The sequence below is a fragment of the Camellia sinensis genome, chromosome 10 (genome assembly GCF_055761805.1).
Source record: "Camellia sinensis isolate YWXY chromosome 10, ASM5576180v1, whole genome shotgun sequence".
Lineage (NCBI taxonomy): Eukaryota > Viridiplantae > Streptophyta > Magnoliopsida > Ericales > Theaceae > Camellia > Camellia sinensis.
The window spans coordinates 66,761,464-66,822,411 of record NC_138970.1 but is presented as its reverse complement, the minus strand read 5'-3'; the positions used below and the strand labels follow the sequence as shown (position 1 = coordinate 66,822,411).

The 60,948-nt window shown below is 35.9% G+C and overlaps 3 protein-coding genes across 4 annotated transcripts; 2 read left to right on the top strand and 1 right to left on the bottom strand.

Moving 5' to 3' along the window:
- The first annotated feature begins 2,096 nt into the window (after window positions 1–2,096).
- LOC114322001 (disease resistance protein At4g27190-like) lies at window positions 2,097–27,763 on the top strand. Of its 2 annotated transcripts, XM_082891571.1 has the most exons (5): window positions 2,098–5,981; window positions 15,358–16,110; window positions 16,895–17,534; window positions 19,513–19,605; window positions 27,382–27,763. In XM_082891571.1, exons 1-4 carry the CDS (start codon window positions 2,997–2,999, stop codon window positions 19,590–19,592), a joined length of 4,458 nt encoding a protein of 1,485 aa, XP_082747697.1. In that variant the 5' UTR covers window positions 2,098–2,996; the 3' UTR covers window positions 19,593–19,605; window positions 27,382–27,763. The 2 variants fall into 2 exon arrangements, with proteins under 2 accessions (XP_082747698.1, XP_082747697.1); XM_082891572.1 differs by lacking the exon at window positions 15,358–16,110 and having other exon boundaries at window positions 2,097–5,981.
- LOC145801156 (COP9 signalosome complex subunit 3-like) lies at window positions 21,766–25,924 on the top strand. Its single transcript, XM_082891573.1, has 7 exons — window positions 21,766–21,900; window positions 22,443–22,814; window positions 24,187–24,244; window positions 24,367–24,456; window positions 25,190–25,261; window positions 25,351–25,432; window positions 25,522–25,924. Exons 3-7 carry the CDS (start codon window positions 24,191–24,193, stop codon window positions 25,641–25,643), a joined length of 420 nt encoding a protein of 139 aa, XP_082747699.1. The 5' UTR covers window positions 21,766–21,900; window positions 22,443–22,814; window positions 24,187–24,190; the 3' UTR covers window positions 25,644–25,924.
- Window positions 27,764–40,888: 13,125 nt separating the features above from the next.
- Window positions 40,889–43,974, bottom strand: LOC114310384 (syntaxin-71). Its single transcript, XM_082891570.1, has 7 exons — window positions 43,746–43,974; window positions 43,512–43,635; window positions 41,812–41,973; window positions 41,617–41,702; window positions 41,387–41,455; window positions 41,260–41,304; window positions 40,889–41,174 (listed from the first exon to the last, which is right to left on the bottom strand). Exons 1-7 carry the CDS (start codon window positions 43,902–43,904, stop codon window positions 41,082–41,084), a joined length of 738 nt encoding a protein of 245 aa, XP_082747696.1. The 5' UTR covers window positions 43,905–43,974; the 3' UTR covers window positions 40,889–41,081.
- Between the last annotated feature and the right edge of the window lie 16,974 nt (window positions 43,975–60,948).

Sequence of the window (60,948 nt, the reverse complement as noted above, 5' to 3'; positions counted from 1 at the left end):
GACAAGCAAAAGCAAAAGTAAAAACAAAAGCAAAAACAAAAGCAAATGAAAGCATAAAAGCATCTGCCTTTATCGAATGGATAGAGATTAATAATGTTTCCCATGTGTGGTCCATTTAAGCATAAAAGCCTATTTATAATTTATTTTTTATTTTATTTTATAATATGTTTATATAATAAAAATTATATCATATGGAGGGATCATAAATATATTAACACTATGATCTTTATTGCTAGCATGTCATTAGTAAATTTTTTTTATTTTTCTTTAGAGATAGGGTAGCTGGAGGGAAGATAGGGTAGGCCAAGTGGTAAGAGCCCCCTTTACGGCCCCAAGTCTAGGTTTCTGAGTGACACCTCTAGTAGCGACATAGAAATCTCGTAAAGAGGAGGGCAAATTCTATACAATTAAAAATTAACTATACATTAATTTTAGTATATTTTTACCAAGGTTTCATACGAATGTGATATTAAATATTTCACTTTATAAACATAAAAATTGAACATTATCATTAAATTCACAAATAAAATTTCTAATCAATATCTAATAGTCATTAATAAAACAAAAAAGTATCAAAATTGGATTATAAAGTATTTTTTACACTTGTACAAAATAAAAAAATTTAAAAATGATAACATCTATATAATAAAGCAGGAGAGTTTTTAAAAATATGTTAAAATGTCTTAGAGATACATTTTGTTTCAAAGGTTGAGATTAATTTCCAAATTCATTAAGGGTCAGGATTTCTTTAATTCTCACTCACGCACCTTCTTGTCCCCCCCTTTTTTCACTCATGCATTCTCTCTCTCTCTCTCTCTCTCTCTCTCCTTCCTGCCCACCTTTCTTCCCCTTTTCTTTTTATATTTTTATTTTTTTCCCCATTTTATTTTCCTTCCTATTTCTTTCTTTATTTATTTTTTCTCCTTTTTGCTCACTTATTTTATTTACACCGTGCTTTCAGGTACGGACATGCACTAGTACAAATGTGGATCATAACTAACATTAATTTGAGTCATAATTAAAGCTTACTTTTGTAGTAACTAAAAATCACAATGAATCATAGCCAATACCACTTTCAGATATAATTAAATATCATAATAAGACGTAATCAATTTGATTTGATAATTTGTTGGTCTCATAGACATAATGATTTGTAACTAACATCCATTTAGACAAATCACAATGAATCATAGCTAATACCACTTCTAGATATAATCAAACATCATAATTTGATAATTTGTTGGTCTCATAGAGACAATAATTTGTAACTAACATCCATTTAAACCATAATTTACATACTATACATAGTATTGTAAGACTATATATAGTATTGTAAAATAATAACTCTAATTGAAGAATGGAAACAATTTGAGGCTTTGAAGAAGGTAGGTTTTTTTTTTTTTTTTTGGCAGGGGCCAACCCTTCACAAATTGTAAACTAAAGGGGTAAATGCATAATATTACCTAAAATTTTGAAATAGTTTGCAGGGGCAGTGGCCCCCTTGCCACCCCTATGTCCGCCATTGCTCACCTCCCTGGCTAAATTAGATTATAATGTGGTAAATAAGGGAGATGTTTCTCTCCAGTCCATATACTGGACTGAAATGTGTGCTTAGGCCAGTAGGGTTTAGTACGGGTCCTGTTTCGATAATTTGAACCATTCAATGTATAGAGTTCATCGAGTAGTTTATGTATGTAAAAAATCACGTTGATCGGATATTGGTAGCTAACATATTTGTCAATGGTAAATATGATTTTAAAAATAAATTGTTAACAAAACGTGTTCTGATCAAGGAGCTACCAACATCCGATTAACGTGATTTTTTTCAAGTATGAAGTACTCGACGAGCTCTACGCATTGAATGGTTCGGATTATCGAAACGGGACCCGTGATAAGCCCTACAGACTCAATAGCACGGTCCAATCTCCTGCGCGGACTGAAGAGAATTCTCTTTCGGTAAATTATATATCATTCTTTTAAAAAAACAAAAAAAACTTTTAAAGAAAGTATGACAAAGCAAATTTTGAAAGGACCCTGTCAAAAGACCAAGACACAAGCAAGGAAGCAACGAATAAAGTTCCCCCTCCACCAAAAAAAAAAAACGGTCAAAAAAAAAAATTAATTTTAGATGTAAGAGCATAGTACTGATCTCAAAATATTCTATCCTCCTCAAACTCTCCTTCAAAACCTCTCTGAATCTGATTGTTTGTCTTTGATGGATGTTAATGGTCTTGTTTGTCTTTGGTGAAAAGCTTTTCTCTTCACTGTCGACTGAGTTGTTAATGCTGTGCATGTTTCATCTCTAAGACACTCTGGAAAGTTTCCAAGGTTTTTCTTTCTTCACTTCCACTTCAATTCTATTATTTCTTTCTCTGTTTAAATCTCAAGTATAATTTTACTTTCTGTCTTCAGTTTTATTATAAATCTCTGTGTTCCACTGTTGCTTACCAGAAAAAACAAAAAAATTCCCTGTATTCTCTTTTGATTTTAGGAAACTCTGTAATCTTCTCCTCTTCAACTCTATTTTATTAACTCTGTTGAACAATTACCAAATAAGTATTCTCTGCATTCTGTTTTCATTTTACTAAGCTCACTTTCTTCTTTGCAATTTCTGTTTTACAACACAAGTTCTCTTTGTCCAATTATATTGTAATTCTCTATATTCAACCTTGCTTGTCAAAAAAAACCAAAAAAAAAAAAAAAAAATCTTTAGATCCCCTCTTGCAAAGTGTTGCTTTGATATCTTCATATCCTCTACAAAATTGTATTTCTCTTTGTTCAACTGCAACATACCAGGATAAAGAAATCTCTGTATATCTTCTTTTGGTTCTAGAAATCTTTGTAATCTCTTCCTCTGCCACTCTATTTTAACTCTTTGTTTTCAATAGTTGTTTGTTTTCTTCTAGTTTTACATATTGCATTCCAGAAAAAGGAGGAAAAAAAAAAAAAAAAAAGGAAACAGAGAGAGAGGTACATAACTGAAATAGAAGTGAGAAATGGCTACTAGTTGGGTTGGTTTTGTTGGTCCGATTGTAGGCAAGATTGGAGACATTCTAATGGCTCCAGTTTGCCATCATTTCGGTTATCTATTTTCCTATAAAAGCAAGGTCAAGAATCTGAAAGATGAAGTCGAGAAGTTGGATGAGAAAAGAGGTGCAATGCAGCTATCAGTTGATGAAGCAGAAAGAAATGTAAAAGTTATTGGACCTGATGTTAAGGGGTGGCTGGGAAGGGTTGATAAATGCAACGAAGAGGCCAGAGAAATTCTAAAAGATGAAGTTGTAGCAAACAAAGGGTGTCTATATGGGTGGTGTCCAAACCTGCCGTTACGTTACTCGCTCGGTAAGAAAGCAACCAACAAGGCAAAAGAGGTGGCTAAGTTGCACGAAGAGAGGAAACTGACGGAAGTGGCCTACAATGAGCCTCCACCAGGGATAGAATCCACATCCACTGAAGGTATTAAGGTTTTTGAATCTAGAAGATTGATTACGAACGATGTCATGGAGGCACTGAAGGATGATAGATTCCACATGATTGCGATATGTGGGATGGGAGGTGTTGGTAAGACAACAATGGCGAAAGAAGTTGCCAAAAGAGCAAAAGAAGAGAAATTGTTCGATGAGGTTGTGATGGCTGTAGTGTCCCAAATTCCTGATAAAAGGAAGATTCAAGGTGAAATTGGAGATAAATTGGGTTTGAAATTTGAGGAGGAGACTGAACGTGGAAGAGCAGATCGACTGTGTGATAGACTAAAGGGCACCAAGAGAATCCTTGTCATATTGGACGATGTTTGGAAGCGTCTTGAACTGAATGACATAGGAATTCCATTTAGAGATGGTCATAGAGTTTGCAAAATTTTGCTGACTTCTAGATTTGATAATGTATGCAATTCTATGAATGCTCAAAAGAAATTTACAGTTGAAGTCTTAACTAAAGAAGAAGCTTGGAATCTCTTTGAGGAGATGGCTGGAATTTCCAAGGACACAAGTCACGCAAGAACTGATTTGTATAGCACACAGAAGAAAGTTGCGGATGAATGTGGATGTTTGCCGATTGCTATTGTTACAGTTGCGAGAGCACTCAAAGATAAAGATGAGCATTCATGGAATTCAGCCCTTAAACAGTTAAGCAAGTCCATGGTAAGAAACATCGGGGAAGTAGAAGAAAAGGTGTTTAAATCTCTGGAGTTGAGTTACGACTTCTTAGGAGGTAGAGAAATTAAGGAATGCTTTTTGCTGTGCTCCTTATATGCTGAAGATTTTAATATTCCAATTGAAGATATCGTTAGATATGGTGTTGGGATAGAGTTGTTTGAGAACATTGATAGCGTCAAAGAAGCAAGAGACAGAGTACATGCCTTTGTCGATGACTTAAAAAAAGGCTATCTCTTGATGGATGCTGAACGAGAAGGTTGTGTTAAAATCCATGATGTAGTTCGTGATGTTGCTATATCAATAGCATCTGAGGAGCATTCATTTATGGTAAGATGTGACGAAGCATTGAAAGAATGGCCGGAGAAAGAACGACACAAAAATTACACTGTAATTTCATTGCGATGCACTGGTATGAGCAAGCTGCCTGATAATCTAGAATTTCCAAAACTCCATCTTTTACGGCTAGAGGACAATTTTGGATCAAAACTACCAAATCTCCCAGATAGTTTCTACGGAGGGATGAAGGAACTCAAAGCTTTAAGCATGTTGAATGTGTACATAGAAGGATCACTGCCGACATCCCTGCGATGGTTGACCAACCTCCGAAGCTTGTCACTTTGCAAATGCGGACTGATCAATGATATATCTGTAATAGGAGCATTAGAGAATCTAGAAATTTTGAGTTTTCAAGTCACCGAAATCAAGGAGTTGCCAAAAGAAATAGGTCGGCTTAGTCACTTGAAGCTACTGGATTTGTCGCAATGTGGTGTGAAGAGGATTTGCCCAGGTGTTTTGTCGAGCTTATCAAAGCTAGAAGAGTTGTATCTTGGGTCTAGCTTTAATGATGAACACAGGATAGAAGAAACTAAAGCAACTTTGACTGAGCTGTGTGGGTTGTCTAATTTTACAACTTTGGCCATTCACCTACGACATTTTGCAGACTGGCCAAGAGACTTGGTCCTTACGAATCTAAAAGCATTCGAAATAGCCTTTGGCTGTTTATACCAATTTAGATATTATCAATTACAATATCAATTACAAAACCAGTTGTTTCTCTGGGATCTTCACGAGAGCGATCTTATGGAGAGTGAGTTCAAGAATCTTCTCAAGATCACTAAAATTTTAAACCTAAGACGAGTAGTAGGTGTGAAGAATGTTGGTGGCTATGATTTAGACAAAGATGGTTTCAAAAAATTAACACAATTGCTCTTGGAAGATTGTCAGGATCTGGAATATGTCATTGAAACAGCAGATGGGGTTCCAGTTCCGCAAATAGCCTTCCCTGTGTTACAGTTGCTACATCTTGAAAATTTAGAAAAATTGAAAAAGATTTGTCATGGCCAACTACCAGAGGAGGCCTTCAGTGCGTTGACAGAGCTGGAACTGGGAGACTTGCCCGCATTGACACATTTGTGGAAGGGTCCTACTCAACTTGTACGGCTCCGCAACCTCACTTCTGTAGAACTGACGAGATGTCATAAACTGGAAAGCATGTTCTCATTATCCATAGCCAGAGATCTGATGCAACTACAGAAACTTGATGTATCTGAATGTCGTAAGATGGAAGTACTTATTTCGAGTGAAGAAGAAGGAGATCAAAATGAGGTAGCATCAACAACAACAGAAACAACAGATAAAATTGTGTTTCCTAAACTAAAGGAATTGTGTCTTCGAGAACTGCCAAGTTTTACTGCTATCTACAAGGCTATGAATGGAATTGAGCTACTGCAACTGAAGGAGCTGACACTCAGCCAGATGCCAAAGCTCAATAGTTTTTGCAATACTTCGGATAGCAATTACGATACTATTCAACCTCTCTTCAATAAGGTATGCTTCTTTGACTTAAGCTTATTTATTTATTTATTTAAGCTTCATTGCTGTGGGGCGTCTATAAATTTTATTTATTATTTTGCTATTTTCATTTGACCTTTTGGTCTATAATGAGAACACAACATATTTTGGATTGAACATGTATTTAGGAACAAAAATAAGAACGTCAAACCACACTGGAAATTAATTAGTATTTAGGAACAAATTTCCGTTTTTATGTGTCGTATTTCTTTAGACAAATTACATTTAATTCTTGTAGTTTGTTTTATATCAATTTGGTTTTATAATTTTAATTGCATTAATTTTACCTTTCAATTTTGCACATTGTATCAATTTAGTCCAATTGATAATATTTCATTTAGAAATTGGACTACAATTAAGGTGCAAATTGTTTTTTAATTCCCTTCAAAGTAATTGAAGGATTCACATCCAATTTGAAATGATTCCTTCCCTTTTTAATAGATCATTTTGCCTTTGATTTTTATTCAATTTTTTAACGGCTATTATCACTTGGACTAGATTGACACAATTTGAAAAGTTAAAGGGCAAAATTAATATTGCAGAAACCAAATTGGCATGAGAGGCAAGTAGAGAGACTACATGTATAATTTGTCCTATTTCTTTGGACTAAAAATTTAGCTAAACTAATATGAATAGGGCTGTAATTTTGCAAACTTTGACCTTATTTAAAATACTAAGATTGCATTTTGGATGGAAGAATTTAGGGGAAATTACAAAAATAAAAAAAATTGACCCTTGTAACATAATAAATCTTGAGTTTTAATTTTGTCAATTTAAAACTTGAACTTTTGCTTTGTTTTCAATTTGAATCATTTGCTTATTTTTGTTAAGTAAAATCAATAGAAAAATGGGTATGTTAGTCATTAAACTGAATGAAAATGAGTATTTTAGACATTTTATGTATACCTACATTGAGTTAAATGACTAAAATACTATTTTTTTCATTAATTTTAGTTAACAAAATAGACAAATGATTTAGATTGAAAACAAATTAAAAGATTAAGGTTTAAATTGATAAAATTGAAAACTCAGAGTTTATATTGTTGCAAGGGTCAAACATTGGATTTTTTTTTTTTTTTTTTTTTTGTAATTATCCCAAGAATTTAAAATAAAGGGTTTTGAGGTTAAGGAACAACCATTAGTCCCTATAGTTTGAATAAAATGTTAGTTTAGTCACCGTAGTTTCAATTTAAACCCTATATTTTCAATTTTGTTGCAATATGATCTCGTTATCATTCACCGTTAGAATTTTGCATTGATAAATGCCACATGCAAAACAAAACTAACACCGTTTTGTTGCACACCCCAAAAAAAAAAATTTGAAATGAAATGAAAGTGCAGAACATAGAAGTGCCAGAGAGAAGACACATAGGCGAGAAAGAGAGAGAGAAGAAGGGGCTTGACCAATACTACCCCTCCGCTATTCGACCACCCTACTACCCCCGCTAACACCAGCGCTGGTGAGATCGCCATAGAGAGAGCTTGCAGTAGCAATGGCGGCTGGAAAGGGGCAAGTGAGGGTCGGGATGGACTAGAAAGGCTCGTCGGAGTTGAGATATGGGAAAGATTGGTAGGGGTGGGGCTACAGTGGAAAAATGAGGCGGATCTCGCAGGCAGGGGTCGTTAGAGATGTGGATGGCAGATTTTGGGGAGGGAGGGGATGAGAAAGGTGGGAAGGTCGCCAAAGGTGGTCATGGTGGTCGATTGTGAGAAGGGAAGGTAAAGAAATGCTCTATTTGCACCGTGGGTCTTCTTCTATCTGGCTTTTTCTTCTCTTCTATGTTTTGTTTCATTTCATTTTTTTTGTGTGTGCACACCACAATGACGTCATTTTAGTGCACTACACAAACACTACAAGAAAAAACACTACAGAAGATCTGGACTCGTTTGAGTAGCAATTCCAAATAAATTTTTACAACTTATAAGGTTTTCGTTTTACTTAGAATTCTTGGGAAGAACTTTTGAAATGATTAGTTTTATAGTGTTAGTTTGTAAGGTTAATTACCTAAAAATCCTATGGATATGGTTAATATTCCATTAAGTCTTCCTTCCTTTTCTTTAGGGTGATTCAATTTACACACCACAAATCCTTTCAATACATACCACTTGCTCAATTCACACTACACACAAATTAAAGCTTTTAATTTTGTCTTAATACACACCACTAATTTTTAAATAATACCCAATTACTCTCATCTTCTCCAACCCTAACCCTAACTCAAACCCTTGCCCATTGCTGGCCGTTAACCACCAACCTCCATCCCTTTTCCCTCCTCCTCACAACCCTCATCTTCGCCCCTACCACCACTGCCCCACCACCACCGTAACCCTCACTGCCGCAATGCACAGTCGTCGTAACCCCCCACAAATCTCTCTCTCTCTCTACAAACTACTCATGGTTAGTCGTTGAACGCAGACGAGTTGCGATAGTGGTGGTCTTCGCACAACGAGAGGCGCGATGGTTGTAGGTCATTATAATGGTGGTAGTTACGAGATGGCGGTGACAACAATGGACTAGGAAGGTGAAGCGGCAATGGTAGCGACGGCGGAGCGATGAGGAAGGTGAGTTACAGAGGAGGGTGGTGATGGCAGTAGTGATGAAATTAATGACAAAAGAAGAAGAAGAAGGAGATAGGCGACGGCAACGGTGAAGATGACCTCGTGATGGTGATGGTTGGCTGGTGGTGGTGGCGGCTATCAATAGGTTAGGTTAGGGTTTGTGGATGAAGGTGATGGAATAAAGATGAGGGCAATTTATATATTTGATTGAAGGATAAAATTGTAATTAAAAAATTATGAATAATTGCGTGAATTGAGAGTAATTGAGGTATGTAAATAGAATTACCCTTTTTTTCTTAACACAAAGTCCTATTTTCAAAATATTTATGTGTATACGATTGTTTTACCCTTATTAAAAGGCGAAAGGAATTGAAAAGTGTCTATTCATTGAGTGCTAATAAAAAATTATTAGATATTACAAGTGCACGTGACAATATTATCAACCAATCACCCAACATTATACTTCATGCCTCGATACAAATTGTGGGCCCCACCCTCTCCACACACCCAAATCTTTTGGTAATTACTTAACCATGTCTCAAAAGTACTAGATATTTTTTTCTTATTCAAGTGGTATTGCTGATGTACCATTTTACTTTTATTTTGTTGTTTCAAAACTTAAAAACTTCATAATTAATAAATTTATATTTTTGGAGTCTACACAATGAGATCTATCAAACAAGACCAATATTGATAAAAATAAGATATTATTTTTTTAGGTATACAAAACTAATAATTTCTCAGTTTGAGAAACTATCCAGTACAATTGAAAATTTTCTCTTTTTTTATTATTTAGCATTAACTGAGAATATTCTTAGTGTTTGAGAAATTTCTCAATTTTTTTTAGTTTTAAATTGAGAATATTCTCAGTTTTAAACCTAAAAAAAATTGAAAAAATTGGACCAGGAAAATATTGTTAGTTAAGTAAGTTAAAACTTACTATTAAAAATGGTTTAAATTGTAAATTTGTAATAAAAAAACATATTTTTATTTTTATATAATTTTGTATTTAATATTAATCTTGTTTGATAGATTTCGTTATGTTGATTCTAAAAATATAAATTTTATCAAAAAGAAATACACATTGTAAAAATTATGATGATTTGAAAATTTGAAAATCAAAATATAAATGTTATATCACCATACTTTTTTTTTAATTTTTTTTATAGACAATTACAAATAATGAGCAACCATTGCTTGAAGGATAATTTTGTTTATTAAAAATTAATGGGATTTGAAGGAGAAAAAAAATCTTATCTCAGACTTAAAGTATAAGTTTACAAAATAGAACTTGTGTGCAATGCCCTTTTTATATTCATTCTTATTAACCTTCGAAATCATCCCTAAAATGAATAATATAGTGTGTTTTTAGATATGAATTTGAAATAAATAATATATGCTTAATTCAATGACTTTCTTTTTTTATTTTTTATTTTTTTTAGTAATGGATTTTATGGTTTTAGATTATTGGATATAAAATAATATCCCGTCTCCTTCTTCCCTTTCCCCAATAGACACCTCCTCCCTAGCCTGGGGTGAGGCAAGCAAGGTTTGGACCTCCAGAATTTGGCCCCAAATAGGGCTCCAAATTTGAGGGAGTTACAAACCCAATAGCCATTAGGTCCCAACTCAAAATTATAACCATGTTTTTCTAATTTTACCCCTAGTGCAAAACTCACTGTCCAGCAGCTCGCCCACTACCCAGCAACACTATTATATCTTTCTCCCCCTCCGCAAGCAACCACCTCCGGTCACTAGTGACCACCTTCCCTCATTGGCGATCACCTCCGGCTATAATTTCTAGTGACATTTTATTGAATTGTTTCAACAAAAATAACATCTATCACCACTACATCACTACTGCCACCACCTCCACCACTCAATTACTCAATCATATTTACACACTTTCATCAGTCATAAATTTATTACGGATAGATATTTTAAAAAATTACAAACAAACTTGAATCATTTACTCTTATATTCACTCACTTATTTACAATAATCCACCCTCCTCTCTCACACACACAATAAACAACAGCGATTGATAAATTTGTCCCTGGAAAATAAATGAATCTATCATAAATCAATACAAAATTAGCAAAAAATTAATGATATATTCAGTGATAAATTTAGTACTGAACACAATTAGATATTGATAAATTTATTACTGTTTTTTTTACATCAAATCTATTTTTAAAAATAGAGAGAGAGAGAACACAATTAGATATTGATAACTTTATTATTGATTTTTTTACAGCAAATCTATTTTTAGAGAGAGAGAGAGAGAGAGAGAGAGAGAGAGAGAGGGAGGGAGGGAGGGAGGGAGAACAAGTATGATCTGGAGAAAAAAAAAATTGTGGTTTGGAGTCATTTGGAGTCAATTTCACATTGAAACAACTAGATCAATGTAGATTGTATGAGCGCGAAATAATCTTCTCGTATAATCCTGTTGATCAAGTTTGCACTCCTCCAAACGTTGTCGCTTAATCTCTTGAAAACAAAAACGTGAGCTAGCCGGCGGGTGTGTGCCGGATACCTCTCTAATGCCTAAGTCAGCAAAATAGACAATAGACAAAAGCTTTGTATATTTGAGAGTCAAAGTTGTGATACCTGTACATAGGTTCTGCTATGAGCTTTTATAGATTCTGCCTGGCACAATCCTAGTAGGATTCCAACTCTCCTTATAAGAATCCTCCTAAGAGTCACACACCCTACTCACTACTCACAAAGTGAGATGGTTCGCACAATCCTAGTAGGACTGTACTCTCCTTAGCAGAGCCCTCCTAGGAGTCTCAAGCTCAATGAAGAATGTCTATTATAATAACACTCTGCTTTCCATCAATCAAGTAAGATGGTTACCTCCTTTGTTTAGGCGGCTGTGACCTAACCGAGCTATATTATCTCGGTCATACACTTAAGTAATGACGTAGATAGCATTCGGTCAAGCTATACCAAGCCCGGCCTCCTTTCTCACCAATACCTCGGCTAACCACCAGGCCCACTTATTTAGGTAGCTCGGTCCAAAGTATCTCTTCCCAGCTTTCATACAACATGGGACCGAGCTACTCGAAGCCTATACCTCGGCCTTTAGTCCGGCCCATAATAGAGACTAGAGGATTGTAGCTCGGCCAATATTTCTTTATAAATTACCCTCTTATAGATCAACAACTAAATCAATGGATCAACGACAATAGAGTGAAGATTGAAGATGTAGAGTGTAAATCGGTGATAGTTGATGTGGTTGGTGAATGAGGTGGGGTGGATTCGTGATGGTGAAGTGTAGATCGATGGTGGTAGTGAAAGGACGACAACAGTGGCGAGTGAAAGATGATGGTGGTGATGGTTCGATGACGACTGTAGTGGTGGTTGTGGTGACGTTGACGGCAATAGAGGAGAACGGTGGAGATGGTTGGTGAACAATGGTAGTGGTGGCGGTGCTTAGAGAAGAACAGTGGTTAATGATGGTGGCCACAGTGGGTGAACAACCATGGCGACGGTGGTGGTGCAACGATGAAACTTTTTACAGAAATGGTAAGAGAATGAGTCTTCTCTGTGAGAGATAGAGAGAGAGTGCACAAATGGTGGAGGAAAAGAAAGAACAAAAGATTGCTTAGGCCAACACAAAACACTCAAGGGTAAAAAAAGAAAAATAATAGATGGGCGAAGATTTATTTGTGTATAAGATTCTAAGTCAGAACCTAATGGGTAATAAAATCCAAAAACAGGACCGGCTAGTAGATAACCCAATTCATTAGTACCTTATACTATATTATTCAAATAGACCCAATTAACATTGGGGCCCAATTTTATTTATTTTATTAAGCAAAATTTTTATTTAACAAAATTAATCAAAAAAGTAAAATTCTTAACTGCTCTCTCATATAATAATAAAATTATATGAATTAACTAATAAAATAGAATTGAGAATACTTAATTTTCTAAACCATAAGGGAATTCGTATTTTAAGAAAATTTTAAAAGATGCATTTATAACTATCCTAATTTTTTTTTATTCATTGAGTCCCAGGGCTCCAACAAAAATTCTTGTAGCAGCGACGAACAATCTACAATTGAATTTTTTTTCTATATATGTGTTGTTGGGCCAAATTGAAAAAATATATATATTGAATAAATCTTTGATCAACAATGTTACAAGAAATATTGAATAGATTAGTTATATTATCTGATTTTGCTGCTAAAATGTGATAGCTGGGTCAATTGTAAATTGAATATTGCTAAATTATAAAATAACAGCATCAAATTTGAGAACAAAAAGCAGATTTCGCGACTAAAACTGCATTTTTCGTCGCCAAAACTGCTTTATTTTTAGGCGGAATTTAATTTTTTAGCGACTAAAAAATAATTAGTAGCTGAAAATTATAGAATTGGCGACTGAAAATTTAATTTAGTCGCCAAAAGTGGCCTAAATTTTTTTTAGTAAATAATTTATTTTTTACATAAATTATATTGAATAAAAATAAATATATTTATATACTCCCTCCGTCTCAAAATATTAGTCCCTTATTCCATTTTTCATTGTCCCAAAATATTAGTCACTCTTCAAAAATCAAGTACAAAAATAATATAAATTTCCTATTTTACCTTTCTTTTAAATTAATAAACAACATAAAAAGTACAATTATGCATTGATATTCCCAAAAAATGTACTATCAAAAGGATAATTTTGGAAAATCAACTTTTTTCAAATGCAATAATTGTACTACCAAAAAAAGTTGGATTCCCCAAAAGGGACCATTATTTTGGGACGGAGGGAGTATATTGTTTTGTATTAATACCGGTCAATATACTATATAAATAATATATATTGCATATATATTCATGTGATGTTGTAGTGGCATAGTGGAGGGAGTGTGTTGCTAAAGGTTTGGAATGTGGGACGGTTGGTGGTTCAAAACTCAGAAAAAGCAAAAAAGTGGGTATTTTTTTTTTCCCGACGGAAACACCTTTGGCGACTAAAATTATTTGTCGCCAAAAGTCTTTATTTTGGCGACTAAACGGTTTAGTCGGCGATTAAGTGAGTTTTAGCGACTAAATTATTAGTCGGTAAATGTATGATTTTCAAAAGTGTAAAACACTATTGGCGACTAAAACTTTGGTCGCTAAAGACCTGTATTTTGGCGACTAAAAAAGTTTTTGTCGCCAATACCTTCGCCGACCACGTATAAGCGACAAATGTGGCGACTAAAAAATTTTGTCAGGAAAAGTAAAATTTCGACTTTCGGCGACTAAAAACGGACTTTTGGCGACTAAAAATTTAGTCTCCAAAAGTGCTTTTTTTTGTAGTGAATTTTTTATCTTTTTTTTTTTACTCTTTGCAATAATTTCTTCTTATCTTAATATATGGAAGTAAATTTTAATTTATAATTTTAACGATTATTTGTACAAGTAAACTTTTTTTGTGACTACTAAGAGATAAAAAAATTATTAGTACTTTTGTCATTTTATCCATAAAATTTTTACAAAAAAAGTAGGGTAATTTACAAATACCTCTTGAGATTTGCTTAAAATGTGGATTGTGCCTATGGTTTAGAAATATACAAATATCCCATTGTCAAAATATTTTATTTAACAAAATTAATTGAAAAAATAAAATTTCTAACTGCTCTCCTGTACAATAATTAAATTACTTGAATTATTAATTGAAATAAATTTCTAACATCATTAAAAATTGTTAATTGGCTTAATGATTTATTAATAAAGGGGCTATTTATTATGAAATTCGAAACTTCAAAAGATATGATGTAATTTCTAAAATCACACGAGGCAATTCATATTTTAAGTAAATTTCATGGGATGTATTTGAAATTTACCTAAAAAAATATATGCAAGAGGGTCTCATTTCATAGTTTGCCTAAGGACTCATAAATCTCAAGCCCCTACCTCTACTTCCATAAGACACCCTGATCTCTCTCTCTCTCTCTCTCTCTCTCTCTCTCTCTCTCTCTCTCTATGTATATACGATAAATCTATTTTGTTTTTAGGTGAGTTTGCCCTAGATAAAGTAGAGGAAATTTATAAGTTCGCCTCTAATCTGTCATTCCCTGATTTTCAAAGAATTGGAGAGAAACCAATCAAAGAAAAAACAAAACACAAAAAAAAAAAAAAAACAACAAACAAGGATCCCACTCAAAATCATTTTACTCATTCATATTCACTTAAATTGTCAAAAATCTGATTTACATTGTAAAACGTGTTTGGAGGCCAATATTTTATTAAACTCAAAAATATATTATATTTTTTCTTGTTAACCTTATCTTGCTATAAAATGACAAAATCAATGATGTTCAAGTATAGTGAGCTTCCATTAGAAAACGTGTATAATTTTATGAAAAATAATGTGCAAGTCTACTTTTTAGACCTATCTTTTAAATTCAATGATATGTAAGTGATATAATTGGTTAATTATTAGAGAATATAAGAAAAAAAGTATTACTTTAGATATCTTAATTGATTGTCATATCATTAAACTTAAAAAATGAGTCTAATTTTTAGACTTGTATAACATTAATGTTCTAATTTTACAGTTTTTGAAGAAAATAATTTTAATTTAAAAAATGATGAAATTCACTCAAGATCATGACTAAATGGTTAGCAACTTCATTATCTAATTTAAATTCACCCAATTTAAAAAAACTTCATTATCTAAACCACATTTGACACAAACAGAATCGAAAATTCTGCTATGTTATTTTCTCATTAAATGAATGATATTTAATGGAAATAAAATGTGTTGTGTTTAACTATATTTGTAACCCTGTGAGTGGACTTTGTAGGTTAAATTAATTACAATTGAGAAATTGATGATCTTTGCAATGGATAACGTGATAGAGATATGGCCCAGGGAACTTCAACCTAAAGTGAGAGACATGATTATTTGGCAGTGTCGTAAGCTATCAAATATTCTTTTTCCATCCAATGTGATTAAGGGCATGCAGAGTCTTGAACTACTTATGGTGACGTGTTGTCAATCTGTGGAAGTAGCATTTGATCTTGAAGGAATAATTGTTAGGGAAGGCTATCCAGATATCGTACTCCCTTCATTAACAAATTTGTCCCTACTTTATCTACCAAAGTTGACACATGTTTGTAAGAGCAACTTACTAAGAATTCCAAGCTTTCAGAACCTGACATCTGTAGCAGTAGCGGGTTGTAGCAGTTTGAGATATATATTCTCATCTTCTCAAGCCAAACTTCTTGTGAAACTACGAGAAATAGCTGTAGCTGAATGTGGTGTGCTGGAAGCGATTGTTAATGAGGAACCAAAAGTAGATGATGAAGTCGCAACAAATATAATCATGTTCCCTCAACTACATAGTCTCGAACTCTATCATCTGCCAAGCCTCAAGAGTTTATGTCCCCAAGCTTACACATTTGAAGGATCATTCATCGAGGAGATAAAAGTAGTCAACTGTCCCAACATGAGGGCACTCCCTTCAGCATTGCAGCGCATGCTAGAGCTACAAGAGAGCAATGTTCGAGAAGTGGAATTTTTTAACTCAGCTCAACACCATCTCTTGGATAGAAAGGCAAGTGAGTTGTCTTAAAATTATAGTATTCAACATTAACAACCCATTCTTTCAAAGAAAATATTTCCAATATCCATTAAACTAAGGATAAACCTCTAAGTGTTTGAAGAGGAAAGAATTGTTGGGTACACAAAATCAAGGAGAATAAACTCTTTAGCATTGATGCGGTCAAAGATTTTGTCAAGAAAATTAATCCATTCTTTTAAAAAAAAAAAAAAAGTTAGACATAATTTTTTGGGGTTACTACATCCCAGTGGATGTCAGAAGGGAAAAAAGAAAAAAAAAAAAAAGTCCGTGAAAAAGTAATTTACAATTTTGATTATTAATATTTATAAAGTTTCTCACTAATTTGTAATTATTTTTTCAAAACTCTATTAATATGATATTTTCCCAATTTTTTTTTTTTAGAATGATGTAGTGGTGGTATTTTTTGTAATTAAATGTCATTTTAATGGGCACGTGATTTTAAAAGGATAAATCTTACTGCAACAACATCAGTCTGTATACAAATGTTATATGTTTTTTCTATTTGTATATCATTATTCTTTTGTCAATTGTTCCCAACTCTCAAATAAATGGTGTTAGCACTAAGGGAGTGTTTGTTTGGATAGACTAGATAGTAGGGGCGGATTACAATACAATGAACTGTTAGTCTAAATAATTAGTCCCTTAACTATTTTGTTAGAAATGATACGTATTTGACTATTAATCTGATCTTATTTTTTAACCAAACAATGGATTAGTAAATATGTCACTAACACAATTAAGGTGATAACAATTGCAGTTTAGTTTAAGCACCAAGGGAATACTTGATGTCACAGGAATAGATGAGCCAACAGAGATATGGCACAACCAACTTGAAGTCGGATGCCTTGACAAAGTAAGATTCATACGGGTCCAGTGTTGTGGAAAATTATCAAGTGTTGTCTCGTCCAAGTTAATGCAAAGGCTGCACAATATACAAGGGCTAACAGTATGGTGGTGTGATTCACTGGAAATGATATTTGATCTCCAAGAAAGGGTATGTGCTGATGTTGCTGAGAAAGAAACATTAATCACTCAGTTAAGCAAATTGAAATTGAGGTATTTGCCAAAGTTGATGCACATATGGAAGAATATTTCCCAACAAACTCATTGTTTCAAAAATCTAAGTTCTCTAAAAGTGCAGCACTGTGACAACCTGAGATATATATTCACAATTTCCATGGCCAACGTCCTTGTGAATCTAGAAGATCTAACAGTTAAACATTGCGAGAAGGTAGAAAAGATTGTCACCAGGGAAAACGAAGAAGAAATCTTTTTGCTTGAAATTGACACTGTCAACCTTAGAAATCTTCCAAGTCTCGTGTGTTTTGGCCCGGATGTAAATGATAATGAAATTCCAGCCATAGATACAGATGTAATCCTCTGCCCCAAATTTCCAGGTAAAACTCTAATTGTATATTTGCAAGTTTTCAACGAACTCAAGAAGGCAACTTCACTACTCAGTTTTTTAGCTATACATCTTACAGCTAAGAAAAAAGTAGTTACGATAAGGTACTATTTGATTCACTGGAATAAAGGTGGATTGAAATGGAATAATCATTTCTTAACCTGGAATAATCATTTCTTAACATCTTTAAGAAATGATCATTATTTTACAATAGTAAACAATAATTTTATTTATATTATATTTTTAGTACACCAAATATGAAAATATATGTTCTAATGGAATGACCATTCTATTTCATTTAATTCCAATGAACCAAACATAAGATAAAGGAACACAAACCTATGGCATGTCCAATGATAATTGGGCAATGTTAGGAAACCCAAATATTTTACATAATATTCTACTCAATCTCCCACATTACTAATGAATATGGCTAAATTTTAGGGAAAATTACAATTAGGTGCTTATAAGTTTGCAAAATGATAATATTTATTTATTTTTTAATTATTATTTTTATTTTATTTTATTTTATTTTTGACAAAGTTAGGAATTAGCAAGTTAGTAATTAGATTAGGGTTAATTGCACTTTTAACTCTTACAGTTTAACCCAAGTTCACTTTAGTCCCTATGATTTCAAATTGAACAGTTTGGTCTCTATACTTTAAATCTAATTTTAGTTTGGTCCTTCTACTCAAGTTGGAAGTTAAAATTAACGATTTTGGAATGCACACATAGAAACAATTAACAAAAATTTGGATGAGAGAATCAAATTGAAATTGGAATTAAAATGTGGGGACCAAAAGAAAATTTGAGTCAAATTATAAAACTGAAAAATAAAATTAACTTCTAAAAATATTTTCACAAGGTAAATACTAGTCAGTCAAAAGGCTGAAATAAGGTACTAAACCTAACCACATAGCTACCTCACAAACAACCATGGTGTGTCCAACAGTAATACTACAAATTTAGATCTAACTACTTAGATTTATTATTTTATGGTTCAAATTTATTTCACACATGGACCACACACTACACAAATTCAATCTCAACTACAAATTCTCATTCTAGGTAAATTTGGCATAGTTAAGTGGGGTTTATATAATTATTGGTGTCCAACAATAAGGGTAATCCCTTCCGGAGGTGGTGCAATTATTTTTTAAAATATATTTTTATAGTAAATATTATTTAATTTTTTAATAAAATTATAATAATTTGTGATTCAAAAATAAAATTAGGCATTTGTAATGTTTAACTTTAATTGTTAATAATAAACTCTCTTCACATTAGGGACGGAGAGGGAGCATGGCCCAGGAGGGGCACATGCCCCCCCCCCCCTCTCAACTTTCTAAAATCTATGTTTTAGTATAGGTTTATAAATAGTTCTTTCAATTTGCCCCCTCTAAATTTGATTATATACTCTCTTCTTCTTCTTTTTTCTTTATTTCAAATTAGTTCTTATAATTTACACTATTCAAATGTTTATTTTATGACAGAAATCACCTTTATGATGTTATAAAGTCTATTTTTAATTGTTTGTTTTCTATTATTTTTTATAATATTTGCTAGTTAGTTCCTATTGGCATTTCCCCCCCTCCCCTTCTGTGACAAATATATATACAAATATGTAGAATGATTATTTATTTTTTTTGATGAAATCTCTCAATAAAATAGTTTATTTTGTTTGGAGACGATCATTACAGTCCAAGTCAATGTCATAATTAGAAATGGGGGTTAAGTCTGATAGGGTCAAAGCGCAGTGGGATGGGTAATACTAATATAGACATAACATTTCACTTTACTATTACCTGAGCCAAAATTCTAGCTCCACCACTGCTTCAGATATGCTTCATGCCACCGCCAGTTGTTTACAGTACAGAAGATTTGGCTAGGTTCATTATTCTACAAACAAATTGATTTTTACTTCAACATTGCCAAATATTAACATTAGTTTCTCTTTAATGACTACATAGGCAATAAGGATGGAGTTGACTATGAAGATTTTGACTTTGACTTTGGCATTGACTTTGACTTTGATGACGATGACAGTTAACAACGTTTTTCAGGTATTAACAATTGCAGATTATCAACTCTTTAGAGGAAAGGTTTATGCATACATATCCTATTGATACACACACACACACAAAAATGTCATTGCACAAAATGTTAGTTCTTCTTGTTTTTACTAATTAACTTTATTTTTAAGGAATGCTAGGCACATAAATTTTATGGTAGTGTGTACTGTATGTACTTTTAGTCACGATTTATGTGTCATTGGTTATAACTTATAGTGTTGTTAGTTATGACACATTAGGATGTTGGTTATGTCATTATTTTACTTATGATCCAAGAGTTGTTTGGTTATACTTCATGTGATATTTGGTTATAACTCATATTTTTTTTTTTAAGTTATGACTCCCATGGTATTGAGTTATGCCATTTTTAATAATCAAACTCACAAATGACATAACTTGCATATAGCATTTCCCTTCATCGGTTAATGTTCTTCTTCTATTCCAATAAGTTCAACTTTAAACATATCAATATGTTCAACTTTAAACATATCACAAAGGATTATCCTGTTCAAACATATGTTAAATGCAATTGTTCTTTCCACAAAGAGGATGTAACTAGATTTTGCTTTGTTTTTTCTTTCTTTCTTTCTTTGTTTCCTTACTCGATGACTAGCAAGTTGTAAGTTGGGAGGTGTAATTAAGGTCGAAATGTATACCACTGAGGCCTATAATTGACATTTCTTAACCCTCTTTTTGATGCAACTTCGTACATTTTACTAGTGTTTGATGTGAATTAGGTTGGATGTGTTTGAAGTACAAAATGAACCAAAAAGTGATATTTTAGTTGAAAAGCACACACTCCACCTGTGGAGGGTCATTCCTACACGTACAGCCCCCTTCCCAAAGATCAAAACGGACTACCTTATTTGCTCGTGCAAAGGGTTTTTCCCGCACGTGCTAAGCCTTTCCCGCACGTGCGGCCATGTCGATTTTCTTGCTCGTTTTTTCTTAAGTCACCTGTTTTGCTAGAAAAGTATAAGATGAGGAAAAAAAAGGTTGTTAAAAAATTCTCTTAAAAAAAGAGGCAAAGAAGGCTAGGGTTTTGGAGTTTTGGAGTTGAAGGATTGGAGGTCTTCCATGGCGGCTTCTTCATCATCTTTCTACTCCTTCATGAGCGGCTAGGCTTCTCTTTCTAAGGTTTTGATGAAACCCTAGCCATGTAAATAGAGTTTTAACTAGGCTTTGATTGTTTAAATGGTTTGAGCAAGTTGTATGAATGTTTTAGAAGTTTAATTTCAATTTCTTTCAATCCCTTTCAGTATTCTACTTTCTGTCATTGTTGAATACTTTTAATACAATGGTTTTCTATGTGCTATACTCAAAGTATGAGACGAGTCATGCTATGAGAGACGAGTCGTATTGCTACCGTAGTCTATAGCGAACGAGTTGTACTACTTGAAATAATTCGTGCCTATATGTTGAACGCAACAATCCTTTTGATCAATATTTCAAACATGTAGTTGTGAAACATTGAGTAGTTCAAACCGTATTGCAATTAGATGTTGATGTTAAACCCTATTTACGCAACTAGTGGTGGATTCTTTGCCCTAGGATTTGTCCCAAATTGAATTCTCAATCTTAATATTTACTGTTAATTAAAAATTTTGGGTAAATTACAAATACACCCCGTGAGATTTGATTAAAATACGAATCGCCCCCTATGATTCTAGAAATTACATTCCACCCTCTGAGATTTCTAATTTCATAACAAATCACCTCTTTTATTAATAAATCATCAAGTCAATTAACAATTTTTAATGATGTTAAAAATATGTTTGAATTAATAATTTTAAAAATTTTATTATTGTATAGGAGAGCAATTATAAATTTCATTTTTTTTAGTTAATTCAGTTAAATAAAAAATTCTAAAAATGGGGTATTTATAATTTTTCAAATCACAGGGGGCCATCTGTACTTTAAGCAAACATCAATGGTGTATTTGTAATTTACCCTTTAATTTTCTAGTTGTTATTTTATTCTCACTTTAATTTAATTATCATGATAATTAAATTAATCTAGGAACAACTGCATAGAAAATTCGCTTGTAGGTGGAACAACTGCATAGAAAATTTACCCTTTAATTAATCTCGCTTTAAATGAGCTGGATTCGAGTGGTCATTGAGATGCTCTTCTTGTATCATTTGTAGGTGGAACAACTGCATAGAAAATTCAAACTTTGTGGCTCCCCATCTGATGAATATTGGGAAAAAACAAAATTGTCTCATGCAGCCATCTTTCTTGATCATGTGCCTCACTGCGTCTATCTCGAGGAAAATAATTGAAACTGTAACGAGTTTAAACCATGTTGAACTGAGAAACCATGAAACCGTGTAATACATACTTAAATAATTAATGAGTCAAATTAACTAGCAGGTTGTTCAAGCTTGGTTTAAAAACTTAATGAGTTTCAAAACGTGTTCAAGATTGTCTTGTTTAAATAACAAGCTAATCTCAAACAAATTTTTAATGAGCTGAACATGAATTAAGCTCGAGAAGCTTGGTTTTTTTTTATAGTGCATAAATGCTTATTGAGCCTAATAATAGGTTGGTCAAGCTTAGTTTGATAATTTAACGAGTTTTAAAATGTGTTCAAGATTGGCTGGCTTACATAACGAGCCGATCTCGAATGAGTTTTAACAAGTTGAACACAAGTCGTGCTCGAGTAGCTTCATTCATTTTGCAGCCCTACTTATTATGCAACAACCTATTTTGGTAGGTCAAATAGTCCAAAGAGTTTATGATGATGCTAGTGTATAAAACTGTACCTTCAAATTGTCTCTACAAAAACCTTTTTAGTTGATGTTCTTATTACTTTGGTTTGACGTTAGGTTTATGCTCCAAAGAATAATCGGATCCACTACTCGGGTCTATTGCTTCCTTCTGGTGGAAACATTGAGGAAATGCTTAAGGAGCATGAGAGGAAGATCCAACTTGCTGTTCGCAAAGCTCATCTTGACAGTGTCAAGACAAAGAAAATGTATGGTGATAATGGACAAACTCAATCACTACTGCATTATAGGTGAAACAGCCCTGTGACCTTTTAGAGCAATTTTGTGACACCTATATGTGGATCTCAAAACTCCAGTAGAAGTGGTTCTCAATGTTGGCCTTTGAGCAAGTCTCATTGCTATGATAGGACTGGAACTTTAAGGACCTTTGGCTTTCGCGGCATCAGAATATCCCTTCCATATATATCCAAGGTATGCTACAAAGTTTCCAACCTTCAAACGAGTTTGGTTGAAGGAAATTTTTTGAGTAGTTGAGAAACAAATCAAAGTCTTGGCCAATCATGGTTACTGAGATTGACAGACTGCTTAGTGGTCAGTCATTTAGTTGTTTGACTGATGATTTTTTCTATTTTTTTTAAAAAAATGATTTTTATTTTTATTTTGCTAGAGATAGTATTGTACAGATCATTTTAATGTGAGCCATTGGTGCAAAATTCTTGGCCAATCATGGTTACTGATATTGACAAACTGCTCAATGGTCAGTCATTTAGTTGTTTGATAGATGATTTTTTCTATTTTTTTAAAAAAATTATTTTTATTTTCATTTTGCTAGAGATAGTATTATACAGTTCATTTTAATGTAATGGTTGAGCCATTGGTGCAAAATTCAAGGATTTTGACACCTCAGGCCACCACCTGTTTTGAGCAATTTGCAGCAATATAATTTCTTACTAATACAACAATAGGACACCACATTTTTTTCTTTGATCAGTCCAAAATACTCTTTGTTGTAGCATTAGCTCATGGTCTAGGAGAAAAAGAAGTGCCCTAACAACAATGTGTTTGCGACGCCAATCAAAATTAAAATATGAAAAAAAAAAAAGATGAAGAAAAAACCAGGGCCGACTTCGATCCAAAATGGATCTTGCTTCTATCCCGTTAGAGAGAAGTTCAGTTTGGTGCTGTTAGGTTTTTGGGGCTCAATTCGGATCCTATTATAGTGATTCAAGTTGTTTATTTTTTAGATCGTTGTGTATATAATTTTTTAGTCAGAATTTAATAGGATTTACAGACTATAGGTCTTCATACTTTTTATGTTTTGGGAAATTTAAGAAATTTTAGAAGTAGGTTGTTTGACAGTTTAGAAAGGTGTTGTTGGATTCTTTGGTTGTCATTATTTTGTGTGAACAATGTCTGGTGGAACACCAGTTGGGGGTGTCATATATTTTCATTCATGTATTTGAGTTGAGATTTTTTATTTTAAAGGAGAGAACAATTGGGTTATCAACGAATTAAAAACTTGGAGTCCTATTGGTTTAAGTCATATTTGGTGAATCTGCATTTATAGGTATAAGACCTGATGTTTTGTTGATAAGTAGGTAGATCATCTATATAGCAAATAGCAATTAGTCTATATAGTAATAAATGCATTCCAATGTAGAAGCAACAAGCTGTTGATTCGTGTGGAATGACTTATCACCGTGATAAAATCTAAATTTATTTGCTTGGTAATTATATTTGATTTCATTAATTGTTTGGCCACGATGCGTTACGCTTGGGCGGTACAGGTGCTTCAGTGTCTAGAAGGAAATTTTACTGACATTTATGTTTGGCATTTTGGCAGGGGAATGATATGCATAGGACAAAAGCGTTTCCGCAAAGCATTGGAGCTTCTGCACAATGTGGGTCAATGTTTTTTAGTTCAGCCATATTATATATATGTTTATATATATATATATATATATATTTGTAAAGTTTGTGACAATTGACTTTTTACATCATCCTTATGGCTTGCTGCTATCAGGTTGTAACTGCACCAATGTCTACTATAAATGCTATTGTTGTTGAAGCGTATAAGAAATACATACTTGTCTCTGTTATTCACCTTGGGCAGGTTGGCTTTATTTTTCTTCTTAATCATTCTATTTGATATTTATGTCTTGTAGAATAAGGAGAAGGTTTACAAAAAAGTGGCTGAATGAGTTGGGAAGATGTTGTTGTTATAAATGAATCTCGTCCAGTGCAGTGCTTTTGTTTCCAAGAAGAAAAAATTATCCAATTGTTAATTAAGTTGCTAATTCTCTTGGACTTATTAACATGTTACTTCATTGAGTGGTTATCCCACATAATTTTGTTCCACTTTGTCATTGTTTCAGAATATTTTATATTTTTTGTGAAGATTATGCCAACATAAATTAATAGGTGAAGATTATGCCAACATAAATTAATATGTGAACATCAATTAAATCTGGTGAAGGAAGATGATAAACCAGGGAAGATATTCAGTTTAGACTTCAATAATGCCAGATCCATGTTTGTTAAAAATATACAACAACTATATTCAATGCCAAACATAATCTTTAACTAGTTTGCTTTGAAGATCAAGAACATCATCAATCTCTTCATTGCTCAATCCTTCTTCACTCACCTTTCCTTGAACCAATATTGAGTCTTGAAGAGATTGAAAGCAGAATAGGTTCTGTAAATCTGCTAAAACCAACTGCTTCTGCTATGACGGTATTTACTGCTGCAAAATTTGAAATTTTCAGAAAAATAATTTAAGGGCAAATAACTCATCATTTTTTTTATCACTTTATTTAATTGCTTGGTTTTGCATTTATATATAGGATAAATCAACAGATGTTCGTAAAGCTGAAGTATCCATTGGTGAAATTTTCAGAGTCTGTGGTCCTGATGCAGTATGTAGACAAAAATTTTTGGTGCCTCCTTTGATTTTTGTCAAAAATCTAGCAGAACTCCTGAGTTTATTGTCTTGTTACATGACTAGGTGACCAAGAATTTGAAAGATATTCAAGGACCTGCCTTAGCTATTGTTCTTAAACGATTGAAGCACTCTGGGGCTTTTCAAGGTATGTTTAAATATATCAGTTTGTTGAGGTTTTATTATCTTTGTGCGGTAATGCTGTTTCATAGTGACATAATTTTTCTTTGTTCCCAGAAACATTTGAAGTGGCTAAAACAATATCGATGGGGCCATCATTGAAAAGTGGATCAAAAGTTGGGAAAAGTGGATCAAAAGTTCACGAACCAGACGAGCACCCTCCCCAACATATTTCTTAACAAGTTCACGAAGCTAAATTGTACAAGACTACTTGGTAGTATGAGCATTTTTGGGAGGATTAAATATTTTTGGATGGATGTGTATGGATAACAAATATTAGTAGTTTTATTTGTTGATAGCTGCGCATGGATAACAAATAGTTATGTTTTAAATTGTTATGCTAGATGGATGTGACTTGTGAATGAATACTTAGAATAGTTGTATTGTGTCGAATGTTAATGAATTATGTATTGTGTCGAATGTTAATGATTCAGTTAATTTGAATGATGCTTTAAAATTATAGGTTTATTATGGATTGAATGAATTATTAGGAATTACAGGTGTATTGTTTTCCTGCTTTGGCGACTAATTTATTAGTCGCGACATCCAAAATAATTTTTTTTCGCAAAAAATGACAATTGCCGACCAAGAGTTTTGGTCGCAAAAAATACATCTATTGCCGACCAAAACAGCTCTTGGTCGTGGAAACTCACTTTTGCCGACCAAAAGTTTTGGTCGCGAAAAGTAACAAATGGCGACCAAATTTTTTGGTCGTGGAATATCACAATTGGCGACCAAACTTTTTGGTCGTTGAATATGATAATTGGCGACCAAACTTTTTGGTCACGAAATGTGTCAATTGGCGACTAAGATATTTGGTCGGGAAAATATCACTTTTCGCGACCAAAGTGTTTTAGCGACAAAATGAATTAGTCGCTGTAATTAAATATTTAGCGACCAAAAATTTAGTCGGCAAATCCAACTTTTGCCGACCAACCAAAATTTTGGTCGCGAATTACTTTTGCCGACCCTCAATTGGCAACCAAAGTAGCGCCCAAAAAAATTGGTCGCTGATAACTTTTGCCGACCAAAAATAGACTTTTAGCGACCAATTTTTTTGTTGCCGAAAGTGTGAATTCTTGTAGTGTCATCAATTATTCTCGTCTAAATTAATCTAGGAATCTTGCCATTAAAATTAGTTGAATTTTACATTAGTCATTGTGGATTGATACCTAAACTTGCCATTATGCTATGGAATTTAGGTACAGTTTGGACTTCATTTTTGGTGTGCTTAACAACCCACCAGTTACCATTATCACCTTTCTACCACCAACCACACTATAATCACCATTGTCACCACCATTACCATAGCCACAGCCACCACCCCAACCACCACTATCACAACCCACACCAATGCTACCATGACTATTAGTATAATCATTTTTAGAGTCCTAACCAAATATAGGACACTGTTTTCTACTGAACACATTTTTCAAAAAAACCTCTCATAGATTTTTGTTCCCCTTCAAACCAGACAGAGCATAATACATAGTAGTTTGTATATAGGCTTCTTTTTAATGAAAGAAATAAATTTATGCTAAAATAAAAGTACAAACAAATAGATGGAATATATATGTTTGTACTTTGTTCCTGCTTTAGCATTTTTATCCCTTCTGATTTTCCTAATAATTTTCTTCTTCTTTTGAGGTTGACCTAATAACTATTTAGCTTTGTTTTTATTTTGGCATCTCTGGATTTGTTAACTAAACTAACTAAGATACGGCATGTGTTGTTGAGACATCCATGTTCTTAGTTCGAAAGAAAAGAAAGTAAAGAAAAAAAGAAACACACGCTCGCGCACACACACATATATATATATATGTGTGTGTGTGAGAACATGTGTTTGTTCTTTTTTTAGTATTTTTCTTCTCTCTGGTTTCTTTGTAAACTATTTAGATTTGGCATTTTTCCTCACAGGTGATTTTCGAGGCACGATTTTCTCAAATTCTATGAAGATCAAGAAGTTGGAGAAACCAACCAATGTTACAAGGTGGTCTCATATATCTATGCAAACTAGTTGTTACGATTACATTTTATCAGACTATTGTCTAAATTTGAATAAGCTATTAGCTCTTACTATTTGCTCTTTGTAGTGTGTGTTCTTGTTTGTTGGGTTGATGATGCTACTAGCAAAACCTTGTGTTTTGTGGGTACAACTGGACTTACTATATCATTAGCCATGTAATAATTTATGGGTGAATTTGAAATTTGTGTTTTGTGTGCAATTGCACCAATGTCACGAGTGATTGTTAATATTATTGAATAAATTATAGAGGAGACTCAAAGAAGTTGCTTTTAATCTTAATGAGGGTTGACTGATTGAAAAATGGGCAGTGGCATGTATAAACTTTCAGGTTGATATTACTTTACTGGATAAACTTTCAGGTTGATATTACTTTACTGGATAAACTACATTTATAATCCTTACAATTTAATATCTTTTTCATTTAAGTTCTTAAAGTTTCCATTTTGTCAATTAAGTCATTTAAATGTAAGCTATTAGCTCTTACTATTTGCACTTTGTAGCGTGCGTTCTTGTTTGTTGGGTTGATGATGCTATTAGCAAAACCTTGTGTTTTGTGGGTACAACTGGACTTACTTCATTATTAGCCATGTAATAATTTATGGGTGAATTTGAAATTTGTGTGCAATTGCACCAATGTCATGAGTGATTGTCAATATTATTAAATAAATTATAGAGGAGACTCAAAAAACTTACTTTTAATCTTAATGTGGGTTGATTGATTGAAAAATGGGCAGTGGCATGTATAAGCTTCCAGGTTGATATTATTCTGCGAGCATATTTGATTGAAAGGATTAGAACATGAGATTGAGATTATTAATCCGTGTGCCTCATAATCTTGTATTGGTTATAAAATTTTATTTCAGAATTATTAATCCAATAGATAATTAATCCCACAAACTTATAATGGAGAAGTAGTAAGATTATATATCCTGAGTTGGCAAATAAAATAAAAAGACTCTTTTACATTTATATGTTTTCTTATCCAATGCAAATCAAACAATGGATAAGAAGATAATTTATCCTACTAATCCAATTAGATAGTGAATACCACACTAATTTGATGGGATTGTTAATACCATCACTATTAGTCTTGTGAATCAAACATGGCCTACAGTTATAGTCCTTACAATTTAACATCTTTTTCGTTTAAATTCTTAAAGTTTTGATTTCACAAATTAAGTCATTAAAATATTAAATTCGAATCAATTTAATTCTGAAGACAATACAAAATAAAATATAAATTTTATTTGTAAATTTATTTTGATTCACAATAAGTTTTACTGTGAGATAGTATAAAATTTGACTATTGACATTAATTTCAACGGTAAAAAATTTATTAATTTTTTTAAAGAATTTCATAGATCTTACTTAACAAATCTTGACGAGAGAATTTTAAAAATATTAATTTTATTAAAAAGTGTTGTCTAAATTAAAAGTTATATCAGTTTAAAATTTAATTTTCTTTTTTAGATAGGAATTTAAAATTTAAAATATTAAATTACTCACCAAAGATATTTTGATAATAGTGATGTGTAATGGACTTTTCAAGAAAAATTTTTGTTTGTCCTTAATGTATGAAAATTTTATTACGATGAAATTTTGACCAAATTTCCCTTTAAACAGTTGTTTATAAAATTGTGACATATTGTTTTATGTTTTGAGCGTATTGTGATCATATTGTAAATAATGACAAAATATATAAAAATCGTTGTTCCAAACCGAAGCAAATTACATTTTCTAAGTTCGAGTAAGGATTGTTTGAAATTATCTAAATAAGTATATTTTTTGACTTTTTACAAAAAAATGTACAGAAAGTAAAGAGGTGATGTGACCCAAATAAGTGCACTTATTTAACTTATGCAAAATATTATTTTGGTTTCAAAATTTTTGTAATTCAATTTGATTCTAAATTTCATAAAACTGTAAATAATGATTTAGTCTGAACCAAGCTCAGCCCTATACCTATCCATTTTCAGTAATACTACGAATTTGGAATTTTTATCCCAAATTTTATCCAAAAACATCAATCTATGGTTCAAATTCATTTATATGTAGACTCCACACTATATTAATTCAATTTCAACCACACAAATACAACATTAAAAAAAAGATAAGCTGATAAGTCTGGGACCATAACGTTAATGATCCATTTTTCACCTATAGTTCTTAGTAATAGCCCAGTCGAGAAGATTTCCTTGCAAGTGAGAAACCCATTTGACATCTCTTGTTCAAGAGGTTACACAATTACATATCAAAACTGGGGCAAGATTCAATAGAAACCAGATTTAAACTATAAATTAATGCATTACCATAAAAAACAAAAACTAAAAAAGGGACAATTATATCAGAATAAACCCTAAACTTTTAATTTTGTCAATTTAAATTCTAAATTTTTAATTTATTTTCAATCTAAACCATTTGTCTATTTTTATTAAGTAAAAACAATTAAAAAATAATATTTTAATCATTAAACTCCAATAAAAATAATATTTTTGACATTTTATGTATACTTATATTGAGCTTAATAATTAAAATATTTTTTTCCGTTGATTTTACTTAATAAAAATAGATTAACGGTTTAAATTGAAAACAAATCAAAATATTAGAATTTAAATTGATAAAATTAAAAACTCATGATTTATTTTGTTAAAGGACTCAAATCTTGGGATTTCTTTTGTATTTGTCCAAAAAACCAAAAAACAATATACATTGAAGGCATTTTTTTTTCTTTATTTCGTAAAACAATATATAGCTAAATTACTATAATCTGTTGGTTTACAAATCTAAACGCAAAAGCTAAAAACAATCCCTACTCGGCTTCAGGTTTTTTTTTTAGCTTTTTAAAATATTTTTTTATCTCACAATTTATTAGCAAAATTGCACCAAACACTAACAAATTCTGAAAAACATATCCTAACTTGCACCAAACAGCACCTAACACACTGACCTTGTCAAACCAACCTCAAAAACAATTTCATCATTAGTAGTAAAATGGTTGTGTTCTGCCAATACAAAGACTACTAAACGCCATGATTTTGAATCTCAAAGACCCAAACAAAACCCCCCTAAGGGTTCAACGTTCATATCTACAGAACATGACATGGAAGCATCGGTATGAACAATCTCACAATACGTTTCTTGTCTAAGTGGACCGAGTCGAGCCAAATTGAATTGAGATATATTTTGAAGTATTCGAGTTCAGCTCGCTAAAAACTTGTCAAACTCAAGCTCAAGATGAGCTCAACAAACTTAAAAACCTGAGCTCGAGCTTGAGCTCAATTCAAGTCAACTCGATTATATAAAAGAGTCAAACTCAAGTTCAAAGAGAATATTTTAAAAAATAAATAAAAAGAACACTAAACTATAATGCACATTAAGAGAAAAAAGAAAACATTATGAGCATCCAAAAAAAACTTGTTATTAATCAATTTTATCAATCAAATATTTAAATTTGTACAAACACTAAACACAAGTAGACAAATAAAATATATTTGATGCATCATTAAAAATAAATATTAATTTATGTAACTATATTCACAAACTTAATCGAGTTAAGTTTGAGTCTACTCAATCTCAACTCAATACAAAATGAGTATAAAAATTTGTGTTTATTTAATAAATGAGTTAAATTCAAATGAACTTTAAACGAGCTAAGTTGTATTGTTTATTAACGGTTCAGTTCGTTTGCAGCCCTACACATTATAACATCACACGACTCATTTCATTTGCATACAAAATCAAACTTGCGTATCAAAAGATTTTGTAGTTTTTGAAAAAGTTGTTTTTCTCCAGTTTAACTTCACAGCAGGTTTTTTACACGGTTCTTCCTTTTGGAATTTTGTACGGACAAAGCTAAGTCATGACATGGCATGGATGGAGCCGAAGGGTAGCATCTGTACGGGAACCTTGTACAAACAAAAAACATAATAAATTTATTTATTGAATTTTTTATATATATAAAATAAATTCATCCATTGAAAAACATAAAATCTATCATTTTGCAGTTCATGATTGCTTCAAGTATTTTTTATTTTATTTTTTTATTTTTTTTGTATAAAGAAAATATTATGTTTAATATTTTTCTCATTTTCGTAATCAAACTGGGGGTTAATCCGGTTATCAACTCTTCTCTTGTAATTAGTTTTAATTTTCTATTGATTATATTTTATTCTATACGAGTAGGGAATATATATATATATATATACAACAAATAACAATAATAATAATCATAAGGTGATTTATTCATATCTTGCTATGTTGGCATCAAAAGGATCAAACCCTCTCCAGATGCTCTGAAAATCTTATTTTGATGAATCCAATAATTGAATTTAAAACAAATTATTTTGAAATATTTTACAAATCAAAAATATTGCCCAGGCTAATTCAAGCCAGCTGCTTTTATATAACCTATCATTTCGCATCAAATCAATACGAACAGAAACTCTTTTCTTCTTTATTTTGGTCAATAGGTAGGAGGAGATAAATAACAAGAAAATTACATCAAACTGGAAAAATAAAGTCTTAACATGTAGCCACAATCATACAACAAGCTCATCAAACCAAACAAATACCAGAAAACTCCAAACAAATATGACGAAAAACGACTCACACAAAAGGTAGAAGAGTCAAACCTCATACATCCTACCGAGGTATAGAGACTATTGACCAACAGGCCAGCCATGTTGGTTCGGAAACTTCCTCCTCAAAAGGTGCTTTTTCATGGATGTTTGACCAAAGAAAGCAGAAAATAACTCATAGTTCTCTCAGGAAGATGTTTGATCAATCAGTTCATATATGTAACATATCAAATTTCTGATCGACTCTGAAAAACAAACATGGTACTTTGATCCAACTGAAAATCATTTCCCACAAAACAAAATCATGGCTAAATAAACGTCACAAAGAGCCTGGTTCGTTATACTGGTCATACTTCAAGCCATTCAATTTTTATTTTATGGAAGCATAATGCAACCTGACCACATTATCACATTTCACACACATTGCTTCCATGCTGCGCCAACTCAAAATCAGTCATAGATTGGTTATACTTAGATGATCCAAGCCATTCAATTAGCAGACTTCATACTGAATCTCCACAATCATTATACTGGTCATAATTCTAGCAAGAGGCTACAATACTATCTCACACTTCTAAATATGGTATACACAAAGACCCATCATTGTCCACACAAATAAGTCAATAGTTAAGACAAAGGGTTGCTTTCCTTTCTATTTCATAAAACCACCCACATGTAATTGATTTAATCCTATTTAATTAGCCAACATCAATGACCTAATCTGCATGAGAGTACACCATATAACCAGTACAGTGCTCTCTAATTCACATCGACCTCACTCGATAACATCGGTAGTTAATTCATCCTAGGTTCCTCCAACAAAAAAGAACAAAGCCCTCTTCCATGGAGAAAATATAGTGACCCCGGTCTTTTCCCATTTGATTATTGTATCCGGACTTAGGTTCCGTAGATTCTGTCATTGTATAATTGTTGTTGTCGTCCTTTATTTTCTCATTTGGAGTTATAGGATGTGTTGGGCAGGTTTGTTTCAGGTTGGTTGGGTTCGGAAACCAAGTGTTGCTGTCTAGTTTTTGGGTTGGTCGCTCGAGCGAGGACTTGGCCGCTCGAGCGAGGGTTATATTTTGTGTCTGGTGGCTCGAGCCAGCTTTTCTTCGCTCGAGCGAGCGATTGCGTTTAGTATAGACCTGAAGCATTGCATTCTTGGATCGAGCGAGCTTTTCTTCGCTCGAGCGAGGCTTTCTTGTGTCTGGTCGCTCGAGTGACCAAATCTTCGCTCGAGCGAGCCTGTCCAGTTTAAATAAGCAGCAGCGGGTTTTTTAATCAGTTTTTCATCCTCTTTTTTATTCCAAAACCCTAGGTCCGACTTTTCTCTCCCTCTACTCACCTTCTCTCTTAGGTTTGATCTATTTAGAGTGTGTTTCTACCCCAGATCCTTTATTAAAAAGATAGAGTGAGTCGAGGGCATCCATTTAATCTGAACGTTTGGTGTTTTGGAGCACTTTGGAATTTGGGTCTTCATCTCCGTCTTCTCCATTCGGGTTATTTTCTTCGAGGTAGGGATTTCCTACTCCATCTTATAAGTTTTGTTCTAAGTTTTGGTATTTTAATATGTTGGGAGCACTTTGGTAATTTTGGGAAAAACCCTAGTTGTATTAATAAATTAATTTGTATAATTAATTTAAGGAAATTGGAGAATTTGGTTAAATTCATGAAATTGAGGAATTCATTGATTAAATGGTGTAGTTGGATAATTTAAATCACTCGCCTATTGAATTGTTGATATATTTATTTCCAGTCTAGAAATAACTGTTTTGGGCTATCGGTGGAGGATAGTCGTGATTGTTGTAGACATTACATGTGGATTAGGAATAACTGAAACTAATCACATTGGTTAAGTCATAAATTTTGACTATTGAATTAATACAGAAAATACGTGTATTGATTGAGCATTGCATTTGCATATTGTGTGGGAGGAAATAGGGGATGTACTCCACGGTTTAGGGGAAGATAGGGGATGAACCTCTAAACCGGATTTTTGTTTGGGAGGAGATAGGGGATGGACTCCATTAGCATCACTATTATGTGTGCTTATTATATTGAAGTGTTTTTACATGTTATTGATACAGCACTAAAATGTGTATCAAACGGGAAGTATGAAGTGTTTTGATATGAGCCTGAGTCTCATCTGTGTTGTTGATATTGGAAGTAATGTGAATATGTTATATAGTTCACTGTTGTAAGTTTGGCCAGGTTCTGAGCCTTATTGATAATAATGGGAATTGAAACATGTCATAGACGTTAGTGTCATGAGACTGTATTAAGTCATAATTGATTATCTTGGTTAACCATCTATTGAATGGTATAGCTTTATTCAATGCTTATATTTGGTTTAGTATTTTTCTACTGGGCTGTGACTCACCCTTTATGGGAACATCATTTTCAGGTTCAGGTGATAAGCTACTTCCAAGGACTTAGCTTGGGAGGATTTGGCTTTTGGATTTGAAGACTATTTTTAGTTATTTGTTTATTTGATAAACATTCAAGCCTAGGGCTTTATTTGTATTTCAGTTAGAACTCATATTTTTGTGTCCAAGTGTTGGCTTGGAAAGATATAAGCCCATAGGGCATTTAATTTGACGTTACATGTAATGTTTTTATTTAGTAATACTCTGATGAATGAGATAATGAATTGTTTTCTTTCAATATTGCATGTAAAAGATATATATATAATATGGGTTTATTTTGAGGGCGTGACAGAAAAAACCAAACTCAAATATTCAACTTCCACCTGGTTTTAGGTTCCACCCAACTGATGAGGAGCTCATCGTGCACTATTTGAGAAAGAAAGCAACCGCAAGTTCACTGCCAGCAGCTATTATTGCTGAAGTTGATCTCAACAAGTGCAAACCTTGGGAGCTACCAAGTCTGTGTTGTTGCACCCAACACTTTGTTCTTGAAATCTTCTTTTATTCTTTTGATGGTCAAACTTACTAAGCGAAAAAGAAATTTTTTTTCTCTCTTTTAAACAGGGAAGCTTTGTTTGGCGGGGAGGAATGGTACTTCTTCACCCCAAGGAATAGAAAGTATGCCAACGGAGTGAAGCCTAATAGGATGGCAGCTTCAGGTTATTGGAAGGCTATGGGAACTGATAAACCAATTCGCAGTTCATGCGGAGCAAGGATAATTGGAATTAAAAAAGCTCTGGTGTTCCATAGAGAACGCCCTCCAAGAGGAATCAAGACGGACTGGAACATGCAGGAGTACAGATTGCCCGAAGCAACGATGTTGACTTCCAAGCAAAAAGGATGCATGAGGGTAAGTTGTTTTGCATGATATCTAGCTTTCATTTACATTCCATTTGCTTCAGTGGAAAACTTTCAGAAAAAAAAATTTCCCATGTTTGGCTGCATCCTTGAAATCAATGTACTAATGGTTGTATTAGTGGTGGTTGTGGGGCGGCAGTGGTGGCCACAGTGGTGATGGTGGTGGTGAAGGTGATGGTAACGGTGGTAGTGCAGTGCCGCTGGTATGACATTAGTCCGGAAAACGTTTTCCACCCAAATAGGCTTCTTTTCCATTGACCACAGAAACATTTTCCGTTGACTTTCATTTTCCGTTATGCCAAACACCAGCGCAAACAAATGGAGTGTTAACAAGAAGTGGATGTTCTTATGAATCGCTGGATCCAACATGAGGGCATAACCTTCCTTGCCACTTCTTGCATTGGCATAGTCTACAACAAGCTCTAAGCAGCTCCTCTTCTCATGAGTTTCCAATAACACATGCAGACACAATACACATTTCATATATCAACTCCAATGCCAGCACAAGAATATATATAATTTTTCTATTTTTTTACACTAAGCAGAGATTGATCGAAATGCTTTTCTTCCTAACAGTCGGGTGGTTGGGTAGTCTGCCGAGTTCGGCAGAAAAACAGTATTAAGGAACAGTTTGGAAGATCAATTTGGTTCTAGAAATGAACCACTTTGTGAAGAACCATGCTCTACAAGTACAAATGCCAAACTTGAAATGGTCAGAGAATTTCTTTACAGAGATTGCCTGGTGTTACCATTAATCATTGGGTCTTCCATAGACACGGTTTCTTGCATAAGCTTTGAAGCTAGCAAAAACTCTACTAGTCTGTGAAGGCTATTCTGACACAAACTATTCACAATACTCGATCCCACCTTTCGACAGTTCAATCAATGGACAGAAGAGAAAGCAGCCCACTGAAGGAACTCAGTATGAGAATCTCATCCAACCCAAGAAGAAGGTAACTGACAGAGATGATCAATGGAGCGACGACAGAACTGAATCAAATAATTATGTAGTACAAACCAGTTTGAAGGTAACAACTTCAACACCAACCAATGGAATTCTATAATAGTATAATCCAATATCAAGAGTTTAATCACTTGGACTTAGCAGAAGGTGAGTGTTTTATTATGCTTTTACCGTATAGGATTAACGGAAAAGGATTTTGTACTGTAGTCATGGATTTAATGGAATTCATAAGGGTGACAAAATAAGGATTTGGTACTCAATTGTTAGTATGTATTGAGATTGTTTGAAAAACAGCCACTTCGGGATTTTTGTTTATCTACTGCTATTGATGCTTGCTTCGGTGAATTATCAAGTATTTTTCTCAGTACTCTACTGTGTTTATTTTTTCTATTTTTTTTCTCTTTGTTGCTTTTTTACATTAATGTAAGTTTCAAGTCCTTAGAAACTCTGCTTTGATACTTCAAGGTAAGGAGAGGGCAGCTTGACAAAAATTAACACTTACTAGTAGATTTGACCCAGCAAGTGGCACCCTTGCATAGGAAGTGCAAAAACTTGCAAAAGGAGATATGATATACAGGCTTCAATGTCCAAAAACTGTAGAGATAAACTCATTCCATGAGGAAGAAGAGAGGCCATCACCTAGGTCTATTTTGTGGAACATCATCAAAATTCAAAATTCATTCTATAAATTGCCATGTCATTTTGAGTTTTAAAATACTGATGTATTAATGTGGCTCTTTCACAATCATTGATTATGATGTAGAGATCTCCATTTCCTGCCTGCAATGGGGAGGATTTCAACCTAGCACTTGAAGTGGAATGTGATGTTTCTCAAGTCAGTTTGGTAGAATCTTAGCCAATGGAGTAAACCTATTGCATTTTAAGCAAGAAGTTAACGACGCAAGGAAATTGTATTAATGTAGAATTTTCTGTTGTGGTGCAAGCATTGAAGCTTACAATTTTGTCCTTAAGCATGAGGATAGTTCACAAAACCATGTTGCAAATGCATTCAGTTCTAGAATGATTTAATACTTTATTGGTTGAGGTAATTGAATCTGATGCTATTAAAGGCATTTATTCACAGAATACTTTTCAAACTCATTGTCAATCAAATATGGGAAGATGGAAATTTTCTAATCCAAGAGCTACATGTAAAGGGTATAATCCATCTTAGGCAAGATAAAGTTGTTCTCTTCTTGGACAGCAAATGGTATAGGCCTAGTATATGGAGCGATATTGGACAGACGAGCAATAGGTGTAACACTCATCAGTTAGCCACGGGCCAGTCACAAGATGGTGACTTCCCAATTGCAACTGTTAATTGTGATCATGTGAGTACTCTTTTAAGATAACACATTTTATTCTATGTACTCGAACTGCCATGTATTATTGGCTGTCGAGATACTGTAGGAAATAGGGGTGTAAAATAGCCGACCAACTGATAGGTTTTTTATCAGTTTTGGTTCGGTATCCTGCTTTTGTATTTTGGAGACAGAGTGAATCAAAACCAACAAAAATCCCATTTACCCATTTCAAATCCACGATTTGATGCATTAGTGCATGATTATACATAAAGTCCTTGCCAGATCTGTCATAATATACTGTAAAACTTATCCTACTCATGAATCTCATTTACTCTCTCTCTCTCTCTCTCTCTCCCCCTCCATTATTCTCTGCTAGCACTTCCCTCTGCTCTTCTCTCCCTCTTCCTCATTGGACGATAGGTGTCTGCAATGCTACTATTTCAGTCCAATGGTGGAATCATAGTCATTCGTGGAGATCTTCAGGAAGGTGGCATAGTCAGGATTGGCAGTGCCTTCCATGAAGAAATCAAAGAGGGAAAGTGATTAAGCAAAGGGCAATATGAGAGCAAATGAGAAGCAAAGGAGAAAATTTAGACATAAGGTGTGCTTTTTTCATCCTTAGAATGAAATTTTTTGTTGGTATTTTTTCTGAAGTACGATTATCAAATTAGAATTCTAAAATTGTTTTGTTATGATATTCACTATTTATTTTGAATGTTGGGGAAATGGAATTCATGTTTGATTTGTAAAATTGAAACTTTCTATGCAAATTGGTTTAATCGGTGAAATATATCGTTTAGTTATGTTAACTGATGTTGGAATTCGGGTTTGAATTGCCAACCTGGTAAAACAACCTGAACTGAACCGCACAATTCAAAAACCAAAAGATCAATTATATGACTAGTATCTATTAGAAGAAAAAAAAGATGGATAGATCAAGCGGAGCTAGCTGAAGGAAGGGTGCTAACACGAGTCAGTTTCTGTGCCATTTTATAGAACTAATGTTGGACTAGGGGGTCGTCATATGTTTTAGGTGAGGTTTTCTAAAAGAGCGTCCACATCACCAACGGCACCATAAGGACAAAACAAAAACGTCTGGACTCTTAACCTCAAAAAGAGTGAGACCCTTCGGTAGGGGCCACTTTCTCCTATCTTTCAGAAGAGTGAGGATCTTCTGCTAGACTAGAACCTCCTCCTCACCTCCCACACACCCAAACTGATGTTCGCCACAATTGACAAGCAAGACTTGGGGGCCTCCTGCAGCTTGGTATGAAGCCATAGTGTGGTTTTCAGATAGTTTCATGGCCAATACTGTGTCCAGGGTGTGGTCTTCGCGTAGTGTCATGATCCATTCTGAGAATTGGGAATCATGTGGATCAGTGGCTAAGAGCATAGTCTCATCAGGGTGTGGATGATGTCTTCACCTCGACCAATCGACGACAGGCAATTATCTTGACATCATCGACATCATAAGATCCTTATCAGATTATCATTGAGAAGAACCCTAACTTGATCACAAATCATTTCTATTTCAATTGCAACACAAGGCCCACTTACGTACTAAAAGGACTTCAACTTTATCTCAAATCTCTCTTTTTTTTTCTTTTTTTATGATAAGTAACTTTACCTCAATCTCCTCTGCTTATAAAAGGAAGGCTCCTCTCCCCATTTGGATCATATATTCACCAACTATTCCTTTGGGTCCTACACTGCTTGTGTTGCTCTTTACCTCTTTACTCATGGTAATCTCCATCATCTCCAACTAAACGTTTGCAGTATTCATTTCTCCAATGCTTACATTTGGACCCTCTACACCAAGAAACATAGAAAAGGCTAATTCCTTGGAACATCTAATAGCCATTAAATGCCATAAACAAGAGGGAAAAGAACACCCAAGAGACAATCATTTTTATTCAACTAGAAAAGTGGGCAACCACCACTAAATGCTGGCTACATCCTATGCTAATATTATTCAGATTGAATTTACAACTATTCTTAGGTTTTAAAAAAAGAAAAACAGTCATACTGTTGAATGCTGGCCACATCCTATGCTACTAGTAGTAGTATTCTGATCGATTTTACAACTTTTCTATGGTAAGGAGGATGTTGTAGCATAGAGCACCAAATATCACTCATTCTACTACTTTGTTGTCTGTAGTAAATAGCATGTCTGCAATATCATGGTATCATATGATGTAAGTTTGAGGGCAATAACATGAAATTGTTAACATGACAACCCAGTTATAACGGAAAGGTCAACTTTAATCATGTTTCCAATGTTATAGAAGAAAAAAAAAGAAGGAAAAAAAAAAGTTACAACAAGAAATTAAAACCACAAGGAGATTTCTATGAAAAAATAATGCAGAACAAATTTTTATTGTAAATCAACTAAATAAAATCCTGAACTATTGCTCTTTAGTACCAGCACAAATTCATTTTTTTCACATTCAACTGGGCCAATCCCTAGCTTAATCCTAACAGCAAATATCCTAGACTTTAATTGCAGATTTTTCAAGATTGGTTTTTATAGGAGTTTCACTTAATGCTACCCTAGACTACAAATTCATCCAATTTTGGTTCTTCCCTTTATAGGTTGCACAAATACCATAAGTGGTGTTTACAGGAGTCACAACATTAATCATATGCATAGAAATATAATACCTTAAATTAAGGAGACAAAATGAAAGCTGGAACAAATATACATTATTAATATAGAAATGTCTGATGTACCGAAAGTTTTTTTTGAAAGACAGGTACAAAAATAGTAGTCAAAAGTATGAGCAAAGACATACACACACCAGGAAAACAAATCATCTCCAAAATAAGCACGTAACAAGGCCTCAATCAACGCAAAACAATACCAGACCAAGCCAATATCACGAGCAGAAACAGTAGCCCATCAATCATCTTAATTCTTCAATACACTACAGGTACAACCACCATCAGAATGACTGCTTAAAATACTAAACCGAAAGAGAAGGAAATTTGAAAAATCAAATGTTGAGCAAACAATCAAATTTCAGCCCAGACAAGTATGAGAATCAATCTGATGATTGTTATTTCATTGAAATGCACTAAGGTAGTGAAAAGAAAGAGATTAACAGGAGAAACTGAATCAAGCATGAAGAAGATCCAACCAGAATAACCATGCCCTCAGCTTTAGTTTATAAGTTCAATTATAGGCTTCTAACTATAAGTTCACCAATGCATGAAATTATTTTTTAGAGTCCATTAAGCATGTCAGCTATTACCAAGAATTAGATAAAACATTTTCTTTCCATTTTTTAGAGAAAGTGAAACTTGTATATATAGGCTGCAATCCCAAGAATTATGCACAACAGTATAATAGCAATACAGAAATTTCGACTGGACCTCAGTTGAAACAAATCAAAACTTTCTGTCAAATCCAGTAAAGAGATCTACGACATAGCACAGCTCTGCAGCACACAAAGTGATGCAAATCTACAGAAAATACAATGGCAGCTCAATCACCTGGTTAACAGTATCCTTTAGTCTCACATTGGTGTTCTTAAGGTCAGATGCTGCCTTGTCGACCTGTAGGATGTGAAGAAATACACCATTAAAAATTTAAGAATACTCATAGCTTCAGATATTACCAGGACAGGACAAGTTCTCAAACCTTAGTGTCAATCTCATCCATTAAAGGACCTTGCCGATCCATTTCCTATATGAATTGCAAAGTCATAAATTAATGTACACAAAATGGGACAAAGCAACAGATACAAATGCACAAGGCAGCAGCAAACCTCATTCAAACCATGGGCCATGTTTTTCAATGTATCCAAACCTTCAGATATCACTTCCAATCCTTGGTCCTGTGTGAACAAAACACATTATTTTTATTTTTTATTTGGAATCAATAGAACAATGAATGCAGAAACCACAGAAGAACAAATCCTCATTAGAAAGAAAAAAATCATATTTCCCTCCAATTAAAAAAAGAAAGGTATTCAACTCTAAAGAATTACATGCCTACCTGCTTCATTTTCCGCATTTCATATTCTTGCCTGAATTGGCTGGACTCTTCTGTTTGCTGGAAGTATTCACTGTTGAACAGTCCATCTATGATCCAAATAAAACAAATAATTGAACAACAAATCTCAAGTAAGAGCCTCCCAGAAAAAAGAAAAAAGGAGGGAAAAAAAAGAGTAGAATAAAGGCAACCAATCACCTGAATCAAACTTGATTTCTATGTGGGAAGCTGAACCTGTCCAGCCTCCAGATTGTTTGGGAGCAGCTGCAGTCCCATCTGGTATGGCTTGAATCCTATCTGGCAGAGCAAGGACCAAATCATTACAGGCAGCAAGTTCTTCTGTCAAAAGCCCCTTAACCTGAAAGTAAGATTTATTATTGATGCAACATCTATCAAATGGTTAAACAAATCTAATAGGCTTTAGAAGCTTAAGACAAAGGCCATGGGTACCACGGTTATCAAGATGCTTTTGCAGTCAAAAGGAAGGGGCCCATGGAAGTTTTGAAAGTCTCCAATTATAATAATATGAAGTTTGTTTGGAAGTATCTGGACAGATTTACATGTAATTTAAATCCCAAGGAGTTGGCCGAGTAGTAAACACTTGAGGATAATTTATTAGGTTCTAAGGGTCGAGTTGAGCATATTTTAGTAGTTTTCAGTTTTTCTAAACACAAGTCATGAGGGTCGCCAATGAGCCGTATTATGGTTGAAGTTATGTTTTTGGGTCTTTCCTATAGTTTTCAGTTGGTTTACAATATTTTAATCAATAAGGTTTATCATTCTTATTTGTGAGTCAAAATTCATAATGGATATACGAGAAATATAGCATCCTACAAATACCAGTATGTTTGGTTTCAATTTTCTGAATACAGCTTTTTGAAATTGAGTTTTTTGTTTTTCGTATTTTTTTATTTTTAGTGAATATTTTTAAAATTTTAAGTAATTTTTTTACTTTTTTAGATGCACCTTACTTAGATGTATCTAAAATAGTAAAATATTTGTGAAAAAATATTTTAAAAAATTAATAAATACACAAAAATACGAAAATGTACTGAATTTTCGTATTTTTTTGAATTTTTTGGTATTAATTTTCTTCACAAATATTATACTTTTTAAGTGTATTTATGTTAGGTGTATTTAATTTTTTTTTAAAAAATGCTTAAAATATTAAAAAAATTCATTGAAAACATTAAAATACGAAAAATAAAAAAGTAGAATTTTCTGAAAATTATTTTCTGAAAACTAGAACCAAACAAGCTGGTTTTTTTTTTTGGATAAATAATCAAACCATATTAAGGGGTTGTTTGGGATGACCTAAATAAGCGCACTTTTTGTCTTTTTACGAAAAGATGTGCAGAAAAGTAGAGAGATGATGTGATGGAAAAAAGATAAAAAAATGTGTACTTATTTAGGATAGCCAAACTTGGCCTAAAATTCTACAAATACCTATTGTAATTCCTCAATTCAATGGAGTTGAGCTCTAGAGAATTGGAGATTATATTATATATTTTTTGTGTTTTGCTTCACCCTTATCGGGGTAAGCTTTTCTTGCTTCCTCTACTTTTCTTTTTCCTTCTCCTTATTTTCACAAAAACTTAAGTTAGCATTCACAGTCCTCGAAATGGATATTTCAACCCCAAAACCCTAACAAATCAAGCTTAAAAAATTCAACAAGCTGTCACTTTTGAAACCCAACCAAATTTAGAACATTCTAACATAAACTTAGAATCATAAGTTCCCCTAAACTGTTGAACAATCAGCTGAAGTCAACCTCAGTTCTATGATTTCAAAAATATCACATAGCCGCAAAATTCAAATTCAATAAAGTCAAAGTAAATTATCAAATTATACATTTCTACTATAAAATCAACAGAATAATTTCAAAGAGATCGAACCTTTTTTTATAGCTAATCTCTCCAATTTAGGGACTTCCTCAAGCAACCGAGCTTTGGTGCGTCGAATCTCGGCATTGAAAGTAACCGCAGAGACCCTACTTTTCTCGCTTGATGCCGCCTCCGCTTTCTACAAAATCAAAAAATCAAAACCTCCAACTGCAAAAATAAAAAAATAAAATAAAATAAAAATAAAAATTCAAACGCAAGCCCTACGAAAAAGAACTTTTTGAGATAGACCTGAAGAGCGGCGTCGATGTCGAAGTCGACGGCGGAGTAGAGGCGGGCGAAGGCATCGTCGGCGGCGGAGAGGTTGAGATGTTTCTGCTTGTCGAAGTCGTACTTGTCGTATTTCTCGCAGATCGCGTCGACTCTCGTTAGGATTTCAATCACACTCATCTATCTGGTTTCTCTTTTTGACTTGTGCTTCTCTCTCTCGATGTTTTTGTTTACTAGTTTATGGATTGTTAACCCAGGGTGAGTGGCAACTTAGGGTGAGTGGCAACTTGGTAACGGCCTGGGGTTTAAGTCCCAAGTCCTGGGTTCAACTCCCTTTTTGGCTAATCTCTTGGGCGTAAACCCCAGGTCCTGGGTTCAACTCCCCTTTTAGCTAATCTTTTGGCTAATCTCTTGGGCGTAAACCCCAGGTCCTGGGTTCAACTCTCCTTTTAGCTAATCTCTTGGGCGTAGCATAGTTGATTAGGAGGTTAACCTCAAGGATGTCTTATCAGCTACTTGGTGTGGGTTTAGGAGGTTAACCTTGACTTAAGCGGAGCTTGCCTTGGGAGGTCGGGACAAGTTTTCAGGTTATAGTCTCTTACTCGGAACGGACAACAAGACAGGACACCCTGGTGGGACAAGTTTCCAGGTTATAGTCTCTTACTCGGAACCGATTCTCTCCCGCTGTGCGAGTCTTGACTTAAGCGGAGCTTGCCTTGGGAGGTCGGGACAAGTTTCCAGGTTATAGTCTCTTACTCGGAACGGACAACAGGACAGGACACCCTGGTGGGACAAGTTTCCAGGTTATAGTCTCTTACTCGGAACGCCTTGGGAGGTCGGGACAAGTTTCCAGGTTATAGTCTCTTACTCAGAACGGACAACAGGACAGGACACCCTGGTGGGACAAGTTTCCAGGTTATAGTCTCTTACTCGGAACGGACAACAGGACACCCTGGTGATCTCCTCGGGGCGCTGCCTTGGACCTGCGGGAGAGTGAGAGGATTTCCCTGTAACAAAAAAAAAAAAAAAAAAAAAAAAAAAAAGTTTATGGATTGTGGGGGATCACGGAGATGGGAGTAGAGAGAAAATGAAGGTTAGCTAGTGAAAGAGAAAGTTCGGTTTCGTACAGTTTTAGAATTATAATTTTATAGCAGTTGTATTTTAAATTTGTGAGTTTTAGAATTATAATTTGAATGAGGAAAATTTGTTTAGTTATAATTTTTTTAAAAAAATTGAATTGAATGATGTGATATATAATATTGAGTATTTTGAAAAATAGATGTGGAGTTAATTTTTTTAAAACTGTAACTAAACACCACATTTAGGGGTGTTTTGGAAAGTTGGTAAAAAGTTAGTTTTTGGCTTTTTATCAAGCTTTTTAATTTTTTGGAAAGTGATTTGAAAAGTTGGTAAAAAGTTGACTTTTTGTTTTTTAGTTTAATATTTATTTATGGTGTCAAATCAAATTAAAATGATCAAAATACTTTTACCCAACATAAAAAGTATATTTTTTTATTTTTTTGTCATAAGGCCTAATTTGTAATTTCACACCTGCGTTTTTTGCCCTTCCCAAACCAAATTTGTTGCATTTTTGGCCACTTGCGTTTTAAAAAAATGATAAAAAACGTGACTTTTTATGACCCTTCCCAAAACGGCACTTAAACTAAGATAGAACTAAATTTCAAAAGCTCTGCCAAACAGGTGTTTTTTTTTTTCCTGAATTATAAGGAGTTGTAGGGAGGAGAGCTGGCTTTGCAAAAGGAATGAAACTGCAGGCTGGTCTGAGAGCATCATAGTGGAATAGCTTAAAAAAATTTGTGTTAAAAAGTGTATTATATGACAAAATAATAGAAGTAGGGTTCAAAAATACATGTTAAGATGGGTTAATAATTTATTAATTTTAAAGTGTGAGTGGCGGTGTAATAAATGTATTAAAGTGTGTGATAAAATGTGTATTAAGAATATATATATATATATATATAATAAATAAATACGTTCCATGGAAGGGGCTCTCTCTCTCCATGGAAGGCCCCGTTGAAGAAAATGAAGGTAGCAAAATGAAGGCGATCTCCCCTCCCCCTCTCTCTCTCTCTCTCTCTCTCTCTCTCTCTCTCCTTCTATGGAAAGCTCTCTTTTGAAGGCCCTTCTGTAAGGGTTCAGACGTCCGACTATACGATCGGTCAGATGACTCCACGGCTCTCAATGTCTCTCTCTCTTCTCTCTTCTTTTTTTCTCTCTGTCTCTTTCTCTTGACTGGCTAGAAGTATTGCCACAGTTACCACAAAAGTTACCAGCACACTAATACACCCCCTTAGCAGTTCTATTGTAGCACAAAACAGTGTTTTGAGTTGGTTAAAAATTAACAACTAATACTAACACAGCATTTAGCTAGTCTATTGTTGATGCTCTAACAGTCGGTTTGGTTAGATCGCCAATAGATTGATTTCACGTATTTTTTTAGTTTTTACCTACAATAAAAAATCAACTCATCATATAGTTATATCATGATTTGAAGCTTTTTATTTGGGTTAATTATATTTTATCCTTTTTAGTTTAACTTAAAAATATATTTATTGTTTTTTGTTTTAAATTTTTAAATTCAATTGTTTGAAAATTGAGTTTTTTATTTTTTTTATATTTTTTAATTTTTAGTGAATATTTTTAAAATTTTAAGTATTTTTTTAATTTTTTATATGCACACTCAAAAGTAAAATATTTTAAAAAATCAATAAATACACAAGAATACAAACATATACTAATTTTTTTAATATATTTTTGATATTTAGTTAATTTTTTTTAAAAAAATTCATAAATATTATACTTTTTAAGTGTATTTATGATAGATATATCTAAAAATTAAAAAAAAATACTTAAAATATTTTAAAAATACAATGAAAACAAAAAAAAAATATGAAAAATAAAAATTTTCAATTTTCTTAAAAATGAAACCAAACAAGCTAATCTCTTTCAAGTTTATAAATATACACATAAATCTCTCATGGTTTGGAATAAAATGTAAAATTAACAAAAACTATTATAGATAATGGTGCGTGTAACTCAACGTTAGTTAAGAAGCTTGGTGACATTATTAAGGATATAATTTCAAATCAAAATTATTATAATACCCTCATTCCCTTATTTTATCACCAACAATTGTGTATTGCCCATTATCACAAAGAACCCAACTCAGAACCACGGTTGCTCTAACACCAACGCCACACAACCCATGGCCACATCCCCTCTCATCGAAACACTATCATCATCACTTCTCACCGTTTCCTGTTGACACAACACATAGTCACACACACACACATATATATATATATTGGAAGAAACAGTCAGCACATGGTAGCCACAAAATTATTTTTTCTAGAACCTTCTTTCATTCAAATAAATTAGTGATTTAATGCATATAAAAAGAAAGTAATTGGTTTGAATTTATAGTTGCAGACATATTCCAATAGAAGAACTTCAGTCAAGGCTTCACAATGCAAATAGCAAAATAATTTGACAAAATTAATAACATTGACAGTTTTACTGGAAGAAGAAAAAAATTATATATATATATATATATACGTACAAAAAATTATATATATATATATAACACAACAATGGGCTTCATGTATTCTTCAAAAATTACGTTGCCTTGTGAATTAAATATGCAATCTTCACTATTGAAAGGGTTGTACACTTGAAGATGCACTACTAGAAAAATCACCTTTGGTGACTAAATTTTTAGTCGCCAAAAGTCGACTTTTTAGTTTCCCCGACTAAAATTTTTAGTTTCTCCGACTAAAATTTTTAGTCGCCACTTTTGTCACGAATACATGGTCGCCGGAGGTATTGGCGACTAAAACTTTTTTAGTCGCCAAAGGTGCTTCCGTGAAAAAAAAAAAAAACAACTTTTTTACTTTTTCTGAGATTCAAACCACCAACCTGTCCCACATTCTAAACCTTTAGCAACACACTCCCTCCACTATGCCACTACAACACCACATGAATATATATGCAATATATATTATTTATATAGTAGATTGACCTGTATTAATATAAAACTATATATATAAATATAATTTATGTAAAAAATAAATTATTTACTAAAAAAAAATTGAGGCCACTTTTGGCGACTAAATCCATTATTTAGTCGCCAATTCTATAATTTTGGGCTACTAATTATTTTTTAGTCGCTAAAAAAATAAGTTCCGCATAAAAATAAACAGTTTTGGCGACTAAACCTGTTTTTAGTCGCCAAAAACGTCCCCTTTTGGTTACTAAACTGAATTTTAGTCGCCAATTGCCTGTTTTTAGCTACTAAATATTTTTTAGTAGCCAAAAAGCTTCACTTTCAGTGACCAAACTGTTTTTAGTCGCCAAAACACGTATAATCGGCGACCAAACTGTTTTTTAGTCGCCAAAACCTATACTTTTGGCTACTAAAAAACCTTTAGTCGGTAAAACCCATATAATCGGTGACTAAATTGATTTTTAGTCGCCAATAACTATACATTTGGCTACTGAATTGTTTTAGTCGCCAAAAGTCTTCACTTTTGGCTACTAATTCCATTTTAGTCACCGAAAATGGCACTTTCAGTGACGAAAATAATTTTTTTAGTCGCCATTTCTGCATTTTCTTGCAGTGATTCTGATGGTTGCTTTGGAGCAAGCATAGAGTAGATGTCTTGGGTAAGAGGGAAATAATGTAAAGGGATTGAATTGTTGTCTTGGGTTTTGGTGGTATGTTAGAAGGGTGGGTAGTCCAATTTTAGAGAGAGAAAGTTATGGTGATGATGGCATATGAAGAAAATTGAGAATAAAAATAAAGGTAATATTGACTTTATGTAAAAAAATCATTAATAGAGTTAGGCTCCGTTTGGTAAGAGTTTCGAATTATAGTTTTACCCATTGATTTGAGTGTGCTATTTGTTTTGAGCTTTCACCCATTTTTCAAAATTCAATTCAAAACACAATCATTACTTTTCAAAACTCATAACCAAACACATAATTCAAAACTCTTTTCAAAACTCAATTCAAATCAATATTTTAATTTTTCAAATATTTTAAATATTTAAATATTTTAAAAATATTTTAATTTTGTTAAGATTTTAAATATTTTAATATTTAAATATGTTACGATTTTTTTTAATTTTTTGAATATTTTTAAATATTTTAATTTCAAAATATTACGATTTTAATTTTTTAAAATGTAAAATATTTTATAAAAATAAATTCAAACTCTATTTATTTTAAAATATTTTAATTTTGTTGTTATGTATTTGGTTATGATTTGAGTGTAGAGTTGTGAAAGTAGTATGGAGTTTCGAGTTATGTGTTTGGTTATGAGTTTTAAAAATAATTTCTTAATTGAGTTTTGTTTTATATGTTTGGTTACGATTTGAGTGTAGAGTTGTTTTTAAATTTAAAATATCAACATTTTAAATTATTTAAATTTTTTGAATATTTAAATTATTTAAATTTTTACAATTTAATTTTTTTGAATATTTATTTTAATTTTTTACTTATTAAATTTTTTAGAATATTTAAATTATTTAAATATTTATGATGTAAATTTTTTGAATATTTATTTTGAAAAATAATTATTTCCTTTGTAGTATTTTCAATTAAAAAATTGATTAATGTTATTTTCTGTTAATAATAAATTTTTTTAATTAAATTTTAAAAAGAGTTTGGTTATGAGTGTTGATCAGAATTTTCAATAGTGTGAAAGTAGTATGTTTTGTTATGAGTTATAACAATTTGAATTAAGTTTTGAAAACTCTTTCCAAAACTCATAACCAAACAAATTTTCTTACTTCACATGTCAAATTAAACTTTCAAAACTCAATTCTACACTCAATTCAACACTCTATTCAAAAACCATAACCAAACAAATTTTCTACACTCAAATCATAATTCCACAACTCACAAACTCAAAATACAACTCATACTCTCAAATCATATTTACAAAACTCTACCAAACGCAACCTTAAATTTTGCACTTTACCTCAAAACAGAAGGAGGTTATGTTTATATTTCTAAACTTGAAGGGGGTAACGTGTTTTTGAGCTAAACCATGGATAAAATGTAATTAATCCTTTTTATTTATTTATTTTTTTTATAGGACAATTCGATTATGGGTTGATTTTTTTGAGTATTTTTTTTATTTAAAGAGAAAATAGTTGAAAAGTCCAATCTAACAATTGTTTAATACGTTGCATCTAATGAATATTTTTTGTTGGTGAGAAGCCTACATTTTATGAAATAGTTTGGTGAAAAGTCCTTTGGTTGTTTTAGATGTTCAATTTTTTTGTAATATGTTTAATTTTTCTCTTATTTGTTCAAATTTTATGTGTCCAATCTTATATCTGTACAATTTTTTTTATTTGTACAAATAATAGAGATTGATCCCATCTATGTAATGTAATGTAATGAGAGAGTAGAGAGAGAGAAACAATCACTTCTTCAAATCTCATCATCCCACTGCTTCATATCTCATCATCCTATTTGAATTTTTTTTTTCTTTCGGACTCTCCTTATTTCTCTCTTCATCTCTCTCTCTATACACACACACACATATATATATATATACGTATGTGTTGTATATACAGATTTGCTGGTGTATAGATCTACCATACCTTTTTTTTCCTCAGATCTGCTAGTATACAGATCTTCGTTCGCCAAAAACTTCTTTGCAGCGGCGGCGGATGTGGCGACGGTGACAGTGGATGTGACTCATGCTGTCGAAGGAGATCCAAAGCTTCACGCGAGAGAGTAGAGGTAGAGAGAGACCTCGCCTTGGAAACAACAGTCGGGTTGGAAAGTTGAGAGATGAGGAGCATTGTCAGAGACAACAGCGACGCAGTGAGTTAAGAGTTTGTGATAGTCAGAAGGGTCATCTGGCTTAAGGAGGAATGACATGGCGCCTTCGCCACTACAACCGAGGCATTGCCATCCTTTGCAACGACACTTGGGCGGCGGCAGTGGCGGAGATGGTGGAATCAAAAAGATGATGGTATCGATAAGAGTGCGAACGCGGTTGTAGAATAGCCTCCATAAAACCTCTGGTACTCTCCGTATTTGCTTCTTCACCATTGCCGAGGCAGAAAGACTGAAAGGGACTAGAATTAAACCTAGAGAGTTACAGAGGGTCTAAATTTTAATTACTGTGGCATTTTTCGGTGGTCCACTTCACCGTTAACGATATCGCCACCTCCACTGTAACGACCCGAACATACTTTCATTTAATTAGTCGTTATTTCTTAATTAATTTCATGGTAATTTCATTTTTATGTGCTTATTGATGATGTGATTTAATGTTTTACGTGAATTATTTGATAAAGTGATTTAATTCTGATTCAGAATAGTTAATATAAGATTTTATAAATTTAATTTGACATATATGGGATTGATATATATGCATGATATTTATATATGAATGATTATCTCATGTTTAATTGCAAAATTTATATGTCTATGCGTTTCTGATTCAATAGTTTAAACATGACTAAATAAGGGTTTAATATGTATGAGCTTAATTTAAGTTCAATTGTATAATTAGTGAATTTAATAAGGGTTCTATATGATTATTATATTATTTATATCTAATTAATTTGATAAATGTGTAGGGACATGTATTTGAACCTGTCTGAATCAGTAAACCATAAAGTTAGAATTACATATTTGGATAGATGCTTAGAATCTAATTCACATTAGTATGATTTAATTAAATGTATGATTAGATTTAATTTAATTTAGTTTAGTGAGATCCATTAGCCTAAACCTAGAATTAATCAGGGAAATGTTTGGGACCCCCTTTGGGGATGACCCCCACACCCCCAAAGTGATCCTAACCCTCCATGTATGTGTGAGGTCCACATCATGAGTGGTCCAGATTTATGGGGGTCTTGTGATGGTCTTGTAGGAGTGGGGTCTCAATCATTACTCAGTTAATTAAAGCTTAATTAAGATTAGTGCCTAATTGAACTCCTAATTCTAATCATCAATAATAGAATGAAGATGTATTTTGAGAGAGAGAGTCACTACAAGAAAAAACACTTTCCGTGACCAACATTTTGGTCGCGAAAAGTACCATATTTGGTCGCTAAAACCTTTTCGCGACCAAAATATGTTGGTCGCGAGTTGGTCGCTAAAGTCTCGTCACAGACAGTTTTCTGCAACCAAAAAAGCCTTTGGTCGCTAAAAGTGACCATTCGCGACCAACTTTTTTAGTCGCGGAAAGTCCAATTCATATTAGCCAAAAGTAAACTTTTAGCGACCAAAGATAAGTTGGTCGCCAAAAGTCAACGCCTTGACCCAAAAAAAATAATTCTTTTGTGCTACCTGGGACTTGAACTCGTGACCAAGGAGTCACCATGCACCCAATCCCCTCTGCCATCACCATGCTTCTTGTTCATATTCCGCAAAAAATATATATAACCCATAAAAATTCGGTCATATATTATTTTATAAAACTTTTAATGCCTAAACAGAAAAATAGCATGTAATTATAGTAGTGTACGGGGAGCAAATATTCCGGCAAGCCCGTATTCCTTTCTTCCGAGCTCCGTCGATGTCCGATCACCTGCGAGCAAGTAATGGTGAGCTACCCGGCGGTGTGTGGCCGGAAAAACCCTCTGACGGTCAAGTTAGCACACACCTTATGAGGAGTAGAGAGAAGGGAGAGAGTGTTTGAGTGTAAGAATTCCTTACAGAGATGTTCGTCCCTTGCGTATGGGGGGCGCAGACATGCTTATATACCTTCTGAGTCCCATATCCACTCCCAGTCATCTCCTGACACGTGGCTCTTCTATCCCATCTGTCAGCGTAAACCTTGCCGATCATCACCTAATCTCAACTGCCTGACTTCACAGCTAGAGCTCGGCAGCCGAGCTGCTCTATCACGGCCGCGCCGTGCTTCATATTCCAGCGCCTAACCGGGTAAACACATGGAGCACCGGGCTAGGGGGCATCCCGGCAGAGCCTTGCCCGGGTACCTCCTTTGGTCGGCCTTCCAGCCGGTCAAACAGTCTTCTCGGTTGACCACGCCTTTCCGGGCGCCGGTCACTCAGCTTGTCTGGCTTCAGCCATCCTTGGACCGAGCATCCTGGTCCGACCGAGCACTGCCTTACCGAGCTGCTTTTTTACGGTTGGGCGGGACGCACTCGGCCCAAGTTCTGCCCGGCCCAAGTTCTGGCAGCCCTTCTCTGGTCGAACAGTCGATCATCTCGGCCCAATGCACTGCTGGGCTCTCAGCCTGCTCGGTCGATACATCGGCCCAACTCCAGATCATAAATCACCCTCTCAATTGCCCCTTAATTCCGTCCGCGAAAGCGTGACTGGGATTACTCACTCCGACCGAGATAACATTTCTCCGGTCTTCAAGACGCCGAACCTCGACCGGGCCAGTCAACATAATTGTCTGCAGACTTGACCGGTTATATTCCTCGGCTGACCTCCTCTTCGTCGAAAGTAGCTCGGTTGGCTCTTCGTCATTTCAACCCGTCGCTTCAGTCCTGACGTAGCCATAAATGGGGACACGTGGCAGCCCGTCATTGGTCATCGGGCAGCCAACCCGCCGTTTTTGTCAGAATTTGAATTTTGGGCGGACTCCCTCCTCCTTATACATACAAGACCTCCCCCAAACTCCAACTCCTACTGCCATTTCGATAATACCTCAGAACTCCAGCATTCTCGACCTCGCCTCTTCTGCCATTCTGCCATTCTTCGTGTTTAGGAAGAACACCTTCAGCCCTTCACAGGTAAGTTACTCAATCCCTCTCACGTCGCTGTTTTCTTTCATTTTACACACATTAGGGTACAAAAACGTAGCATTTAGGGCAAAGGCCATAGAATCCGTCCCAAACCTCCCACTGTTCTTGGTGTTCTTCGTCTTCCTGAAGAACATTGAAGAACTGGGGCGAACCGGGCTCCTGGTCTTCCTTTGATCTAAAAAACCAATGAAACCGAGCAAATAACAAGTTTGTCTCAACCCTAGCAAAAACCGAGATAACAGAAGGACTTGGTCGCTCATCCGGGCTAACAACTGGTCTGCTTGGGCGACCGGGCTCCTTAGATAGAGTAGACAACCGGGGTGGTTTGGCACTCTTAATGACCGAGCTAAAATCCAGCTCCTTTTGCGCGACCGCGCTCACACTTAAACTTGCCATCCTTTTCCTGCAGAGTCCAAGGGGACCACTGTCGTTCCTGAGTCTCTCAGAACCGAGCAGCAACCAATTACCACAGTGCCAAACCACTCAACCGGGCTATACCAAGCCGGCCAGAAATGGGGAAATTCCGCTTCCTAGTGGATACTCCGGCTGCGCTGGCTGCGTTCAGGGAGGAGTACGGCGTCCCGGCCGATGTCCATCTGGATCTCGCAGAAGAGGAGACCACACCTTGGGGTAGGGAGGAGTGCCCCTTCACCGTGCTGTCCATTGTCGAGGGGGGCCTCCGTTTCCCGCTCAACCCTCTTATAACCGAGTTCCTCCGCCGCACCGGGCTGGCGCCCACACAGGTGTCCACCAACACTTATAGAATAATCAACGGCGTTCACGAGTTGAACAATCGGCTAGGCATCAACTTAGGTCTAGCCGAGATACTGAGGCAATACACGATGGGCCACACCGGTGATGGCCTAGCTTACTACTTGAAAATAAGACCGGGCAAGGAAAAAATCGTAACCGGCACCCCGGATAAAGACATGCACGACGACGATTTTTTCTAGGTGTCCGGCAATTACGAAACAACCAAGGTACCGGGCTGGTTTATAAACAAAGGCTTCGGTTCTTCATGTAAGCCGCTCAACTTGCTCGGTTAGTCTAACTCTTTACTTTGCAACTAACCGGTTTTCCTGTTTCTTTTGCAGCAATCCAAGCCTTACAAGCCAACTACCAATTTCCAAACGTCGAGGCAATTCGGACCATGCTTCGGTATCCCCACCGAGATTGCAACGACTTACTCGGCTACACCCCGACTTACAGATATTCTGCTCCGCGCCGGAGTAGAGTAACTGACTTCCTCAGAGCTCCTTCGCCACCTCCAGATCCAACCCTACCAGACGTCCCATTAATCCGGTTAACAGACGAGCAAGAAATGGCCAAAAGATCTCGGATCAAAAACCTTCTAACCGCGACCTCAGCCGAGATACCAAGTGTCGTCGCTCGTTCCCCGGCTGCCGGTCAATCTAGCGCCGCCGTGGTTGCTCTTGCTTCTCCAGCTGCCGGGCAATCTGGCCAAGAAACACGCCGGGCGGGCAAAAGACCAAGGGCCGATCCTTCTGCCGAGCTCATCACCGAGCTGGCAACCGAGCAACCGGTCGACAGGGTCAGCTCCATCCCGGCATTGCGGCCACAGCTGAAGCACCGGGGAAAAGAGATCCCGGCAAATGCTTCGATCAAGGGAGACAAGGAGCACTTGCTCGCCTTCGATCTCTCCAAGGCTTTGCTGCTTCCCAGCGATGTGGTTGAAAGTGACCATGTCCCAGACACCCGGCTGGTCAAATCCGCCGTGAAGTCCATGACCAGTGTAAGAAGTTCAATCTGTTTAAATTTTCGCAAGTGTTTGCACGGTTTCTTCTCTGATCAAATTCTAATTTTGCAGGCCATCCAAAAGCAGCACTTGGTCATGGAGCGCATCCACAGACTCCGGCAGAAGGCCAACGACACAGCCAGCCAGGTGGAGAGCCTTCAGGCCGAGCTAGGCCAGGCTAAGTCATCCCTTGAGATGGCCAACACCGACAATAACAGACTGCTCGGTCAGCTGGAGGCGGCCGACAAAAAACAAAACGAGCTCCAGACCGAGGTGGACGCCTTGAAGAAGTCGAAGAAGAGGGCTTGCCGGGCTGCCAACAACGCCGGCTTTAACAAGGCCGAGCAGAGTTACAAGAAGCGGGTCTTTGCAACACAAGACATCTACTTCAAAGCCGGTTGGAAGTCAGCCTGCGAACACCTCGGCCAGGGCTCTGACACCGACGTATTTGCCAACCCTCCACCAGCTGCTCTACCAGTATACCTCGTGCCTTATGCAAACGACGTCTTCAGCGCTTTGCAAGCTGAGGCCGAGGAAGGACTTGAAGAGGGAGGCGGCGAGACAGATTCCGAGGCGGAGGAGGCCGAGGTGCAGGAGCAACCCGGCAATGAGGAGCCCGGCGCCCAAGAAGCAAGTCCAGCCATCAACCTGGATGCCGGCGAGGATGAATTCACTAACCTATCCCCCTTAGTTTAGTTTTCTTTTTTGTATTTTTGCCTTCAACGCTTTTTGATGTAACCGGGCTATGTCCCCACCTCTTGTATTCATCTTCTTATCAATGAAAAAATCGAAATTTGCCAAGTGTTTGCACGGTCGTCATCCAATCTGTATTCAGCAAAACATCTCGGCATAAATCATTGTTTACCCGAAACACCTAGCCAACCGGGATTTCTACCTCGGTGGAAGCACTTAAGCAGAACAAAACAAATTCAACACTTCCAACCGGAGCACTTAAGATAACCATCTCGGATGTAACAAAGTTTGAACAAATCAACACTTCCAACCGGAGTACACCATCTCGGTTGGGAATCCTAAGTTGGACAAGACCCCAACTCTTCCAACCGGAGTACATCAGCTTGGTTGGGAATCCGAAGTTGGACAAAACACCAACTCTTCCGACCGGAGTACATCAGCTCGGTTGGGAATCCGAAGTTGGACAAAACACCAACTCTTCCAACCGGAGTACTTCATCTCGGTTGGGAATCCGAAGTTGGACAAAACACTAACTCTTCCAACCGGAGTACTTCATCTCGGTTGGGAATCCGAAGTTGGACAAAACACCAACTCTTCCAACCGGAGTACTTCATCTCGGTTGGGAATCCGAAGTTGGACAAAACACCAACTCTCTCGACCGGAGTACATCAGCTCGGTTGGGAATCCGAAGTTGGACAAAACACCCACTCTTCCAACCGGAGTACTTCATCTCGGTTCTTAACATTAAAACAATAATCCAAGTGCTAAAGCAAAATTACTTCTATAATTTGACAAAAAGAATTACATTCTGCTTTGCAAGCCAAAAAATTCTTTACAAAAAGAGGAAAGTAAAAGCTTAAAAATAATACAGTTTCAAGTTGGCCGCATTCCAAGGCCGGGGTATGGCTCTTCCCTCTACATCCTCCAAGTGGTAATCCCCCTTGCCAGCCAGACCAGTGATCTTGTAGGGTCCTTCCCAATTTGCCCCTAGTTTGCCTTCTCCTGGCACCAGGGTGTTGCCCATAATCTTCCTCAAAACCCAATCTCCAACTTTCTTGTTGATAGGCGGCCACATGGATGAGGGCTTTCTCCCGGCGCTCTTCCGCTAGGTCGAGCTCCAAGGCAATAGCCTCGGCATTTAGCTCGGGCTCGAAACTTTTGCTTCTAAGGGTGGGCATTCCAACTTCCAAAGGTATGACCGCCTCCATGCCATAAGCCAAAGCAAATGAAGTTTCCCCGGTCGAACGTCGCGGGGTTGTTCGGTATGCCCAAAGGACACTAGGTAATTCCTCAGCCCACTTTCCCTTGGCCTTTTCCAGCCGTTTCTTCAACCCATCCAGTATAGTCTTGTTCGATGCTTCGGCTTGACCATTGGACTGCGGGTAGGCCGGGATGGAGTTGTAGAATTCTATCTTCAGATCTTCACAAAATCCTCTGAATAGGCGACCGTCAAACTGGGTGCCGTTGTCAGAGATCAAAATCTTGGGGACGCCAAACCGCGTGACCACGTTCTGCCAGACAAATCGCTTCACGTCTTTCTCTTTGATGGTTGCCAAGGGCTTAGCTTCAACCCACTTTGTGAAGTAATCTGTGGCCGCGATGAAGAATTTCTGGTTGCCCGGTGCTGTTGGCAGTGGTCCCACTATATCCAGCCCCTACATGGCGAAAGGCCAAGGACTGGTGAGGGGAAGAAGTTCCCTGGCAGGCTGGTGGATCTGATGGGCGAATTTCTGGCATTTTTCGCACTTACGGACATATTTTTGCGCGTCGGCCTGCATGCACGGCCACCAGTATCCCTGCGAAATAGCTCGGTAGGCCAAGGACCTGCCCCCTATGTGGCTGCCACAAATGCCTGCATGAATTTCAAACAAGAAGGACTCCACACTATTCGGGTGCACGCACTTGAGATAAGGACCGGTGAAGGACCTCTTATACAACGCGCCAGATGGAGAGAGCCAAAACCGCTCTGACTTCACCTAGATTTTGTGTGCTTCTTTCTTGTCTGTTGGAAGAGTCCGGTCTCTGAGGAACAAGATCAAGGGGTCCATCCATGAAGGACCTAGCTCGGCGCAGAGTACATCCGTCTGCCCAGCGTTTTCAATGCTCGGCCGCGGAAGAAAGTCAATCAACAGGGGGTTTGGAGACGTACTATCTACCATGGAAGCGAGGCCGGCGAGTTCATCAGCTCGGCTGTTTTCTTCCCGGCCAATCTGTTGGACTCTGATTGCCTCAAACTGCTTGATATGGTCCCTGACCAGAGCTTGGTACTTCGCCATCCTATCGTCCTTCGCTTCATAAATCCCCGAAACTTGGTTAACCACAAGCTGGGAATCACTATATACCAGGAGCTTGGCAGCCTTCATTTGAATTGCGCTCTTGAGCCCGGCGAGAAGCGCCTTGTACTCAGCCTCGTTGTTAGACGCCGGGAAGCCAAGTGTGATAGAATGCTCAATGGTTAGGCCATCCGGGGATATAAGAACAATACCCAGGCTGGCACCATGGCGGTTGGACGCTCCATCAACAAAAAGCTTCCACATGTCCCCCACAAAAAGCTTCCAGCAGTCAGATGGGTCCTGAGAGTTGCGAAGGGCAATGGGATCACAACTGCTCGGCTGTGCGGTGTCAAGTTTGGTGTTGACCGGTTCAAATTCAGTGCCCCTTGGTGATTCGACACCGGACTCAGCAAGTTGGTCTGTAATGCTCAAGTCCGTAGGCGAATCATCAGGTTGCGGTGTGAAGCCGGCCGTAGGTTCTGAGCTGTCTGGAACCATTACTTCCCCCCTTGGTGATGCGGTACCGGACAGAGTGGATGGGTTGGTGATACACAACTCCGTCATCGCATCGCCGGGTGGTATGACCGTGCAAACTGAGGGAACTTCGATGGTGCGCGCTAACTCCGCGGCGCTACCTTCTTCAACTGGTTGTTCCTCGGATGTTATTGCGTGCGTCTCATCATCTGCCTCGGCAATGTCGACCGGGCATACCGGATGAGTGCCAGGTGAGAACTCGGCCACAAAATTGGCCAAGGTTTGGGCTTTGATTGCGGTGCGCGGCTGGAACTTCACGTCGAACTGTCCCAACTCGACCGCCCATTTTAAAATTCGGCCTGAAAAGTCTGCGCGTTCAAATAAGGCCTTGAGGGGAAACTCGGTCAGTACGACGATGGTATGGGCGTGAAAATAATGTGCCAATTTCCTCGAAGCCATCATCAGTGCCAATGCAAGCTTTTCCAGCGGCAAGTACCTCGTCTCAGCCGGCAGCAAGGTCTTACTTACGTAAAAAATTGGGAGGTGTTTGATTCCTTTAGCCCGGACTAACACCGCACTTACTGCGTGCTGGGAGACGGCAAGGTAAAGGTAGAGTTCCTCACCTGGCTCTGGTGTAACCAACAGCGGTGGAGAAGACAAATAATCCTTGAGCTCGGCCAAAGCTTGGTCACACTCGTCATCCCATGAGAACTTTGACTTCAATGCTTGAAAGAAAGGGCGGCAGCGATCTGATGACCGGCTTATAAATCGATTAAGCGCGGCGGCCATCCCGGCCAGATGCTGCACGTCCTTAGCCAAGCTGGGTTGCTTCAACTCTTGCACGGCTCTGATCTGGGTAGGGTCTGCTTCGATGCCTCGGTTCGTGACTAAGAATCCCAAAAATTTCCCGGATCCCACGCCAAAGGCACACTTCGAGGCGTTCAAGCGCAGCTTGTGCTTCTTCAGAATGGCGAACATCTCGGCTAAGTCGGACAAATGGTTTGCCTCATGTCGGCTCTTTACCACCATATCATCGATGTAAGCCTCCATTGTCCGGCCGAGCAAAGGAGCAAACATTTTGGTCACCATCCTCTGAAAGGTTGCCCCGGCGTTTTTCAAACCAAAGGGCATAACTCGATAGCAGTAGAGTCCCCTTGGAGTCGTGAAAGAGGTGATCTCTTGGTCAAGCCCATGCATGGCAATCTGGTGATAGCCGCGGTACGCATCCAAGAAACTGAGCCGATTGTGTCCAGCCGTCAAATCCACTAGCTGGTCAATGCGCGGCAAAGGGAAGCTGTCTTTTGGACAAGCTCGGTTGACTGTCTTGTAGTCGACACAAACTCGCCACTTTCCATTCTTCTTAGGCACCACTACCGTGTTGGAAATCCACCGAGGGTAGTGCACTTCCTGTATTGCTCGTGCCTCAAGCAAGTTCTTTACCTCCTCTGCTACTACCTCGGCGTGATGCAGCGCCGATCTCCTTGTTCGCTGGATGACTGGCTTTGCTCCAGGGAAGACATTGAGGTGATGGCAGATAAAACTTGGGTCAAGGCCAGGCATGTCGTAGGGCGACCATGCAAAGACTTCGATATTCGCCATCAAAAACTCAATCATCTCGGTTCTCTCCATAGCCGAGAGACTTGAACCGAGCAAGAAGAATCTGTCCGGCTGCTCGGCATCAATCCGCACCTTAACCAATTCTTCAACAGCCTTGTCTTTGGCTTTGGTGCCAACATCATCCAAGACACTCCGGTCCTCCGGTCCCTCGATCATTTGAACGAATCCTTTGGCAGCCCGGCTCCCATTGACCGCCACGAAACATTGCTTGGACATGACCTGATCACCCCAAATCTCCTCGATTGCCCCCATAGCCGAGGGGAATCTCATCACCTGGTGGTAGGTCGATGCTACGGCTTGCATGGCGTGAAGCCATCCTCTTCCAAGGATAAGGTTGTACGTTGAAGGCACTTGTAGCACCCAAAACTCCACTTGCTTGACCACGGATCCCGCTTTGACCGGCAGGATAATCTTTCCCAATGGCCACTCCGGCTGCGAGTTAAATCCAACCAGTGGCGAAGTGGCCGGAGCCAAGTCTGTCTCACGGAGTTTGAGCTGTTTGAACGCATCATAATACCTGATCTCGACCGAGCTTCCCTGATCGATCAAGATCCGTCTAACATCAAATTCTTTGACGCGTAGTGTTACTACAAGAGCATCGTTGTGCGGCGTCTGAATACGCTCTAAATCCCTTGAGGTGAAAC

Bases quoted from the DNA above. Each gene is read 5' to 3' on its own strand.
- LOC145801156 (XM_082891573.1), top strand. From the start codon at position 24,191: ATGATATGCATAGGACAAAAGCGTTTCCGCAAAGCATTGGAGCTTCTG. The intron at 24,245-24,366 runs GTGGGTCAATGT...TGCTGCTATCAG, and splicing joins CATTGGAGCTTCTGCACAAT to GTTGTAACTGCACCAATGTC. The intron at 25,262-25,350 runs GTATGTAGACAA...TTACATGACTAG, and splicing joins GAGTCTGTGGTCCTGATGCA to GTGACCAAGAATTTGAAAGA.
- LOC114322001 (XM_082891571.1), top strand. From the start codon at position 2,997: ATGGCTACTAGTTGGGTTGGTTTTGTTGGTCCGATTGTAGGCAAGATT. The intron at 5,982-15,357 runs GTATGCTTCTTT...TGGACTTTGTAG, and splicing joins TTCAACCTCTCTTCAATAAG to GTTAAATTAATTACAATTGA. The intron at 17,535-19,512 runs GTAAAACTCTAA...ATGACTACATAG, and splicing joins CCTCTGCCCCAAATTTCCAG to GCAATAAGGATGGAGTTGAC.
- LOC114310384 (XM_082891570.1), bottom strand. From the start codon at position 43,904: ATGAGTGTGATTGAAATCCTAACGAGAGTCGACGCGATCTGCGAGAAA. The intron at 41,703-41,811 runs GTGATTGGTTGC...TTTGGATCATAG, and splicing joins AGAAATCAAGTTTGATTCAG to ATGGACTGTTCAACAGTGAA. The intron at 41,456-41,616 runs GTAGGCATGTAA...TTGTTCACACAG, and splicing joins AAATGCGGAAAATGAAGCAG to GACCAAGGATTGGAAGTGAT.